The sequence below is a fragment of the Lactuca sativa genome, chromosome 5, assembly GCF_002870075.4.
Source record: "Lactuca sativa cultivar Salinas chromosome 5, Lsat_Salinas_v11, whole genome shotgun sequence".
Taxonomy (NCBI): domain Eukaryota; kingdom Viridiplantae; phylum Streptophyta; class Magnoliopsida; order Asterales; family Asteraceae; genus Lactuca; species Lactuca sativa.
This window is the reverse complement of record NC_056627.2, coordinates 257,364,946-257,437,034: the sequence shown is the minus strand read 5'-3', so window position 1 is coordinate 257,437,034 and position 72,089 is coordinate 257,364,946. Positions and strand designations below refer to the sequence as shown.

Sequence of the window (72,089 nt, the reverse complement as noted above, 5' to 3'; positions counted from 1 at the left end):
TTTTAGATTGCATTGGTGATTGAATACAACCATTTCCCCGAGGACCGATACCCCTTTTTACCATTATATTACGTTTTATTTGCAAACAAAGGGTGTAATTTGCTTGATGGACTTTACATCCCATCAAGTTTTGTAAGTTCATGATTGTATGCAAAGGGGCCCTTGTGGCAATTTCGTAAATTTGGCCTTTGTGTCAGATCGAGACGTGCGTTTTACTTCCCGGTTTTGGAAGAAATTTCATGAGGAGCTGGGCACACGATTGCATTTCAGCACCGTGTACCATCTGCAAACAGACATGCAGAGTGAGCAGATGATTCAGACGCTCGAGGACATGCTTCAAGCATGCGTTATGGATTTTAGTGGGAGTTGGGACACATACCTACCCTTGGCTGAGTTTTCCTATAACAACAGCCATCACTCGAGCATCGGTATGCCTCCCTTTGAGCTCCTTTATGGGAGGAGGTGTCGTACTCCCATTTGTTGGGGAGAGGTGGGGCAGAGAGTTATGGGCGCCACTGAGATAGTGCTGAAGATGACCGAGCAGATTTAGCAGGTCAGACAGAGGTTGTAAACGGCTTAGAGTCGTCAAAAGAGTTACGCGGACAGACGTCAATTCGAGCTTGAGTTCCAGGTCGGATATTTTGTGCTTCTGAAAGTTTCCTCATGGAAAGGAGTAATCTGGTTTAGGAAACGGGGCAAGTTGGGTCCCCGATATATTGGACCTTTCAGGGTGATCGACAGGGTAGGCAAGGTAGCATATCAATTGGAGCTACCTGAGGAGTTGAGCCAGATCCATATCACCTTCCACGTGTCCCAGTTGAGGAAGTATGTGGCTGATGAGATGGCAATAGTACCATTAGAGGACATTCAGGTGGATGCGAGCCTGAGTTACATCGAGAGGCCGATCGCGATCATAGATCGGAAGGTGAAGGTTTTGAGGAACAAGGAAGTGCCCCCGGTTCAGGTCCAGTGGCAACATCGGAAGGGGTCAAATTTGACTTGTAAGCCGGAGTCGGACATGCGGGAGCAGTACCCCAAGCTATTTGCGGAGCAGAACTTCGGGGGCAAAGTCTGATTCTAGTGGGGGAGAATTGTAACATCCAGTTTTCCAGGTATATTATTCTTAATATCTAATTCAAAGAATTTTAGAGGGACTCGACGAGTTGGTGCCTCAACTCGTCGAGTGGGGTCGCGGCTTGGTGACGTGTTTAATGAATAGACTCGATGAGTCGGGTATCTGACTCACCGAGTGAGCACTGCTGAGGAAAACCCTAATTTTCTGGGTTTATGGCCTATTTAAAGGCTCTCATGGCCTTCATTTGCGGCCACACTTCCCCTTGAGAGACCCCAAATCGATTCAGAGAGCTTAGAGAGATAGAGGGAGCTAATTGCTTCATTTTGGTGCATTCTTGCAAGGAAGAAAGAGAAGGTTCAAGCTTGACTGGCTAGAGGGGCTCAGATCTTCCACTATTTCATTCAAGGCTGTTGTTAAAGGTATGAATCCATACCTGTTTTCATATGATTAGTAGATCTCATGAATTTAGGGCTTCTTTACCCTCTTTCAAGTTGAGATATGAAGCATGTGAAGTCCCTTTGAGGCTTAGACATCAGATCTGGACCTTGAGAGGTCCAGAGAGTCCCAAGAACCCAACTTTATGTAGTTACATAAGAATATTGAACCAAAGACTCCATTTTGAGGGTTATTTGGTCAATTAGAGCTAGATGAGTGATGCATGGACATAAAGGTCGAACCTGTTGGATTAATGTCTAAGTCCATAACTATAATTGGTAAGACTTGACCCGACCCGGCATGGTCCATCTGGGTTGCATGGCATCATGCACTTGGATAGACTATAATGAGAGAAATAAGACACTTATGGTTATTAATATATTATAAGTTCTAGTATATTAATAATAAGAATAATAAGATTATTTAATTAGTATTGATCAAGAATTAATCTAGGATTAATTAAGTGATCAAAAGAAGACTAATTAAATATATGGGTTGATTGTGTAAATCATCCATACTTGTATAGTGGGCTAATGCTCCATGGATAATCAAGTTGGGCTAAAACCCATAGGATGGTCCATGGATGCTCCATGGTGTATTTGAACCCATGGATCCAAGGAAATGGAAAGTCATGACAATTAGGGTTTACCCTAATTGTAACACTATATAAAGAACTTATTCTTGACAAAATCGGCCACTAGTATCATTCTAGAGAGGGCTAGCCGATTTTCATGAAGTGTAGAATTCTCTCAAGTTATTCCAAGTGTATTTGGTGTTGTGTGAACCATTTGAGGTGTCACACTTGGGGCACTTGGCACTCAAGCTTCATGAAGACTTTCTACATGAAAGAGGTATGTATTCTATCTTGTTATATTCATTATTTTATATGCTAGATTAGGATAATACCTTGGATGTTCATATTTGTATGTATAATAGAGAAAACATAGATCCAAGGTATTTAGGGTTGCATGTACACTTAGGAGTGTTAGAATGCTCAAAACCCAACAGTGGTATCAGAGCCTAGGCTTGTTTTCTTGTTATACTTGCAAAGGAAGCTGGAAAATCGAGTTTTGATGCTGTCTGCCCAGCAGACTCGCCGAGTCCAAGGCAAAATGCATCCAACTCGCCGAGTTGGTTCGTGCACTCGACGAGTTGGACCCCCAGACAGCATAAATTTGACTTTTTTGGCTGGAATTGGACTAGGAACATTACCCTAAGATGTTTTTGGACTTATAAACTTGTTTTTGATGTGGTAATGTTCATGCTAATCCAATTTCGAAGATAGTTTTCAATAGATTCATGTTTTGTATTAGTTTATGGTTTAGACTAATTACATGAAAAAGTTTGATTTGAATTATCTTGTTCTTATGAGTTGCTTAGATTAATAGAAAGTTGAGTGAAATAGTTGTTTTCAATCCAAATTAATCTAAGAGTTGATTCTAAAATGTGTTTTTGTAACTTGTCCTCAAGTTATATGAAAAGTCACATTTAAGTTTCATAAAACTCATAAAAGTTGGCAAAGGTTACAAAAATGAAGAGTCTAGTTCTAATTAATTGGTGTTATGACTCCATAATTTGTCCTCAAGTTATGGAGGACCAAGAGTCTCTTCATTAAATAATAAATAAATAAAAAAAAAGTGTAACCTTAATTAATTCCATAAGTTATAAAATAAAGAAAAGTTAATTCTTTTATTAGTTTAAAGTCTTCCATAACTTGTCCTCAAAACTTGAAGAGTTTTTGGATTAAAACTACTTTAAACACATAAGTTATGGAATTAGTTAGTTTTGAATAGTTTCAAAACTTGCCCTCAAGTTTTGGAATTTGAAAAGTTTTCACTTATGAATACTTTAATTCCAAGTTAGCCCTTAGAATTTTAAAGAGTTAAAATTCAACCCTTATACTTTATAATATTATAAGTTAATAATATATATATGTGTATAAGAGTAAAGTCAGTCTTACCGCTAGTACGCCTCATTCATGAAGCCGGTCTATAAGGTGGGTATAAGGTTGTTGCCTATAAAATGGCAACTTAATGGGTGTCCACTCTCACCCACCGCTTGCTTGACTGGTGGAGGGTTGTTAGCCGAACGGGTTTGACAGGACTATAAAAGTATTAATGATAAATACTAAGTAACTAAACTCTTAATAATACCCAATCTTAGTTACTTAGGAAAATGTGAATAAGGTGCTAATCCATGAAATTACACTTTGCACTTTGTTTAAGTCGGTTAGTGGAGCGTGTGTGGTTAACCGGCACACTAACTCGTATTTAACAAGGTAGGCAAAGGGTAACTTAATGTTTATCATAGTATCGATGGAGCTTGTGTGGTTAACCGGCACATCGATTGAGGGGTAAACACTTAAGGGTACCAAGTAATTTGCATGGTTACTTCACACCTTGTTTTGTGATCCTCGGCATCCCAGTCACAAAACCTGAAGGGCACCCTCGAGATTGAAACATGCCATTGAACAGTTCAATGAATCTCAAAGATCTAGGAGTTTCAAAACCAATTAAAACCTAATAATACATTTCGTTTATCTTGGTGGAAATTGGTGAATCGTCATTCACCTACCTTCAAATATTTTATAGCTTGGATTACGGCATCCCTCTTCTTAGATCAACTATCTTGAATATCTCCCAAAAGATGTCTGGTTTAGACATTTATGATCTTCCCAAATCTCTTGAAACAAGCTTTCTTAAATGAAGATGATGTCCCATGGAAATCATACTTCATTCACCTCCTCCAATTATTCTCCCTAACCCACAAGTTCAAGGTCACTCAAGCCCTATTGGCAAGGCAAGGTCTAGGTATGATCACATCTTGGAGATGTAGTCACATATTGACAAGCCGGGTGTGACAACCGTCAATTTTTGGTCAAGTCAAAGTCAACAAGTCAAACCGGTCAACCCAATTTGCCGTGAGTACTAGAGTTTACGTTAAGTAACTTCTAAACAACTCTCTATTCTAATGAGAGATCATAAATCGAAAAGTGCGTTCACCTAAATCTCCTTAACCTGAAACGGTGATACGTAGAAAGCCAAACCGATACGACAATGTTACATACTCATCGGGAGTATGCAAGATCCCTAATCAAGGCTTAACTGGGTTTAAGGACCTTGCAGTGCGTAGCCGGACACTCAAAAAGGTCACCAGTGAAACCTCTCCCACATATCTCTAAGTATGTGAAACCTCTCCCACATATCTCTAAGTATGTGAAACCTCTCCCACATATCTCTAAGTATGTGAAACCTCTCCCACATATCTCTAAGTATGTGAAACCTCTCCCACATATCTCTAAGCATGTGAAACCTCTCCCACATATCTCTAAGTATGTGAAACCTCTCCCACATATCTCTAAGTATGTGAAACCTCTCCCACATATCTCTAAGCATGTGAAATCTCTCCCAAATATCTCTCTGTATGTGAAATCTCTCCAAGTATGTCAAATCTCTCCCAAATCTCTCTAAGTATGTCAAATCTCTCCCAAATCTCCCTAAGTATGTGAAATCTCTCCCAAATATCTCTCTGTATGTGAAATCTCTCCAAGTATGTCAAATCTCTCCCAAATCTCTCTAAGTATGTCAAATCTCTCCCAAATCTCCCTAAGTATGTGAAATCTCTCCCAAATATCTCTCTGTATGTGAAATCTCTCCAAGTATGTCAAATCTCTCCCAAATCTCCCCAAGTATGTCGAATCTCTCCCAAATCTCTCTGAGTATGCGGAATCTCTCTCAAATCTCTCTCGAAATCTCTCCCCGACTTTCTATAATCACTCGGGGCATCCCGACCCTCGAAATTGGCGAAAAATAGCCCAAGAATGGAAGTCTACGCGAAAAACGGACTTAAGAAACGAACCCTCTGAACCGAAAGTACTATTCATGAACCGAACCGAAAGCACTGTTCATGAGGGTCCGAACCGAGAGTACTGTTCATCCGAACCGAACCCAGCTTGGAAAGAAGGTCCGAACCGAACCCAGCTTGGAAAGAAGGTCCGAACCGAACCCAACTTGGAAGGAAGGTCCGAACCGAAGCTACTGTTCATTACTGTTCACTACAGTACCTTCGGTTCTGGCTTCCCTTCGGACCGAACCACCCGCTTTCGCTTCTCGCCTTCAGTTCGGACCGAGCCTCGGACCAGCCTCGCTTCGCTTCTTCCCTCCGGCTCGCGCCCCTCGCCTCCGAAACCTGCACCATCCGATCGAACTTCGGCCTAGGGACCGAGCTTCGGCCTAGGTCCGAAGAAACTCGCTGGAAATTACATTTTTCGCCCGTTTTTGCGTATTTTTGCGTTTTAAACCCATTTGCAATTATTTTAACATGGGATTTTCACCCAAAACTTTATTTTTCATTATAAGACCCCTAAATTAATGATTTACTCACATTTTAAGGATAAAATCTTATTTAAAAAGGGGTTGGTAAAGTATAAAAAGAAGAGTGTTGACCTTACCTTAGTTATGACGCAAGCAACCCCCACACCCACTCCATGACAACCCACACTCCTCCCCACCATACCTTGTACTTTTTACCTCCCTCACAAGCCATCCCCGTGCCTTTGAGAGCTGGATAATCATCCTCTCTCCTCATTTTCTTTCATTTGTTCTCATTTCACAAGAAGATCAAACTCCTTTCTCTCTCACTTTCTCTCTCTAGAAATCCGAGATTCAAGGGCTGATCTTGAGAGTTTCCTCCATCTTTGGTAAGCATAATCCATTTCCTTTATGATTACCTCAATTATTTCCACTCAAATCATGGATATCTTACACAAACTCCATTATATTTGTGTTAGAGCTTCGAATCTTCAAACGGTTCTTCTAGTGTTCTTGGGTTGAACACTTCTCTTCTTCAACACTTATCTACTAAAATCACACAAGATGAGTTCATACCCCTACATTTTCACGTTTTCTCAAGTTTTTAGGGGGGGAATACAAGTTAAAATGCTTAGAACATAACTACATTTTTCTAACAGCTTTCTTCAGAAAAGTTTCACTCCATTCACGGACTGTTTTGGACATCTTAAATATTTTTGTTTTCAAAACTGTTTTAGGTGCATATAGTTCCACTTCTTAGCTTTAAAATGACTACTTGCACATCTCCATACGATTTTTCTACAATTTATGGTGATTTTTACAAAACCGCCTATCATTTCAAACATCAATCCGGACCAGTCTGTGATTATGGACTTTTTCACCCAAGTTAGAGGTCATTAAAAATTATAATAAAAATCATGAACAAACTAGACTCATTTTCCAAACTCTCAGAAGTTACAGAACCTGATTTGGACATTTTATGATTTTTCTACAATTTTTCCAATAACAGTTACAGAAATGTTATTAATAGAAAAACACAATAAATTTCATTCCACCTTGTAACATGTTGAGCAAGATATACATCGTTATGTGATTATGTGTAGTTGCAATATATAACAAATTTTGTATTCTTACATAGACATACATCAGAAAACAAATGGATTTATACCTTCACAAGTATGACAAATATATATATATATATATATATATATATATATATATATATATATATATATATATATATATATATATATATATATATATATATATACACGATGTTACGAGGCTATATCCATTAAAATATAAACATTGATAAATTATGACAAGTAAGGCCTATGCTCATTTCCCACAGAATAAATCGATAAACTATAATAGGTATAGTTTAGGGTTATTCATATAACAAACACAATATTAAAGGTCTTACACTTACAAAAGAGTTATTGCCGCTATGGATGATTAAGATAATCTATAATAAGTATAGTTAAGCCATTATACCCCCACAAACGAACGCGTGAGTTATAATCGGTATAGTTATGGTAAATACATATTACAAACAAAGTAATAAACTATAATAGATATAGTTTATGTTTCATCTACCCTAGGAACTAAATTACAAGAAAGGAATTCACATCACCTTCGATAAGCTATTCATATGCATAGTTCAGGTTCACTAATCTCTAATACTCCCCGGTGAACTATGATATGTATAGGTTATATTCACATTAACACATCATATAGGTTATATTCACATCACTTTCGATAAGCTATTCATATGCATAGTTCAGGTTCACTAATCTCTAATACTCCCCGGTGAACTATGATATGTATAGGTTATATTCACATTAACACATCATATAGGTTATATTCACATCACTTTCGATAAGCTATTCATATGCATAGTTCAGGTTCACTAATCTCTATTACTCCCCAGTGAACTATGATATGTATAGGTTATATTCACATTCACCATCACTTATGATATGTATAGGTTACACTCACCGTCACCATCACTTTTGATAAGCTATTCATATGCATAGTTCAGGTTCCCTAATCCCTATTACTCCCTGGTGAACTATGATATGTATAGGTTATAATCACAATAGATTTTCATATGGTTAGACTTCAACTATAATCGTTGAGCGTATATGCTTGAGTCATACAAGAATTTAGTCTGGATTGGCTTGGAATTGGTGGTGCCCGCCTCATCTCCTGTTCCTTGTTTGGTTGTGGACCTAGGGCGGACCCATTACATTCGACGTTTTATCTAACCTAAATCTTATATAACTTATATAGGCTGGACAATTATAGGGGAAATCTACGGGTAAATCTAGAATACATCAACGTATCATTTAGGATTATTCTGTTTACACTTAACTAAGAAAATATTGGATTTTCTGGAAATCAAACTTCATCGATTTTAAAAAGGAAAACGGTTTCTACTCCAAACAAAACTCTTATGAACTCACCAACTTAATTGTTGACACTCTTTTTCAAAACTACTTGTATTCTCAGGAAATCAGTGAAACAGGAAAACTTCAGCGCTTTGAGGATGGGACGTTAAACCGTCAACAATTTATTTTTGTCATCATATTGTAATTGATTTTGAAACATGTAAACATATACTTTGATGTAACTTTTTCAATTATATTTATGATGGTTGTATTTACTTTGAGCACTATTATACACGTTGTTGTGATACTGTACATGAAGTCCTCCACCCCTGGACGTTTCCGCCATCCTTGGTTTGGGGGTGTGACACCGGGAGAGTTGGGTGTCAAAGTATTGAGAAAGTTGGTGGTTCAATCACTTTCTAAGTCACATAGTGAGTTCCTTTGGGACACCTATGAAACAGACTATGACAAGACCCTTAATGATCTTATCTATTTGTTAAGATCAACTTCCTAAAACATTATGGACATTGACAATGATGACATTGGATATCCAGTAAAGCTCTCTCTTCCCAATGGAAAGGGATCGGCCATAGTCAACTCGGTTGACCAAATGGTAAAGAGAAAAGCTAAGTCTGTGATAGTCCCGTGTACCATTATCAAAGGGTCCATATGTTTATATTGCCAAAGGAAGGGGCATTGGTTGCGAAGTTTCCAAATTTACCTAAGGATGTTAAAGTCAATAAGTTTGAATCTACTTCAGGTAAAGTCCACTATCTAACTCTGTTAAGTTTCTATTCTGAGATTCTTGATACATGATGTGACTGGGTCACATGGTGATGTTTTAAGAATCAAGGAAAAGTGAAGAAACTTAAAGAAAGAATATGTTGAATCTGATCGCATAGATGGATTTCTATCGCGTAGTTTGAAGATCGGGTTCTTGAGCTACTTCTTAGGAGTTATGAGATATTGCTTAGGAATAGATAACAACAAGTTTTCATATGGATTGTAAGGATAAGTTTTTTCGCAAAGTTTTAAAATAAAAGAAAATTTTTTGATTTTAATTATTTTAAAATATCCTTACAATGGCATTTGAGGAAAAATTGTTGCTTATATGATTCCGTTAATAGCAAGAGTGGAAATATGAAATTGATTCTTTCATTTGTGGTAATGTCTAAATTTATCAAATAAGGAAAGATTCTCATCACCCAAGTTTCAATTGGACCGGAACTTGGAATCATGCAAGTTGTATAGCATGATGAATGAGAACTTTCAAGTATTGGAAAATTAAGACTAATTACTTGTTCACATGGATGTGTGAGTCAAGTAAAGGACTAAGGGATCGAGTACACATTCTTGTGCACTGATTAATTCCACCACAAAAAGATTGATAAGACTATTCGTCATAGTTTACTAAAGCTCAGTAAATATGGTTATACTTACAAGCTTAAGTGTAATTCTGAGACATTGGAAAAGGTTCCAATGTAAGGCAGAGCGAATAAGAAGAATCAAATTAGGCAGAAAGATACAAAGTTTCTCAAATCTGAAAGGATGGGAGAGTACTTTAGTATCAGTTTTGTGATCATCTTAATGATTTAGAGACCTTATCACAATTCATCCTCTAAGAGCCTTCTTATAGCTAAGAAGAGGAACTTGAATTGTTGAAGTGGTTAAATCAAGAAGATGATTCATACTTCGTTCCAAAAACAATTCTTAGAGTTATACTCTAAGATTGTAACTTGAGTGACATGTCTTAAAGAAGGTTTAAAACACTTGTCAAATGTAAGAGTAAAAGTTTTCTACTCTTGTACATTTGAAATTGGTAAGTTGTGATGTTTTGGATAAAACAAAGACCAACTTAGGCCAATTGTATGAAGTGTTTGTCTTGATTAGAATCCACACTATCTCTTGGATGTTTGACAAGGGAGTCTTATAGGTCAAGAGGACAGTGGGAGTCTTAAAGGTCTTGAAAGTCTCAAGAACTAATCAAGAATAGAACCTGAAGTTCTTCTCTAGCACACGACTTGAGGTATATAACCTATCGTGTTGAAATATTCTGTGCCCATTCCAGTTAAAGTTGGCTTTGCATATGAGTTCTTAGAGTTCTCAATTTGTTGCACAACAACTTGGAAGCAATGGCAAGCTAGCAATGTTAATTATAGAAAACAAAAGTTTCAATTGGGAAAGAGTTGTTTTGCTATAATTAAGGGAGAGGAAATTATACTTCATCTCAAATCTATAAGCTTAGATCGTGAGGTTTTAATCATTTAGTCAAGGAAATATATATGAATTTCATGTTGGAATGGCTCAACATAAGGAAATTCTGTATATGGGTCCATTATTTGCGTTCTAAAATTTGATTATGATTACGACATCCCTTTTCATAAACTGAATTATGAGAACTTGGCAAATTGAAATGGAAATGTTATAGCAAAAGACTGGTTTAGTCTTTATGTGAGACATCATGAATCGTGTCCCATATGCTTCGGATATAGGATCGATTACATGTGCTATATTCATCCTTTCTAAAATTTTCCAAATGTCTGGGGCATTAAGAAGGGAAAAGGTTTAGAACTGGATATGACTAAAAGGATTAAACAATTGTCAAGGACAATCTAAGGTTTACCAAAGATTGGGTGCTCAAGGACAGTTGGAAGTATAGTGATAATTCTGGAAGGACCATATTGACATAATCTGTAAGGAGGCAACTCTTGTTCAGAAGTGATAGTCAAAATGGAATCTGGAAAGGTTTCAAAGTTAGAAATGTTCAATCTGTTTAAGATTAGGAAACTTAATGCAAGAAGGATGTTTCCAAGGAGCTGATCTCCTTTGGAATACTCTGTAATGATTGTTGTCAAGTCTTTCTGACTTTGTGCATAATCATTACAAGAGGATCAATGCATATAAGTTTAGAATCTAACAGATTTCAGTAAATGACTTGAATTTGGAATTCTTGTATTTGCAGTAAGGATTTGGGAGTGTGAAAAGAGAATCATTGAAGTTATGTTCAATGGATCTAGTTCACAAAGTAAAGATCATAGACAAACATAGTATGCATACTTGGTGTATGGCATGACTAGTGTTTAGAAAACATAGTGTACATGCTTGGAGCATGGGACAACTATTGTTTTAAATTCAAGAATAAAGTTGATAGCTGAAACAGTATATAATGAATAATGTGTAATCATATGGTGATAAATAAAAGGTGTTTTATTTATGTTCATACGTTTTGATACCATATTGGATTCAATTATTATTGTGTTTCACTTTGCATGTTTTGACTTCCCGAATAAACTAGGTTATTCTTTCGGAATGACTAAGTTATTCAAACCATCCACAGTCGGTCATATGTTGGAAGTAGATATGAATTAAGACTGTCATGGGTTGGCTTGTAGAGGTCTAAGGTGTTGGACAAAGGGCTACAACACTCATGAGTGTTGATAAGTTCTGAGTATTGGATTCAACCCGCGCTCATTGGAATCACTTCATGGATGTTATCACGAGTGATCATGAGACGATAATATCTTATATTCTTCAAACCTAGAGATATGAGTTGTTACTATGAGTTGGTTGTACATTAATTGCACGAAAACGCATTTGGTAACTCGGTGCTATAAAACGTGCCTTTGTATATGATTCAACAAGTAGTAGAACAAGCCATATGAGTCGAAGTTTATCCATTCCTTTTACCTTCGGGATAAAAGTGATATCTGTGGGCCCCTCGATGATTTGATGATGACAAATGGAAGTGCTCGGCCGGGCCAGGACTGATTTGATTTGTTCAATTAGTCAGTCGTCATAAATCAGAAATCGGGAAACAACAAATGGACAGAGAGAATGATTATAATCCATGTCTCAGTCCATACGATATCTAGAATGGAGGAATATATGATCCCTTATCTAATGGACAAGTCATTGACAAAGGTTAGAGTTCATCTACAAGGTCAGAGTTCGACAGAAGCTTTTAAGAGCTACGATTGCCAGTTGGTTCCTGAAGTCTTACGCAATAATAGTTTTAGACTTATCCAAGTGGGAGACTGTTGGATTAATGTCTAAGTCCATAACTATAATTGGTAAGACTTGACCCGACCCGGCATGGTCCATTTGGGTTGCATGGCATCATGCACTTGGATAGACTATAATGAGAGAAATAAGACACTTATGGTTATGAATATATTATAAGTTCTAGTATATTAATAATAAGAATAATAAGATTATTTAATTAGTATTGATCAAAAATTAATCTAGGATTTATTAAGTGATCAAAAGAAGACTAATTAAATATATGGGTTTATTGTGTAAATCATCCATACTTGTGGGCTAATGCTTCATGGATAATCAAGTTGGGCTAAAACCCATAGGATGGTCCATGGATGCTCCATGGTGTATTTGAACCCATGGATCCAAGGAAATGGAAAGTCATGACAATTAGGGTTTACCCTAATTGTAACACTATATAAAGAACTTATTCTTGACAAAATCGGCCACTAGTATCATTCTAGAGAGGGCTAGCCGATTTTCATGATGTGTAGAATTCTCTCAAGTTATTCCAAGTGTATTTGGTGTTGTGTGAACCATTTGAGGTGTCACACTTGGGGCACTTGGCACTCAAGCTTCATGAAGACTTTCTACATGAAAGAGGTATGTATTCTATCTTGTTATATTCATTATTTTATATGCTAGATTAGGATAATACCTTGGATGTTCATATTTGTATGTATAATAGAGAAAACATAGATCCAAGGTATTTAGGGTTGCATGTACACTTAGGAGTGTTAGAATGCTCAAAACCCAACAAAACCTTTACGTGATTAATAAGCCTTGAGTGTGTAGATCTGAAGTTTGGGAAAGTATCTTGCACTAAAATGGCTAAATGCAATAGAGTCTGAATAGAATCGTCGAGTCGAGCCGCTGACTCGGCGAGTAGCCCAGGGTTTTATCCCGATGAACTGAGTCAGGTGGTGACCCGACGAGTTAGGGGTTAGCTTGTCGAGTTGGAGCTTGCTAAGGTTGCCATGAATCGAGTGGACTCGACGAGTCGCCCGAGTGCACTCGACGAGTCTGGTCAAAAGTTGGACTATTGACTTTTGTTGGCCTTAGGGTTGGTCAAGATGAGTGTAAGAGGTTAGGAAGGGTAGAATGGTCTTTTACCCTTCTGAGAGAGAGAGCATAGGAAGGGAATAGTCTAGCCTTTGAGAACCATTGTTAACTAGAGGTAATTTCTGTATGAGATTAGGCGGAGGCTAGATCAGTGTTTCGAGTACGAGATCATCCGAGTTTACCCGAGGTGAGTCTTCTCACTATACATTACCTAGGGTGGTATCTACGTGTGGACCGAAAGGTCATACGTGTTTGCTTGAGATTACGTGTATTGTGATTTATGTATGATATGTGTTATTCTGACCAAACCAGAGGGTCCAACGATTTACGAGGTCGGAGGGTCCTCAAACAGACCGACCGAAGGGTCCAACGAGCTAGACTGGGCCAGAGGGTCCAACGAGCTACGGGACTGGAGGGTCCCGCTGAGACACAGTGACTAGAGGGTCGTACAGAGTATAGCCTCGAGGTCCAAATTTTTGTATGTGGTATTTTGGGGAACTCACTGAGCATTCATGCTTACCGTGTTATGTGCTACGTGTTTCAGGTACCCAGAGGATCGCAGGAAGGCACCGGTGTGATTGTACACACACTCTTGATATGGAGCTATGTTTGTGGATCCTGGATTTGACTTGTTGTTTTGAAAACTTTGTTGATGGATATTTGGATTTTGTTAATGAGACACCTGTTTTATGATGGTTAAAAATAAAATTTTTGGTGTGAAATTTTCGGTTGTTACAACCATCCCAATGGTGGTCAACATGCGAGGATGGAGTATGCCCAATGTACCTTCGGAGTACGCCCCGCGTACTCGCACTGGGTCAATTCAGTTGAGTTGACTCGGATGGGTTGACTCAATTGAGTTAGTTGGTTCGACAAGTTGACTTTGACCAAGTTTAACCTTGAGCGTATTTTGGGTATTTTGAAATTTTGATGGATATTGGTCATTTGGTTGGAATAGGTGTTGGCTAGAGAGCTAAGATCCGGAGTCGGGACCTCATCAACTTTGTCCAATTTGTGAGACGAGTTTTTCTCATTCTAATTGCGGGTAGATGGCACCACGGCCGACCCATTGATTTGATATTCACTAATATGCTGACTATGGATTAGATATGCATGATTATGCTAGTTATGGATATGCCAATCTGGTAGATTTGTAGGACTACTTGTGATTTTGTTTGCATGATTATCTGCATATGTTTATTAGGTGGCATATGTCAACATGTTGTGTTGGGTTGAGATTGTACTGCTCCATGTGGTAGTTAACAAATCCTCGAGCATTCCAAATACGAGCTGACGGTCGGGTAGGGCATGCCAGACTCATTCTAAGGGCTCATGAGCATTCCAGATACGAGCTGAGGACCGGGCGGTATGCCAAATCACACTGAGGGCTTGATAGTATTTTAGTTTGAGGACTGATTTGGTCAGGGAGCAAGCTAGACATAAGTTGTGGGCCCCGAAGGCAAGCCAGACTTATGTTGTGGGCTTAGGGGTAATCCAGTCTTGTAGATGTGGACTCATTTCATGTTGTTATTGTATATGTTATTTGGTTATGTGTTGGTATTCTGGGGGAAACTCACTAAGCGTTGGCAAACAATTTTGGGTTATGTTTCAGGTACTTCGGATGATCGTGGGAAGGCGAAGGCGTGATCGTACACATCCTTTGTTTATGATTTATGATTTTGGGGAAACTCTTATGTCGAAAATGTTTTGAAAACTATTTTGTAAACACTTAATGGTTTTTTGGTTGTAATTAAAAAGTTTAAAAATGTTAGAAGTTGGTATAAGAGCCTTAGTTTGAGAGAATTGGAGGAACACTCGTGTGAATACAGTCTCAAACTAAGGAAAAAGATTTAAAAAAAGGAAATAATAATTTTCAAATCGTTTTCAAAATAATCAAAGAGGATGTGATGTGTACGATCAGCTGGAGCAAGTAAGTAGACCCCAAATTACCACACTGTTATTTGATCTTGTGATATGTTAGAACAACATGCTAGTGATAGGCTAGGGATCTTCAGGAATTGCATGATAGAATTGTTGGATTATATGATGCCTGATAGCCTAGGGTTTTCCTTATATGAAATTGACATCATTATTATAGTTGCTTAGTGTGTAGCATCATAGTTGTACATAGCAAATATTCTATAGCATGACAATGTTTGGTTTGGCCTTATTTCATGTTCTCGTTCAATGAAGGGATTAGGGTAGAATCAGGTATTCAACTGTCTATAGGATCCAGTGTTATGTATGATTAGCATACACGAGTGTTGCAAGGTTGGTGAAAGTTTCATGGATGTGTTGTGTGGGGTCAGTTGACCAATTTCATAATGATTAGCATTCCTATAGGAAGTAAGGATTGAGTGTATGCGTGTGCTTGTGTGTATTGTTAGGGTTGTTGTGATGATCCTCTGAGACAAATATAGGTAGGTGTGGAAGGTAGTATGGTCCTGTACTAGTGGAAGCACAAGACCCGTATGCATAACAGGGAAGTCACAACCCCTAGGGATTTGTTGGGAGTTGGTTCTGTTGGTATGATTTGCGTGTTAATTGATATCTCCTTGGTTTTTTTAGTATGGTGTTGACACGACGTTTCGAGGCAGGATCCGAATCAGGATCAGGGACATGTGGCTAGAATGGGTCGGCTGTGTCCGAGGTCAAGATTAAGGAGATCCTTCAGTAGGAGGTTGTTGTGCACTTTTGGGCAGAGTTGCCAGAGATGTTTAGGTCTATTAAGACCGCCATTGTGGAGTACTTTGATGAGCGATACGCTGCCCTCTTTAAGGCTGCTGCTGCAGCAGCCAACGCAACTGTTGCCGATGTTGGGGTTGCTACTCGGAGGGTCTTCCAGTATCGAGACTTCAACAATACAAATCCCCCAACTTTCGACGGAGTCCAGGATCCGATCATAGCCATGAGGTGGCTGTCTGACATTGACGGGTGCTTCTTCACTTACTCTTGCCCAGTTGACTAGAAGGTCATGTGGGCTCTGAACCTTCTGAGGTCCAGAAAGAAGGATTGGTGGAGACTTGTTACCAGTTCGTATTCTCTCGAGCAGAGGACTGTAGTGAATTGGGAGTAGTTCTTGGAGATGTTTCGTTTTAGATATGTTTTGTTGATGGAACATGAGAGGTTGGCTCAGGAGTACTTGGATTTGAGACACGGAACAGAGTTGGTGACAGAGATCACCAAGATGTTCACAAAGAGGGCCATGTTTTGTCTTGAGTTTGCTGCTTCCGAGCAAGCTCAGATGACCCATGTTAACACGTTGTCGCGCGCATATTAAGCAGATAAAATATCACTGTTGGTTGCACTAAAAATATAGCACATGGAAGCAGGGTCGAATCCTTAGGGACACAACCTAAAAGTCAATGTCTTTTTGCATCAGGCATAATCTAGTCAAGACATAAATTATTAAGAAAGGGGATTTTAATTATAAACTAAAAACTAAAAATGTAGTGATATTAAATTAAATGAAAATAATTAATAAAACGATTTCAGTTCTGCTATGACTTTTCTAATCATGCAAATAACCAAGATCTGATTATTTGAGATGCGTTTTATCTATGCTGGTACTAAGAAAAAATAACAAGCTCTAGTATAATCTCTTTTACCTAAATTAGTTAATCAAAACAAACTCTTCAATTAAACCTAACTTTTTACTGTCTAATCAAACAAGCTCTTAATTAAGATCAGAAAAGTTGCCTTAAGTTCTGTGTAAAATTCCCAGAAATATCCAATACTTCTCGCAAGCCCGGAAGCGTAAAGATATGATTTTTAGTTTATAATAAAGTCAAATCCCAAACACGGAACCGATTTATTACTTGTTACTTATTATCAATTAATTAGAACAATCACAGATTATATTAACTGATTGATTAACTGGAATAAGAAAACCCTAATTAGGTGATCAGACTAACAAGAATTAACATCAAACATTCATTAAGAATAAAACTGAAAATTTTAGATAGAAACACAAAACGAAAATTAGATCTGAAAACTAATCACACGAAAAGTACTAGTCTATGCAGAACTAAAAACCAGGGTTTTAGCCAGACATGGCTAAAATCAGATCTGGAACAATAAAAAGAAACATTAAACTACTAAATCTTACTAAACTAAATGTGAGAGATGTTGCACAACCTTTAGATCTTCAGAAAGTGATGAAAAGTGCAGAAAATTGCCTCCAGAAGGGTTTTTCGTCGTCTGGAACCATCTCCTTTTTTCGAATTAGAGGGTATTTGGTATTTATATAGCAATCTGGGCAACAAATAAGGGTTCTGGCAGTAAGCACGACTCGTGCTTGGGGGGGGGGGGGGGGGGGGAGCCCGTGCCAGCTCATCGCAACTTGATAATCCAAAATAAATCAGAAAAAACTCAAAATCTGGGGAAGCACAACCCGTGCTTGGGTGGCACGGCCCATGCTTGGGCTCCGCAGGTTAAAATACCGAAAATAAAGGCAACATGAGGTAGGCACGGCCCGTGCTTCAGGGCCAAAATTTTAAAATGCCCTAGAAAAATTCAGAAATCCTCCACTTATGTTTCGTAAGTGAAGAACGACCCATTTTTGGTGAGATATAGCCCGTATTTGGTCCTTTTTAACGTTTTGGCTCCAAATAAGCTCCATATGTGCTGCAAAGACTTTTAAAGTCCCGCACCAATTCAAAGTACCTGAAAATGAACACTAAAACATGAGCAGTACATGAATTCTTACAAAATACGTCAGCTGAACATTATTTAAACTATTGCACATGAAAAATCATAAAAAATGATTCAAAATTCTAACAAAAACTACCCTAAAAGATGCATAAAATGGAATCTATCAACCTGTTACTTGAGCATGCTTAAGACGGACATCAGGAAGTTTGTATCCACTCAGCGTTATGGTTCACTGTTGGAGTTGCAGGAGGCCGCCAGGCGGCACGAGAGTATGATGGAGCTCCATACGAAGGAGCAGAGACTGGCCCCGACACAGTCGCAGCCTACGTCGAAGCGGTTCAAGGCCGCTGATGTCAGATCTGGGGGTCGAAAGGGCCGCACTTATAGGAAGTGTGGCAAGGTTCATGAGGGTGCTTGTCGATCATCTTCTGGGTGCCACAATTATGTCCGACAGGGCCATATGGCGAGGGATTGCTCCCAGCAGGCCCCATAAATAAGCTCCAGGATTTGTTAAAACTACGACTAGGTTAGCCACGTGAAGGACAACTGTCCCTCTCTTGCTGCTAGGCCGATGTAGGATCCAGCGCCAACTACTATGAGGATCACAGATGGGAGTCAAGGTGGGGTGGAGCCCACGAGGGCTCGAGGTCGCGCTTTCCATGTAACACTCCAATCCAGGTATTCCATTTTAGCCCTTGAAGTATTTTATTTTTGGAAAATGAGGACCTTCGGTACGTTAGGTGTACATATGTGTATGCTTGAGCATGCATCGCGAAGCTGAGGCTCGTACGCGGGGCGTACGAGGCCAGAGACCAAAATCCCTAATTTCATGACTTTCACCCTTTTTAAAAAACCTCATATATTTGGACCAAACCCTAATCAACCTCCATATCCTAATTTTGTCCTTAAACCCTATATCTGCATGAAAGTGTGAGATTTGAGCTTAAAGGTATGTTTGGTGTCCTTTCTAGAGGGTGTATGTTGGGTGTACGCTCTCTGTGAGCTTTGGGACTCTGACGATTTTGTGGGACTGAATTTATTACTTGGGCCAATGTTGGCATGTTGGGACTTTTGGGCCTTGTGGCCCAGTATAGAATTGGATTTTGATGCTAGGCCTATTATTGAAGGAAAGGCCTTTGGGCCATTGTGAAGGAACATGGACTTTGGATTTTGGGCCCATGTATAGGTTATGCCATAATCCTAACTAGGGTTATTTGTGTATTGTTCAGTGTGAGATTTTGGGCTAGTAGACGTTCAACTTTTGTGTTCAGCAGACTAAGGTGAGTCTTCTCACTATACCAATGGGTCGAAGGCACCAATGCCGACCCAGTACCTGATATGAGATTTCAATAATTGATTATGCAATGGTTTGTTATTTGGTATGTATTGATTTATATGAAGACCATGGGGGAGCCTATGACACTTGGTAAGACCATGAGGGGGAGCCCATGGCCCTTGGATGTAAGACCATAGGGGGGTAGCCCATGGCATCCCATTTAAAGACCATGGAGGAAGTTCTTGGCAAATTTATATGTATATGTGCATGACATTATGTAGTTATGTGTTTTATGTATTTTGGGAAACTTAGTAAGCGTGTGCTTATAGTTTTGTTGGGTGTTTCAGGTACTTCTGGTTCTAAGGGAAACGGCCCGACTTGATGGCGCATCATGCACTCCCCAGTATTTCCGCACTTATTGTTTGGATACTCTGATCTTTTGGACAATGTGTGTATGTAATGGAGTTCTGGAAAAACAAATATGCTTGAAATTTCTAATTATTAAATGAAAATTATTATTTGAATTTTTGGGTTGTTACATTCCAGTTAACTGTAGAGGAGGCCAGGTTGACACCAGACGTCGTGACCGGTACATTCTTAATGAACTCTTTGCTTACTCTTGTGTTATTTGACTCAGGCGTGATTCTGTCCTTTGTATCTCGATCTTTTAGTAGGGAGTTTGATATGTTATTGGGGAGTTAGAGTGCCCATTGCGAGTTTCCATTGCCAACGATCACGGGATTTCTGCATATGCAATGTATTAGGGTTATATATTGGAGATCTTCGGGGTGCCTTATCCGATTAATTTGGTCCCTATCCCCCATGGGGGATATATGCGTGATAGTAGGTATAGACTAGCTGAGTAGGTTTGGTGTCATGATTGATTATGAGTGGCCGGCGAGTAGTAGTTTGAAACCCAAGTGGGGGAGAACTGGTTATCTATGGGGAGGGCACCAAGGTTGGTTCAAGGTTTTGTTCGACATCCAGGGCTCGTCAGTATATTATGCACGGGTGTGCAGGTTACTTGGCTTATATGGATGATACTCGGGTTGAGAATCAGATTTCAGTTTCCGAGGTTCCAGTTATTAGGGAGTTTGTTGATGTATTCCTATAGGAGTTACCCGGTGTGCCTCATGAGAGATAGGTTGAGTTTAGGATTGATCTTGTTCCAGGTGTGGCCCTGATTGCCAAGGCGCCATACCGATTGGCACCACCTGAGATGTAGGAGTTCTCATCTCATCTTCAGAAGTTGCTAGGCAAGCAGCTCATCATACCGAGCAGTTCTCTATAGGGAGCACCGATACTGTTCGTCAAGAAGAAGGATGGTTCACACCAGATGTGCATTGATTACCGGGAGTTGAAAAAAATAACAGTGAAGAACCGTTATCCCCTTCCCCGGATTGATGGCCTCTTTGATCAGTTGTAGGGTGCATCTTAGTTCTCAAAGATTGATCAGAGATATGGGTATCATCAAGTGAGAGTAAGAGAGGAGGACATGGAGAAGACTGATTTACAGACTCGTTATGGGCATTACGAGTTCGTGGTGATGCCCTTTAGTCTCACCAATGCACCTGTTATATTTATGGAACATGAATCGGGTATGCAGGCCGATTTGTTATTTTGTTCATTGATGATATCTTGGTGTATTCCAAGACCAGAGAGCAGCATGAAGAGCACCTTCGAGAGCTTCTGGGGGTTGTGAGGTGGGAGCGGCTTTATGCCAATTTCTCGAAGTGCGAGTTTTGGTTATGAGAGGTTCAGTTCTTGGGGAACCTCGTTAACCAGGATGAGATTTTGGTCGATCTGGCCAAGATCGAGGCTGTGATGCAGTGGGAGGTTCTGAAATCTCCCTCAGATATCAGGAGTTTCTTAGGTTTGGCAGGGCACTATTGAAGATTTATTCGGGAGTTCTCCAAGATTGCAGTACCCCTCACTTGTCAGACGAGGAAGGGGGTGGATTTCAAATGGAGCCCTAAGCAGTACCGGGCATTTGAGACTCTTCGGCAGAGGTTATGCGAGGCCCCTGTATTGACCCTCTCAGAGGAAATTAAGGATTTTATGGCATTCTGTTATGCATCCATCATCGGTTTGAGGGCAATACTCATGCAGAGAAGACGGGTGATGGCTTATGCTTCGCAACAAGCTGAAGACACATGAGACGCGATATCTCACACATGACTTAGAGTTGGGGGCAGTGGTTTTTGTCCTAAAGATTTGGAGGCATTATCTTTATGGGGTCCGTTATACTGTCTACACGGATCACAAGAGTTTGAGGCATATTATGGATCATCCAAACCTAAACATGAGGCAGCGCAGGTGGCTGGACGTAGTCAAAGATTATGACTGCTAGATCGTTTACCATCCGGGTAAAGCGAATGTGGTAGCAGATGCTTTGAGTCGCAAGTTAGTAAGGTCTTCGGTTAGGGAGATGTGTATGAGGGTATCCGTTGATTCTACACTTTGGGATTGATCAGAAAGGATCATGTAGAGGGATTCCGGAAAGAGAACTGGAAACAGGAACAGATCAGGGGTGAGATAAACAGATTTGTCACGGATAGTCGAGGGTTGTTGACTTGGTGTGGTCAGGTTTGGGTTCCAGTTTTCTGGTGGGATCAAGCAGATTGTGTTGGAGGAGGCTCATAAGTATTGATTTTCTATACATCTTGGGGCCACCAAGATGTATCAGGATTTGAGATTGAGTTACTGGTTGCCGTGCATGAAGAGAGAGATAACTTGGTATGTCAAGAGGTTCTTGACCTGCAGGATGGTCAAGGCCAAGCATCAAAGGTTGCATGACAAGCTGTAACCTCTGGAGGTTCCCATATGGAAATGGGAGCAAATCACCATGGATTTTATCAGCAAGTTACCAAAGACGACAAAGGGTTTTGATGCTATATGGGTTATCGTGGATCGAATGACCAAGAGTGCCCAATTTTTGGCTATCTAGGAGAGTTCTTCGGCCGAAAAGTTGGTCGATGATTATGTCTGGGAGATCGTTGCTTGCCATGGGGTCCCAGTATCTATTGCTTTTGACTGAGATGTTCGATTCACTTCCCGATTCTAGTAGAAGCTCTACAAGGAACTGGGCACGAGATTGCAATTAAGTATTGTATATCATCTAAAGACCGACAACCAGAGTGAGCGGACTATTCAGAACCTTGAGGATATGTTGTGGGCCTATGTTATTGATTTTGGTGGGAGTTGGGATTCCTACCTACCTTTCGCGGAGTTCTCCTACAACAGTAGTTATCACTCCAGAATTGGTGCCCCGCCTTTTGAGCTCTTGTATGGTCAGAGATGTCATACCCCAGTCTGTTGGGGAGAGGTTGGTCATAGGATTATGGGCAGGACCGAAGTAGTCATTCAGACCACATAGCTTATTCAACATATAAAGCAGAGATTACATACCACTCAGAGTCGACAGAAAAGTTATGCCGACCGGCACCGATCAGAGTTGGGGTTTCAGGTCGACGATATGGTACTCATGAAGGTCTCTCCCTGGAAGGGTGTGATCTACTTTATGAAGAGGAGGAAATTAGGTCCTCGATATATTGGACCTTTTCGCGTGATTTTCAGGGTTAGCTAGGTGGCTTACAAGTTGGATCTCCCTGAGGAGCTCAATCAGATTCAAATCACTTTCCATGTTTCACAATTGTGGAAATGTGTATTGGATGATGAGGTGGTGGTTTCCTTGGATAATATTCAGGTTGATGAGCGCCTGAACTGTGTTGATAGACCAGTGGCTATTCTAGAAAGGAAGATGAAGGAACTGCGTAACAAAGAGATGCCTTTGGTAAAGGTACAATGACAGAGAGGCTCCGAGTGGACCTGAGAGCCGGGGGGGGGGGGGGGGGGAGATGCAGGAGCATCATCCTAAGTTATTTGTCGCGAAAGACTTCAAGGATGAATTCTAGATCAAGTGGGGGAGAATTGTAACATCCCGATGGCGAGGTACTTCAAATAACAACCCTATAATTTATTTATGTTGCATTTTGGTCCCTAAGTTCAAGATTGTATGCAAAAGGGCCCTAGTGGTAGTTTCGTAAATTTGGCCTTGGGGAGTACACCACGTGTGCGTGTGTATGCTGAGCGTACTAGGACGTACATCAGTGTATGCAAGGCGTAGTTGCCAGATATGGAAACCCTAAGTTTTAGGGTTTGGCTCGTATTTAAGCACTTTTATGGCCTCATTTCCTTCACCTCATCTACCTCCATCCCTCTTATACATTTTTGCAACCCTAGTTTCACCTTTAGAAGTTCTTTCCAAGCTTAGAGTGTGTATTATGGTGCCTTAGAAGAAGAAGGAAGGAAACAAGCTCATCTTGAAGGAGTGAAGCACTTGGATCTGAGATTTCTACATCTTTTGCAACCTTCCTAAGGTATAAAGCTTGCAACCTTAGGGCGGGGGGGGGGGGGGGGGTCTTAAGTTATAAAAAATGGGTTTCAAATGGTTAGTTTTGCTTCATACATCATTTATAAGATCTTAATGGAATAAGATCTTGAGTTAAGCACTTATTGGACATGCTAAGTCATAAAGTTGGAGACTTTATGACTCCTTAGAGTATTTTAGCCATGGATCTGAATTATGGACGTATAAGATTTAGCCATTAAGCTCTTAATAGACTTTTAGACTTCGGGGAGTACGCCCCACATACTCGGAATATGCCTTGCGTAGGAGGTCAACCACCCCGATGATGGTCAACAAGCGAGGACGAAGTACACCCAGCGTACCTTCGGAGTACGCCCTGCATAATAGCACTAGGTCAATTCGGTTGGGTTGACTCAATTGACTTAGTTGGTTCGACCACTTGACTTTGATTTTGACCAAGTTTGACCTTAAGGGTATTTTGGGATTTTGATGGAGATTGGTCATTTCGTTGGAATAGGTGTTGGGTAGAGAGCTGAGATTCGGAGTTGGGACCTCATCAAATTTGCCCAGTTTGCGAGGTGAGTTTTCATCACTGTAATTGCGGGTAAAAGGCACCAAGGCTGACCCATTGGTTTGATATTCACTGATATGATGAGTATGGAATAAATATGCATGACTATGCTAGTTATTGATATGCTAGTCTGGTAGATCTATAGGACTACCTGTGATTCTATTTGCATGATTATCTGTATATGTTTATTATCTAGTATATGTCGACATATTGTGTTGGGTTGAGGTTGCACTGCTTCGTGCGGTAGCCAACAAACCCTGGAGCATTACAGATACGAGCTGAGGGTCGGGTAGGGCATGCCAAACTCATATTGAGGGCTCATGAGCATTCTAGATATGAGCTGAGGACCGGGCGATTTGCCAGACTCGTACTGAGGGCTTCATAGTATTTCAGTTTGAGGACTGATCTGGTCAGGGAGTAAGCCAAACATAAGTTATGGGCCTCGAGGGCAAGCCAAACTTATGCTGTGGGCTCAAGAGTAATCCGGTCTTTTAGTTATGGACCCATTGCATGCTGTTATTGTATATGTTATTTGGTTATGAGGTGGTATTCTGAGGGAAACTCACTAAGCGTCGACTTACACTTTTGGGTTATGTTTTAGGTACTTCGGATGTCCGCGGGAAGGCGAAGGCGTGACCGTACAAATCCTCTGTTTATGATCTATGATTTTGGGGATACTCTGATGTCAGAAATGTTTTGAAAACTATTTTGTAAACACTTTATGGTTTTTAGGTTGTAATTCAAAAGTTTAAATTTATCATGATTTTTATGGATGTTACATGATGTGGTAGATTGTGTGTTAAAACCAAAGTAAAGACAATTATTCCAGAATGTGTCTCGGTGGAAGTGGAAAATATTATATAAGATATTCGTATTAGATAGATATCGGGTTGGGTTCCAACCATAAATAATAATGCGTAGGATGCCGAGAATGAGGAAAATCAAAAAGACTGGTCAGGGTGTGAATCTGAGTATTATAACAATGATATTGACTCTAATGGCATGAATGTGGAAGTTGTTTAAGAGGAGATGGTAAACTTATGGATCGTTCATCTGAAGAAGAGCATAATATGAAAAATGAGGCTAATATTTAATCTTAGGCAATTTTGATAGAGTTGGAAGGCCATGTCCTTCAGTCTCGAGATAATGGGTATTCAAGCGAGTTGACTGATTGGTTGGTACGAGACTTGAACCCTCAACCCCTTAGGGAGAAACACCTTTTCAAACACATTGATATCATTATGTCAAAAGCCCTTTGGTATATTATTGTTTTTGGTATTAAGAATGTTACACAGAGAAAAAGTGCACGGTGAAACAAAAAGTTGCATTTTAATTTTCTTTGACCTCGCTTTTGTTAACTATTTGGTAATTTTCTTTTTTGGGCTATTATTTGATGAAAAAAAATCAAGATACTATATATTTAAGACATGCACAATCACAAAACGATTTCAACATCTAACACATTATATGTATGATGCTAATGGTAACAACGAGTAGTATATTTAGAAAAAAAGATAATGCAATTTATTTTCATGTTATGTTTTATAAAATTGATTTTTATAAAATTATGTAATTTATTTTTAAAATTATCGAAAAATAAACAATAAATAATAAAGTTGAAATTCAAAAAAAAAAAAAAAAAAGAGACAAAGAAGATGATATCGGAGTTATTTTTGTGTGATGATATAGTCATTATTTCTTAATCAGGGAAAATATTCATATTGGTAACTACGTTTCAAAATCGTTTAAAAAATCATCTAAGTTTGGTTTGTTAAAAAACACCATTTAAGTAACGTCTTTGTATAAAAAAATACTAACTAATTACATACTTTGTTCAAATGTCACCTTATGGTAACCGATATTTACCGGTAAAATTAGTTAAAAGAAAAAAATAAGGAAAACTCACTCACGAAGGTAACTATGTTTCAAAATCGTTCAAAAAACACCATCCAAGTAAGGTTATTGTACAAAAAACACCAACAAACTATACGTTTTGTTCAAATTTTACTCACTAGTAACCGACTCTTGCATATTAAAAGATGACTTCGCCTAATTATTATGACATGTCATAATAATTAGTGATATAACATTAATTGATATATTTCTCCTTTATAAATTGACTAGGCGAATGCCCGCGCGTTGCGCATAAACACCTATATAGTTGATGTCTTTACAAATATATGATTTTTTAAATATAACAATAACGCTGTTGTTAAATTTGATATAATAATTTGTATATACTAAATTGATATAATATATTGATTATTTTGAATTATATGATAATATATACATTTATTATAACTTCATAATCTCAATCGTTTGAATGACTTCTACCCGCGAGTTATACATGAATAAAATTAAATATAATATATGATTTGATGTTATTTATAGTTGTTTTTATTGTTAATTAATTTTTTAAAATTTATTTGCTTAATGTTTTAATTTCTATCATTATAATTACTTAAAACATCAAACATTGTTTTTTTATTTTAAAGCTAACAATATAATCATTTATATAGAGTTGTTTTTAACTATTGTTATTGTAAGTTATTTTAAGCTATTTATTTGGAAACTTTTAACGATTATAAAAATATATTTAAGAAATATTTTATTTAAATTGAAATTACAATTTAGTTTTTGCTTTTATCACTACAATTTATCACTTTTAATTATTTACAAAATATTCTTTAGTTTTTTTAAATGGAACTGAAATTTATATTTGAGTTGACATTGTAATGCGCAGAAACACCTATATAGTTGAAGTCTATACAAATATATATTTTTTAAAATATAACACTAACATTATTGTTAAATTTGATATAATAATTCGTATATTAATTGATATAATATATTGATTATTTTGAATTATATGATAACATATAAATCTATTATAACGTCATGATCTCAATCGTTTGAATGATTTCTACTCGCGAGTTACACATCAATAAAATTAAATATTATATATGGTTTAATATTATTTATAGTTGTTATTTTTAACTAATTTTATAAAATTTATTTGCTTAATGTTTTAATTTCTATCATTATAATTATTTAAAACATCAAACATTATTTTTTGATTTTAAAGGTAACAATATAATCATTTATATAGAGTTATTTTTAACTATTTTTATTATAAGTTATTTTAAGCTACTTATTTAAAATTTTTTAACGATTATATAAATATATTTAGGAAATATTTTAGTTAAACTGATATTACAATTTAGTTTTTGCATTTATCACTATAATTTATCACTTTTAACTATTTACAAAATATTATTTGGTTTTTTAGTGGAACTTAAATTTATATTTAAGTTGACATTGTAATGTTATATTTAAATTAACAATTTAAGTATTTTGTCGAAACTGCTAAAAAATTATAGCTTTAAACTGATAATGGTTTACATGCAACAACATTTTAAATCAAATAAATTAATTATAATATGTTAAAATTTAAAAACATAACTTTATTAATAGAAGTAAATACATTATTTAAAATTGAAATTTAGTCTATTTATGATTACACTTTAGGTTTGATATTTATTTAACCTTATTAATGTAGCACCTGGTTCCAGGTACGTAAATCTTATTTGAGTATTCTCTTTCTTTTTGCCATGGACTCGGCGAGTCATAGGTCAGACTCGCCGAGTCAGGACGGGACCCGGGACATGTTTAAGTTGGCGACTCGGCGAGTCCATATTCTGGACTCGGCGAGTCACCGCTGTTGGATGAAACCCTAAGTTTCAGGGGTTTGCACCCTATTTAAGCAGTCTATCCGCCCCAGGACAGCCCCCATTCACCCCCAGAGCTCCCAACCCTCGTTCTAAGCTTGTTCCTTGAGAGTTTGAGGCTATTGTGTGTGTTCTTGAAGGCTTTGAGGCAAGAAGGGGAAGTAGATCAAGAGGAAGGAAAGCCATCCAAGCATCATTGTGTTCTTTCAGCAGTTTCATTGAGGTATACCCCATTTTCCCCTGTTTCTATGCTTAAGGTTCCATTTAAGACATTCTTGAGCCATTCCCCAAGCTAGTATGTGCATAATGTTTCGTAATAAGTTGATTGGCCTTTAGATCTAGGCAAGATTGAGCTCCAGGAGCTCAGATCTGTTAGCTTTATGGACCCATGTGGCTTGTTTACCCTAGATCTACCCTTTTGAGGCATTTTGAACCCTAAAATCCATATTGGTGAATATCTACACGTAAAGTTGGAAACTTTACGTGTGACTCGTGTCCTAGAAGCCCAGATCTGTGAATGGCATGGACTGGAATTGAGCAAATCGGTGTATTTAGTGGGTGCATGGCAACGACTCGGCGAGTCGTTCATGTGACTCGGCGAGTCTGTTCACGAGTCTCCGAGTTTGTCCCTTTTTCGTAGTGTCGAGTGAGCAGTGAGTCACGGGGTGTGACTCAGTGAATCGGAAGCTGAACTCATCTATGGAGGAACTCGGCGAGTCAATGCCCTGACTCGGCAAGTTCAAGGCAATCTCCTTAGATCAAGAACAGACTCGGCGAGTTGTTCATATAACTCGGCGAGTCTTAGCATAAGTGTTCATCGGATGAAGATGAACTCGACGAGTTGTTCATACAACTCGGCGAGTAGGATGAAGGACTTGAGTATCTGTTAAGAAGGAGAACTCGTCGAGTCGTCGCCTAACTCGACGAGTAGGAACGGGATTCAGGGCAAACATTTGGGTAGGGACTCGGCGAGTTGGAAAGCCAACTCGGCGAGTCGGGTCAACTGAAAGTTGACTCTGATTTTGACTTAGGTCATAATCAGGGGTAAAATGGTCATTTTACCCAAAGGACAGTTAGCAGTGTTTGATTGAGTATGTTGTGGGAATTGCAGCCGGAGGATTTCCGGAGCAGCAGTAGACAGTCAGTTCCCCCTCAGTTCAGCAGCTACTTCGAGGTGAGTTACCTTCCAGTAGCGGTGGGTCTACGGCCACAATGTCGGCCCACCAGTAGGAGTTGTATGTTAGATGATTGTCTTTGTGATATCATCTAGGTTGCTACTACCTGATATGTTATATGCTAGCATGAAATGTTATATGTGATAATAGTAGAGTTCGGTTGTTAGGACCGGAGGGTAGTCAGACACCCCAGAAATGTCTGACAGTACGTGATGATATGTTTGCATGCTGGCCTGTTATGTTATATGCGATAGTGGTAGTAGGAGGGGACTAGTCCCCGAGGATCGGTTGTTAGGACCGATGGGTAGTTAGCACCCCAGAATGGCTTGACATGGGTAGTCAGCACCCCAGAATGGCTTGACATGGGTAGTCAGCACCCCAGAATGGCTTGACACGGGTAGTCGGCACCCCAGAATGGCCGTACCGGGTAGTCAGGCACCCTATAATCGCCTGGCAGTATGTGTGTTATGTGTTTGTATGGTATGTGGTACGATGGGGGAACTCACTAAGCTTTGCGCTTACAGTTTATAGTTTTGGTTTCAGGTACCTCTTCGTCGAAGGGGAAGGAGCCGGCGCGGTAGCGGCACATCATGCATACACACGGGTTTCCGCACTTACGAGATTCTCTGGGATTTATACTCTGATATTTTGATGATTGTATGATTTGACTTTTAGACATGGCTTACGTTTTGTTATGGTTTGATCAAACAATGTTTTTAACTATTAATGTTTTTCTAAAAGTAATGTTTTTAAAACAAAATTTTTGGACGAGAAATTTGGGTCGTTACAATTAACCAACTTACAATCATTATTAGAAAGACACTACAATTTATCACTTTTAACTATTTGTAAAATAATTTTTGGGTTGTTTACGTTAAATAAAATTTATATTTAAGTTGAGCCTATAATGTTATATTTAATTAATAATTTAAGTATTTTATACAAATTGTTCAAAAATTATACCCTTAAAATGATAATGGTTTACATACAACAATATACTAAAACTAATAAATTAAGTATAATATGTTAAAAATTAAAAAACATAATTTTATAAGTAGAATTAAAGATATTATTTTAATATTGAAGTTTAGTTTATATATGAATACACTTTAGATTTGATATTTATTTAACCTAATTACCAAATTATAATTATTATTATAAAGAAATTGAAAAGTCATGAGAGTTTCAAATGAATGTGGTGAAAGGAAAAAAGAATGGGGGTTTCAAATGCATGAGATTTAAGGAAAAATGCTAGCTTTATAAGTATGCACTAGGTGAATGTCTGCATGTCGCGCAAAAGCATCTATATAACTGAAACCTTTACATGTTTTTTTTAAATATAACAATAATATTATTGTTAAATTTGATATAATAATTCGTATAATAAGGAGATACAATATATTGATTATTTTAAAGAGTAAATTACACGAATGGTCCCTATGGTTTGGGGTGATTTGTGCGCTTGGTCCCTAACTTATTTTTTTAACTTGGAAAGTCCATACTATTTGTTTTTGTTACACGCTTTGTCCCTAATGTTTGTTTTTGTTATGCGCTTTGTCCCTACAGTTTGTTTTTGTTACGCGTTTGGTCTCTGTCTTATCTAAAAAGACTATTATTTAAATAGGAAAAAAATTATGGGATAGGTAAGGTAAGGTGAATGGGTGGGGTTGGGGGTGTGTTTATTTAAATAAATTAGAAAAATCAAGGGAAAAAGTAGTCTTTTTAGGTAAGATAGAGACCAAGTGCGTAATAAAAACAAATAGTAGGGACTGTCCGAGTTAAAAAAATAAGTCACGGACCAAACACGCAAATTACTCTAAACCATAGGGAGCGTTCATGTAATTTACTCTATTTTGAATTATATGATAATATATACATCTATTAAAACTGCATAATCTCAATCTTTTGAAAGACCTTTACCTGCAGGTTACTCATGAATAAAATAAAATATAATATATAATTTAATGTTATTTATAGATATAGTTATTATTAATTAATTTTTTAAAATTTATTTGCTTAACGATTTAATTTCTATCATAGTAATTATTGAAAACATGAAACAATTTTTTTTAAAGGTAACAATATAATCATCTATATAGAGTTATTTTTAACTATTGTTATTATAAGTTATTTTAAGCTAATTATTTGAAAACTTTTAACGATTATAAAAACATTTTTAGGAAATATTTTAGTTAAATTAATACTTACAATTTAGTTTTTTCATTTAGCCCTACAATTTATCATTTGTAACTATTCATAAAATATTATTTGAGTTTTTTAAGTGGAATTGGAATTTATATTGAAGTTGACTATATAATGTTATATTTAAATTAACAACTTAAGTATTTTGTCCAAGCTGTTCAAAAGTTGTAGCTTTAAATTGATAATGGTTTACATACAAAAACATATTAAATCTAATAAATTTAGTATAATATGTTAAAAGTTAAAGACATAACTTTATAAATAGAAGTAAAAATATTATTTTAATATTGAAATTTAGTTTCTTTATGATTACACTTTAGGTTTGATACTTATTTAATCTTATTAACCAACTTATAATCATTATTAGAAAGACACTACAATTTATCACTTTTAACTATTTACAAAATATTATTTGGGTTGTTTAAGCTGAACTAAAATTTATATTTAAATTGATCTTGTAAGGTTATATTTAAATTAACAATTTAAGTATTTTATACAAATTGTTCAAAAGTTGTAGCTTTAAAATGATAATGGTTTATACACAACAACATATTAGACCTAATAAATTAAGTATAACATGTTAAAAGTTAAAAACATAACTTTATAAGTAGAAGAAAATTTATTCTTTTAATATTGAAATTTAGTTTATATATGATTACACTTTAGGTTTTATATTTATTTAACCTTATTAACCAACTTATAATCATTATTAAACAGAAATTTGAAAAGTCATGGGAGTTTCAAATGAATGTGGTGAAAGGAAAAATGAATGGGAGTTTCAAATGAATGTGATGAAAGAAAAAATGCTAGTTTTATAAGTATACTAGGCGAATGCCCACGCGTTGCGCAGAAACACCTATATAGTTGAAGTCTTTACAAATATATGATTTTTTAAATATAACAATAACGTTGCTGTTAAATTTGATATAATAATTTATATATACTAAATTGATATAATATATTGATTATTTTGAATTATATAATAATATATACATTTATTATAACTTCTTAATCTCAATCGTTTGAATGACTTCTACCCGCGAGTTACACATGAATAAAAATATAATATATGATTTGATGTTATTTATAGTTATTTTTATTGTTAATTAATTTTTTAAAATTTATTTGCTTAATGTTTTAATTTCTATCATTATAGTTATTTAAAACATCAAACATTGTTTTTTTTTTTTTAAATTTTAAAGCTAACAATATAATCATTTATATAGAGTTGTTTTTAACTACTGTTTTGTAAGTTATTTTAAGCTACTTATTTGGAAACTTTTAACGATTGTAAAAATATATTTAATAAATATTTTAGTTAAATTGAAATTACAATTTAGTTTTTGCTTTTATCACTACAATTTATCACTTTTAACTATTTATAAAATATTCTTTAGTTTTTTAAATGGAACTGAAATTTATATTTGAGTTGACATTGTAATACGTAGAAATACCTATATAGTTGAAGTCATTACAAATATATATTTTTTAAAATATAACACTAACGTTGTTGTTAAATTTGATATAATAATTCGTATATTAATTTGATATAATATATTAACTATTTTGAATTATATGATAATATATAAATCTATTATAACGTCATAATCTCAATCGTTTGAATGACTTCTACTCGCGAGTTACACATCAATAAAATTAAATATTATATATGGTATAATATTATTTATAGTTGTTATTTTTAACTAATTTTTTAAAATATATTTGCTTCATGTTTTAATTTCTATCATTATAATTATTTATAACATCAAACATTATTTTTTGATTTTAAAGGTAACAATATAATAATTTATATAGAATTATTTTTAACTATTGTTATTATAAGTTATTTTAAGCTACTTATTTGAAAACTTTTAACGATTATATAAATATATTAAGGAAATATTTTAGTTAAACTAATATTACAATTTAGTTTTTGCATTTATCACTATAATTTATCACTTTTAAGTATTTACAAAATATTATTTAGTTTTTTTAATGGAATTGAAATTTATATTTAAGTTGACACTGTAATGTTATATTTAAATTAACAATTTAAGTATTTTGTCCAAACTGTTCAAAAATTGTCGTTTTAAACTGATAATGGTTTACATGCAACAACATTTTAAATCTAATAAATTAAGTATAATATGTTAAAATTTAAAGACATAACTTTATAAATAGAAATAAAGATATTATTTTAAAATTGAAATTTAGTCTATTTATGATTACACTTTAGGTTTAATATTTATTTAACCTTATTAACCAACTTACAATCATTGTTAGAGAAACACTACAATTTATCACTTTCAATTATTTATAAAATAATCTTTGGGTTGTTTAAGTTAAATAAAATTTATATTTAAGTTGAGCCTATAATGTTATATTTTAATTAATAATTTAAGTATTTTATACAAATTGTTCAAAAATTATAACTTTAAAATGATAATGGTTTACATTCAACAATATATTAAAACTAGTAAATTAAGTATAATATGTTAAAAGTTAAAAAAACATAATTTTATAAGTATAATTAAAGATATTATTTTAATATTAAAATTTAGTTTATATATGAATACACTTTAGATTTGATATTTATTTAACCTAATTACCAAATTATAATTATTATTATAAAGAAATTGAAAAGTCATGGGAGTTTCAAATGAATGTGGTGAAAGGAAAAAAGAATGGGGGTTTCAAATGCATGAGATTCAAGAAAAAATGCTAGCTTTATAAGTATGTATGATAATGAAATGATAATGATTTGGGGTTTTTTAATGAACAAATAACTTCTTCTTCTCTGCTTCTTCTTCTACTAAATCGATGATCTCTAACTCAAGCTTACACATTTAAAAAGACATAGAAGATATTTGATGATACAAATCCAGATATTTAATGATACAAACCCTTGTGACCGTGGTAACTATTATATATTTACTTGGTTATGTGATTTATTTTTTGAATATATATATATATATATATATATATATATATATATATATATATATATATATATATATATATATATATGTATATGTGTGTGTGTATGTGCGCACGCGCTTTTAGTATAACAATTTTGAGTAATATTTTTTTTTGAATATGTATGCCAATTTGTAATGTGACTACAACATTGTCTTGATGAATATTCATGCTAATTTATAGTGTGATGAAATCTACTTATTGTTTGCATCTTACTAAGCTATAGATAATGACTAAATTGTTACGCATTGCAAACTATTATTCATCTTTCAGTTTTCATAAATTTCATTCATTGAGCTACTTATGGACATTTATCCTATTGTTTTCACAAATTCATGTCGTTCGTTTATGTAGAAGTCTTAAATCAATTCTTAATAAAAGATCGTATCAACTAATGTCATGTCACTAATTATTATGTCATAAAATTAATAATTAGACTAAGTCATCATGTAACCTACAATAGTTGGTTAGCATTGAGTATCATTTGAACAAAATGTATAGTTTGTTAGTGTTTTTTGTATAAAAACTTTATTTGAATGTTGTTTTTTGAATATACCTTACTTGAATGATATTTTTTAAATATATCAAATTTAGATGATGTTTTTGAACGATTTTGAAACATAGTTACCCCCTTGAGTTATTTTCTCGTATTTTTTTTCCTTGTTTAAGTTTTACCTGTAAATATCAGTTACAATAAGGGTGACATTTGAATAAAATATGTAGTTCGTTAGTGTTTTTTGTATAAAAATCTTATTTGAATGAAGTTTCTTTTGAATAGACAGAACTTGAATGATATTTTTTAAACAATTTTTAAACATAATTATCCAAATAAGTTTTTTCCACTCTTAATTAAAATGATAGAGTGTGAAAAGAGATAACATACAAAAATTTGGTACGAAAGAAATCCTTTTATTTTCTTTTCTTATTTATGTTTCTATATATTTAAAATGATAACAAATATATTAAATGTTTCGATAACAAATATATTCAATTATTATGGATAAAAAGAAAATAGATCGATGTTTTATTTGTCATAAAAATAAATTGTAAATTTACTCGTAGAAAGCGAATAAGCGATAACAGGGCAAATAGTGTTTGTCGTCCCGCCTCTCATTTCTCACCGTAAATTGTCGCACAAGTTTTCGTGAACCACGACAGCCGATCTCTCCGTCGCACGTCTCCGTCGCTTCTCCGTGCAGACCTGCGTTGCTGCGCTTTTCTACAATCGACTTAAACTTGAGGTATTCCTCCCTACTCCTTTCATTTTCTTACTTTTAAGATTATATTTTGTTTGTGTGCATATATAGTGTTTTATCGTTGGCAGTATTAACGCGCCAATATATAATATGTTCGTCAAATTTCGTTCAGCGTGTCTCAGTCTCTTGTGTATAGTTGTTGTGTTACTGTATTGATGTGTGTTGAAACCCTAATGGAGCAATTTTTTGGGGGCGATGATCTAAAATTTTACATATGAACAATATCTTGATTTAGTTATCACGTCTTGTTGTGTTGTACATTGGAACCCTAATCGATGAAATGTGGGTGGTTTTTTTATTCCGATCATCCTTTTTTAGGAGGTCATCCATTAAACTAGAGTTTTGAGCATTACAAATGGTCATCATGTTTCACTCTGTTCTTACTATCATCCATCCAACGCCATTGCTCTCCTAGTCTCCTTGAATTTTGATTATTTTTTCAATATTCAGAACCTTCCGGAATACTTTCAGAAATTCAAGTAGTCATAACATGACCATTATAGTTCTCTTATTTTAAAGCAATTATTATAGGCACTCCTCTTATCTAAATTGTTAGCTTTGTGTTAAAATCATTGTTTCACTCCCTTTATAAGATAAAAGCAATCCTTTCCTAAAATAAATTGGATCAAGATGGAAATGATGAGATGCAGGTGAAAGTGAAACGAAGACAAGAGACTGGTGCCTTGCTAGTTATTTTGAGATGACTTTATAAAAGATTTCTTCCCAAAACTTATTTACAGTGGATATCTCAATTAAATGCAACATACAAAACACATACGCTTTATAAGTTCATGTAGTTATCCATATCGAACTAATAATGAGATTCTTATAATGTTTGGAATCGGGAGTATATACCTATCATGCTTTTTCTGTAAAAGAATAACATACTTTTGGTAGAAGCACATTTTCTGTTTCTCTCTTATTTACAAATATACACTATCCTTGTTGGTTATTATGTGATGTCTACTTTTATTTTTTGACCTCTTAGTTAACAATTATACTTTCAACATGAATGTAGAGTAACGATACCTATATTATATAAGATGATAACACTAATGACTAATAATAGTTCATCAATCCAGTTGTATAACATAGTATACATTTGGCTTTCAGTGTTATTTTGAAATAATATATCCGTGTTGTCGTTTTGTGCATTGACTTAGTAACCGATGATTACGTGATTCTATTTTGTCGTGCTAAAATAAATGTATGATTTTTTTTTTATATATTTTTATTGCTCTATAAAAATGGAGTGCGCCGCATTTCACATGCTATGTTTTTTCTTTTGTTGACGCCATGCTACGTGCGTCATTTAAGTCGTTATAGAATGTCTCTTGCCACCCAATCAAATCATAGTTGATTGGTATATCACATATGTAGTATTGACATTAATGACAAACTCATGTATTACTAGGGAAAAGAAAACGGTTCCATCACTTTTGAAGATTTTATCTGTTATAGCTCCTACTCCATCTCTCTTCCTTTCTTTCCTTTGCACAAAAATTTAATCTTTTTCTACTTTTTTTTTCAACCTTTTCACCTACTTACTTGGTTTCTTAGATATATTAAATATTCACTATTCTATTTGCATTACCAACTATGTGCTAATTTCCTTAGAAAGAATCGGGCATTACAGACTCTCAAAGCAATTATATCAACATCTGTAGCTATATATAACGCTTTGAACATATCAGACATCTTGAATCTTGCTTTTTTTAACACCACATCAATGTTCTTTTTAGCGATAGGGTAAAACCTAAAGGGATAACATGTTTTCATATTCGCTTAAAATTTGCTACGTAAGTTTTGAGTATGGTAAATTAGTAATTAGTAATAACTAGGCATATATCTGAAACTACATTTTTTACAACCTTCTCTTCAATGGCAACAACAATACCTTAATCTGATACCAAAATGAGGTAAGGGGAGGTTTGATATAGATAGCTTTACCTTGACCTAAGATGAGCATGTCAAAAGGGGTGGTGGATATAGAAAAAGTAGTATTAGTGAGATAAAGAAAAGTGGTATATACCGTAAATTAGGTAAGTAAGACCTATACTAGGGTATTCTAATTATAAGTTGCCACACCCTCTTATCTGAGTTCATGTGAAAAAATCATGATGATTCCTACTGAAGATGCATCATAATATAATTTATTTTGTTAAATGATTGTTTTGTCCCTACACAGATTGTATTTGTATGAAATGCATACAACAATTTGTGCTTTAAAATGTTACTCTCTCCTTACCAAAATTATAGTCTATATTTCTTTTTTGGTTTGTCCCTAAATAATAGCCTACTTCTAAAAATAAATAACTCTTTTACCAAAATACCATCACTATTACTTAACCAACTAAGCATTTAATGGAACATTAAATACAAAGAAAAGTTACTTTTGTTTTTTTTTCCTTTCCCCATGTTTTTAACTTGAAAGAATTAAAATGGTTGTTGTTGTTGTTTTTTTTTTGGTTTTTTGTTTTTTTTTTAAACATGCTTACAATTTGATAACAAAATTTTAAATTTTCATTGTATCCATTTTGAAGTGGTAAAACATTAAAACAATGAAACGTTTTTTTTTTCTTGCCCTGCGTTTTCTTTAGCATTGAAATGGTTTTTTTTTTTTTTTTTTTTTTTTTTTTTCACTTTCTAAATTGCAAAGTACAACATGCTTACAATTTGATATCAAAATGTTAAATTTTCATTACATCCAATTTGAAGTGGTAAGTTTTTTTCATAACAAAATGTTAAATTACAAACAGTTAATTGGAGAAAACAAAATTGAACTACTAGTAAACAACGATAATGTGATAATTGATAAACATATATGTTTTTTGTTAGTAACGTATTATTAGTAAAATATCTTTTTTGTTTGAATTTTAAGTACATGAGCAATGTTTCACAATAAAAACAAAATTGGCTCCGGATTTGTTTTCAACAAAAAAATTGGCTCCAAAATTAGAGGGAATTATCTGGTTTGATATTAAGCCACGTTTTATGATAAAAAAAATGGAGGGAATAAATTTGGTTGAATGTTTTAACTGCAAAAAATGGTAGGAAAAAAATGGTGGGAAAAAGTTGGCTGCATGTTTTAGACAAAAGGGTAAATTTGTCATTTTATTCAATAAAGTTATTAGTAATTAATGTTTTCTTAAGGGGTGTTTGGCTTAGCTTTTAAAAGCTCAAAAGATCTTTTCCAAAAAGTTACAAAAAGTCAGGATTTCCTGACTTTTCCAAAAAGATGCTTTTTCTTGTATTAAAACTCCAAAAGTTCTTAGTTTGCCAAACATCTTTTTGTTTTTTTTCTTTTACAAAAAGGACTTTTGGCTGTGAAAAGCTAAGCCAAACACCTTGTTAATCTGTGTGTTTTTTGTCTTTGGACAATAATTTTGGGATGGAGGGAGTATATTGTATAACTTTATAAAGCATAAATTGTTGTGAAACACATGACTTTTTTAACCAAGACTAAGAAGCATATCTGTAATTCACTCTTTGGTTTGTATGTTTTGGTAAAAAAATAACTTCTCAAAAAAAATAAAAAAACACTGACTGGGTCGTTTGATAGTTGTTGATTAAGTTAAAATTGAGTCCACATCTGATTGAAACCATGCTGTTAAAATGACCATATTACCCTTATGTTGCCTGTACTGGATCAAATAGTTATAATAAAAAAAATACAAATTGTCACACAAAATCTAAATTAAACATACATCATTTAAAATCCAAATACAAATTGCCATACAAAAAAAAAAAGAAAAACAAGAAAACATATCAACATGATATGAAATTACAATTTACAAACCATTCTAGGCAGCAAGTGACAATTTGTTGAGCTTCTTGCTCTGTAGTTAACAAGAGTTGAATCTCATTTTGGCCTCTGCTAGAATCCATATTTGCTAATAGAGCTGCAACGTCATAAAGATAAGGGATAGTTTTGAACACAAATCATTTACAATCCGAAGTATGATGCTGTAAAAATTAAATCGATGAAAGTACATTGATACTTCTTAGCTTAAAACATATGATCAAAAAGGTATTTATTTACATGGCATATTATCTAATAACAAAGTTTTAATAACAAAATGGTAGCCTAAGTAACATGACATAAATACAACCCTTTTCCATACACATATACTAACTTTCACTTGCCTCTTCGCATCTTCATATTCACCTTTATATCCTTGTAAGACTGAACTTTCTTTGTGGCGTCATGTAAGGGCCTTGAAAGATATGCTTTTCTATTTTCTTGAGGTTTGTAGTCTTGAATACCATCATCACCTTTTTGGCTTTCTTCTTTAGATGATGAAGGAAATGAATTTAAATCATTCGCCTTCATTTTATCATCAACATTGTAAATTTCCTGAACTTCTCATATCACCCTTTGTAATTTCTTCTACGTTTGGCTTATCTATTTCAGTAGAAGACATTTTCAATAGCAAAATAGTAAACTCTAAGGCTCTACATATTCTATATGAAGATGAAGATTCAATGTAAAATAAGCGAAAGACAGTTGTAAGAGTATGTATGACCTAGAGATATATCAGCTATCAAAAAGCAAAGTTGCCCGACATAATGAGGTTCAAAAGATACTTTGATGACACAACAATTTAACCCAAACTCCCATTACAAATTACTCGTTTACAGGGAGCTGAAGCACACAATGAAGTTGCTCAAGATTTTCTAGGATCGTCTATTTCAGTACATTAAACCCAACATCAAACATATCAACAAATTACTCGTTTCTGTTACATATTGTCACTCTAGTCTTTGTGCGTCTTATGAAGGATCAAAATCAATTTTGTTATATGAATTTCCTTCCAGATATGGCTCAGTTTCCTTTTCATTGATCAAACAAAATCAGGAAATATTCTATATCTATTAGTTTCCTTTTATGTTTTGAAATTTGAATCTTTGTTCATTTTTTGTTGTTGTTTTTGCAGATTATAAAGTCATTTGATTACCAAACCAATCATGAAGTTGCGACTAAGATCCTTTGAAACCAAAGAAACCCTTAAACTTGAAATACCTAATCCTTGCACTCTCCACCATCTTATACAACTCCTCTCTCAAAAACTCCCTTCTTCTTCTTCACGTTCTTCTGCTATATATTTCTCTCTCAACCAAAAAGACAACCTTACAATTTCTTCCCCTGAAGATTCTATTCAGTCAACCGGAATCACATCTGGTGATCTCATCTACTTCACCACAAACCCTAATGGATTTTCCACTTTCCCTCTTGTCTCTCCACCACCACCACCACCCAAATCAGAACAATCTCAACATTCCCAAACTCCAAATCCCAATTCCAGTCTGGAACTCCCGCCTTGCTTCATTCAACTTCCAAGCGAACTGAAACTGAAGATTCTGGATTCCGTTTCCGGTGTTGATGTAGCAAACATGAGCTGTGTATGTTCGGAATTGCAATACTTGGCATCAATAGATGATCTCTGGAAACAAAAGTATGTTGATGAATTTGGGGATTGTAATGGGTTTGGGAGTTTTAAAGAGAGATTTGCAAAGGCTTGGGAAAGTCAGAAAAGGAGGAAGAGGGTTAGTGGGAGTAGGTTAAGTTATGGTCGATTTGGTCCAATATTTGTTCCGAGTATGCATACTTTTGTGAATCACAATAGACTAATGTTTTCAAAATTATCAGGAAAATGAGTAGCATTGTCCGAAATAAAAACCCCAATACAAAATGCGATGAATATTTTTGAAATGCGTTGGGTTGTTAGATTCCAATATGTATTTTATATGCATTTTGTATTATTTCGATTATACAAATTGTGGTTGGTTCGATAGTTGGGTAAAAGAAAATAAATCATAAAATCACTAGAGTCCCAAATGAGATGATATATAGATGAGTGTTGGACTCATGACTACAACAATGGTGCTGCCAAACTATAACCAGATTAAGGAGTGAATTGGGAACCGGACCGAATACTATTAACTAGTTCTGGTTCGTTCTATTAAAAAGTGTGTTATCTAAGATGATGTTCGGAGCTAGAACAAACAAATTTTGGAATAACAAAAATGATGGATTGGAAGAACTGAGAACCGGACCGAATAGCTCTAACCAGTGCCGACCCAATGGAGGTTCAAACAGTGCTCAAGAACAGGGCCCAAAAAATCATAGAGCCCAAAAATTATTTAATAATTCTTGTATACTACGTTCATTTGGCTAAAAAAAAATTAGGTTAATTTTTATTACTCACCAGAAGAAGGAACGCCATCTAGAAGTTGGAGCGGGAATGAATTTTCGGGAAACAGAAAACTCTTCGGTTACTTCTAATCTTCTTCATTGATGCAGACATGGGTAATAGCAAACATCAATGCAGGAGTAGGAGGAACGGTAATATCTATTCAATCATTTCTATTCTAATATTAAAGAAACGATTTCAGTTCTTAATTTTGTTTCTTCTTCTTCTTCAGCAATAACAACCAACCAATTCAGTCTATTCTTACTTCTATTTCTTCTAATCCTCTTCTTCTTCACTGAGTCTCAAAAGTTCAGAACTATCAAGCTTCAAATTTCAAGAATCATCAAATCTCAAAATCTGAAGCTTCAAAATCGAACCTGTTTGACTGTTTGAGCCTTGAGGTTTCGAAATCAAAGGTAACTTTAAACTTTAGTTTTGTTTTTCATGGTTTGTTATTTTCTAATTGAATAATTTTTTATCAAAATTTCTTTTTCTGATCAAATTTCGAAATACAGGACCATCAATATCAGTTTCTGTAATCAGAAGGAACAAGAGTCAAGGAATAATGAATTCAGGTAAATTCTCCTTTCAAGTTTTTGATTTTTTCTTCTTTTACGTTTCTGAAAAATCACAAATTTTGATTTTTTGTTTCTATTTACCTCTTATTTGTAAGGACTAAGAACTATATTTTGATCTCAAATCACAGGTTTTCTGATTTGAAGTGTCAAAATATGAGGTAATTTTCGGATTATGATCTGATATGATTTCTTTAATTTTTCTTTTCTGTTATGCTATTTGATTTCTTATTTGGATTCTGATTTTTATTTACAGTTTTGGTATCTTCTCTTGGTGATTTGAAGTGTGGAAAATCTAGAACCAAGAAAAAATCTACAAATCTCAATTCGCAAATAAGGTCGTTTCTTTCTTTTCTATAATTTACAATGTCTCCTAGATTAAAAAAATATGCATCTGGATATGAAAAATGTAAAAAGAAACAAAAAATTAAAGAAGATAATAAAGTTCAAGCAGGTTCTATGGATAAGTTTGTAACAAAAAAAAACAAATTTTTTTTCGGAAAATGAAACACAAACTGTTAATGAAGATAATATTGATGATAATGATTATGTTGATGTTGATGTTGATGTTAATGATAATGCTAATGACAATGTTGATGTTAATGATAATCCTAATGTTGATGTTGATGGTAATGTTGATTTTCACACTTTTGATATATTTGATCCAAGAAATTGGGTTGTTCTTGATTCTAATATGATAAATATATTAGCATTGAAAGGTCCTAAAAGATTTTCTGCAACATATTACACTAAAACTTTACCAAATGGGGAAAAATGTGATAGAGATTGGCTTGTTTATTCTAAAAAAATTGATAATTTTTTTTTGTTTTTGTTGTAAATTTTTTCCGAAAATGGTGTGGAAAGGGTCAATTAGCAAATGAGGGTTTTAGAGACTGGATACATCTTAACACTAGAATTAAAGAGCATGAAACTAGTATGGAACATGTTAAAAGTATAAATACTTGGTATGATTTGCATTTAAGATTACAAAAAAATAAAACTATTGATAATGCAGCTAAAAAACAATTAGAAAAAGAAAAAGTTCATTGGAGACAAGTTTTGTTGAGAATTATCTCTATTGTGAAATTTCTTGCTAAACATAATCTTGCTTTTCGTGGTACTAATGAGAAAGTGTATGAAGATAACAATGGAAATTTCTTAGGCTTATTTGAAATGCTGATTGAATTTGACATCGTTTCTTATGAGCATATACAACGTATTATAAATGAAATTGGTATCCATAAACATTATCTTGGGCATAGGATACAAAATGAATTAATAATTTTGCTTTCTTCGGAAATAAAATCTATGATTATTAGAAAGATAAAAAATGCAAAATATTTTTCTATAATACTTGATTGTACTCCTGATATAAGTCGCCAAGAGCAAATGACTATTATTTTAAGATATGTGGATGTTTCGTCAAATGTTGTTTGCATTGAAGAATCCTTTTTAGGGGTTTTAGATGTAAATGATACAACCGGCCAAGGACTTTTTGATGTCTTACAAAATGAATTGAATTTGCTTGATCTTGATATAAGTCACCAAGAGCAAATGACTATTATTTTAAGATATGTGGATGTTTCGTCAAATGTTGTTTGCATTGAAGAATCTTTTTTAGGGTTTTTAGATGTAAATGATACAACCGGCCAAAGACTTTTTGATGTTTTACAAAATGAACTGAATTTGCTTGATCTTGACATTAATAATGTACGTGGACAAGGCTATGATAATGGATCAAATATAAAAGGAAAACATCAAGGAGTGCAAAACAAGCTTTTAGATATAAATTCTAGAGCTTTTTATACTCCTTGTGGTTGTTATAGTTTGAACTTAACTTTGTGTGATATGGCTAATGCTTGTGGTAAAGCTAAAGGTTTTTTTTGGAACAATACAACGTATCTATACAATTTTTGCAAATTCCACTAAGAGATGACAAATTTTAAAAGATAATGTGAAAGGGTTAACTCCTAAATCTTTGTCATCCACTCGGTAGGAGAGTCGTGTTGATAGTGTTAAAGCTATAAAATTTCAAATTTTTGACATACAAAAGGCTTTACTTCAAGTAGCCAAAAATGATAATGATCCAAAAATAACAAGTGAAGCTAAATCTTTAGCAAAAAATGAACTTGGTAACTTTAAGTTTATATTGGCTTTAGTAATTTGGTATAAAATGTTAAATGCTGTTAATTTAGTTAGCAAACAATTGCAATCAAAAGATATGCTTATTGATGTTGGTATGAAAAAATAAAGGGGCAGATTTCGTTTTTTAAAGAATATAGAGAAAATGGTTTTTTAAATGCTTTAGAAACTGCAAAAGATATTGCCTTGGAAATAGGTATCGATCCAATATTTTCTAAAAAACGTGAACCTAAAATAAAAAAAACATTTTGATGCGATTTCATCCCATGCTTCTTGTAGTGTTTCACAATCCACACAAGAGAAATTTAGGGTTAAATATTTTATTTATATTGTTGATCAAACAATTACTTCTTTAAGTACAAGGTTTGAACAATATCAACAATATGATAAAAATATTTGGTTTTCTGTTTAATTCAGAAAAACTACATTCATTAGATGATATAACCTTAAAATCTTGTTGTAAGTCTCTTGAAACTTCACTCAAAAAAGATGAGCAATCGGATATTGATGGAAATGACTTGTATGTTGAGTTAAAATTACTTCTACATCTCTTGCCCAAAGAAAAAAAATAACAGTAATTGATATTTTAAACTTTTTAAAACGTGTTGATTATTTTCCTATTATATCTATTGCATATAGAATTATGTTGACTATTCCTGTTGCATCTGCAGAATGAAGTTTTTCAAAATTCAAGATTTTGAAGTCTTATTTACGATCTACAATGACTCAAGAACGACTTAATGAATTGGCTTTGATGACGATTGATCGTAACATGTTGGACAAAGTTACATATGAAGATGTTATTGAGAAATTTATTTCAACAAATATTAGGAGGATGACAGTTTTCAAGTAGAAACCAATTTCTTTTTTGTGTATTATTTTAAATGAAATTTTAATTTTATGTATTTGCAATAAAAAAATTAAGATGTATATTTTTTTTGCTTAAATTTTGAGATATTTCAAATTTTAAGGCCTATTTTTCGTTAAATCGCACAGAGTCTATAAAATCTCGGGGTCGGCCCTAGCTCTAACCGGTTCCAACTTGTTTTGGTTCTGTTTAGTTTTTCGGTTAAAAAGCCCTGTCCCTAAACTGTAATATGGGTTAATAAATAAGTTATGTATATCTGATGACTTCGAAGCGAAGGAAATGCTATGTTTGCTAGGTAATTGATAAGTATTTTCTAGTTACTAAATTGATTAACTAAATTACAATAATATACTTTTTTTAATCATTTTAACTAAAAAGTCTCAAAATTAAATATTCGGGAAGAAAGATTCAGACTAAGAGCGAAGATTATTTGAAAATTCAAATGATATCTTAAAAATACATTAAAATAACCTCAATAAATAAAATTCAAAGGATGGTAGTTAGCTACTTCGGAACTTGTTTGGATGTGTCAAGACTATGAGCCTTTTAGCCAATCAATTAAAGAGAAGAAAGGAAAAAAGAAAATCTCAAATATAACAAACTAGGTTACAACCACGAGTAAGAAAAAAATATTGTTAATTAAATATGGTAATGAAAAACCAAAGATTCACAAAATTTTAATAAATTTATAAGATATAAGTTTTGTTTAAACTTATATTGATTATTTAAAATCTCCCATATATATGAATTTGAATAAAATATAAAACACACAATCAATCATGCACATGACATTGATATAGGAAAAATTAAATATAACATAAATGTAATAAAAATAAATAAACAAAACACAATAAATTACAAATTAAAAACTAACTTTTTTATAATTTTCTAAAAATTTCTTTATACACAATATTTGAAGTTTTGTTTGTAAGCACCATCCTTATCTAAAATTAAAACCTTAATTCTTAGATAATCTTAAAAAAGTATAGAAGGAAAAAAATGTGTAAACAATTTTAAATTGCTATTTCAAAAAATTAACCACCACAAGCCACATTCCAACAACAACAACTAAGAAAGGCGGTAATTCGTAGAGCATAAATTCCATTGACTTTCATAGAGATAGGAAAAGTAGGAGAAATTGTGAAGCTCTCACCACACAAACTTCACCCATGTTCTCTAATAACTTCGTTATCAAAACCCTTTGAGCAAATCTACATAAAGATTCATTTTAATACGCGATTACAACCTGAAGATCTAAAACACACACACACATACACAATGCACTTAATAATCATTGTGTTGAAGAAAAAAGCTTGCTTGCATGGTGAAGGGACAACCCTACCTTCAAATTAATATATATCCTAATAAGCAAAAATATTATCAAAACCAGAATGTTACTCCCTCCGTCCCAAAATTATAGTCCATCTTTCCCTTTTGGTTTGTCCCAAAATAATAATCCACTTCTAAAAATAAATAACATTTTTACCAAAATACCCCTCATTATTACTTAACTAACTAAGCATTTAATAGAACATTAAATGCAAAGTGTAGCACCTGGTTCCTGGTACGTAAATCTTATTTGAGTATTTCTCTTCTTTTAGCCTTGGACTCGGCGAGTCACAGGTCCGACTCGCCGAGTAGATGCGGGACCCAGGACACGTTTAAGTTGTCGACTCGGCGAGTCCATATCCTGGACTCGGCGAGTCACAGCTGTTGGATGAAACCCTAAGCTTCAGGGGTTTGCACCCTATTTAAACAACATATCCGCCCCAACCTCGCCCCCATTCACCCTCAAAGCCCTGCATATCTCTCTAGCCGTGCTTCCTTGTGAGTTTGAGGTGTTTTTGTGGTATTCTTGAAGTTTTTGAGGGAAAAAGAAGAGGGAATCAAGAAGAGGAGAAGGAGGCCAAGCATCTCTGTGTCATTCCAACGTTTCCCCTAAGGTATAGCTCGTTTCCCCTCTGTTTTTAAGCTTATTGTCCCTTATAGCTCCATTAAAGTCATTTTTGAGCCATTTCCAAGATTGTGTATGCTTGAGGGTTCGTAATAAGTTGATTGGCTTCTAGATCTAGGAAAGATTGAGCTCTAGGAGCTCAGATCTGTTAGCTTTATGGACCCATGTTGCTTGTTCACCCTAGATCTACCCTTTTGAGGCATTTTGAACCCTAAAATCCATATTGGTGAATATCTACACGTAAAGTTGGAAACTTTACGTGTGATTCGTGTCCTAGAAGTCCAGATCTGTGAATGGCATGGACTGGAATCGAGCAAATCTATGTATTTAGTGGGTGCATGGCAACGACTCGGCGAGTCGTTCATGTGACTCGGCGAGTCTGTTCGCGAGTCTCCGAGTTTGTCCCCTTTTCGTAGTGTCGAGTGAGCAGTGAGTCACGGGGTGTGACTTAGTGAGTCGAAAGCTGAACTCATCTATGGAGGTACTCGCTGAGTCAATGCCCTGACTCGGCGAGTTCAAGGCAATCTCCTTAGATCAAGAACAGACTCGGCGAGTTGTTCATACAACTCGGCGAGTCTTAGCATAAGTGTTCCTCGGATGAAGATGAACTCGACGAGTTGTTCATATAACTCGGCGAGTAGGATGAAGGACTTGAGTATCAGTTAAGAAGGAGAACTCGTCGAGTCGACGCCTAACTCGACGAGTAGAAACGGGACTCACGGCAAACGTTTGGGTAGGGACTCGGCGAGTTGGAAAGCCAACTCGGCGAGTCGGGTCAACTGAAAGTTGACTCTGATTTTGACATAGGTCATGATCAGGGGTAAAATGGTCATTTTACCCAAAGGACAGTTAGCGGTGTTTGATTGAGTATGATGTGGGAATTGCAGCCGGAGGATTTCCGGAGCAGCAGCAGCAGCAGTAGACAGTTAGTTCCCGCTCAGATCAGCAGCTACTTTGAGGTGAGTTGCCTTCCAGTAGCGGTGGGTCTGCGGCCACAATGCCGACCCACCGGTAGGAGTTATATGTAGATGTTTGTCTCTGTGATATTCATCTAGGAATTTCTACTACTTGTGTTATGCTATGTGCTAGTGACAGTAGGGGGAGATAGTCCCCGAAGTATTCGGTCGGTAGGACCGAAGGGGAGGCCAGCACCCAGATATGCGAGGCAGTATGCGGTCGAGAGGACCGAAGGGGAGGCCAGCACCCAGATATGCTAGGCAGTATCCGATCGAGAGGACCGAAGGGGAGGCCAGCACCCAGATATGCTAGGCAGTATCCGGTCGAGAGGACCGAAGAGGAGGCCAGCACCCAGATATGCTAGGCAATGTCCGGTCGAGAGGGCCGAAGGGGTAGGTCGGGCACCCAGATATGCCTGACAATATATGTATGTTATGAGATTATATGGTATGTGGTACGGTGGGGGAACTCACTAAGCTTTGTGCTTACAGTTTTCAGTTTTGGTTTCAGGTACCTCCTCAGCTAGGGGAAAGGAGCCGGCACGGTAGCAGCATGTCACACACACACTCTCTGGTTTCCGCATTCACGAGATTCTCTGGGATTTATACTCTGATATTTTGATTGGTTGTATGATTTGGCTTTTAGAAATGGTTTACGTTGTGTCATGGTTTGATCAAACAATGTTTTTAATTATTAATGTCTTCTAAAGTAATGTTTTAAAACATAATTTTTAGACGTGAAAATTGGGTCGTTACAAGTTGGTATCAGAGTCCTGGTTTGAGGGATTCGGACACACCTTCGGGGGTGTCTAAACTCAAATCGAGGGATTAAAAGGTTTTCTAAAAAGAAAATGTTTTCAAAAAAAAAATGAGAAAAGAGTTTCGAGAAAGAACGAAGTGTATGATGTGCGCGACCGGCCGAGCTCAAGTAAGTATTCCCCAAAGTACCCATACAAGTTTATGTTATGTTTATCAACTTTTGTAGAACAGCATGCTAGAATAGGACTAAGGATCTAGGAGTGATGCCTTATGTGCCTGCTTTATGTGTTTCAGTTGTATGAGAATTGCATGCTAGTATTGAGTAGACAGCAAGTAGGATAGCCTGATTAGGTTATACCTGATAGTATGAGCTTAGCACTGTATGCTAGTACAGTTCCTGAAAGCAGATAGAGTTGATTGAGATTGTTACCCTTGTCTGAATGCTGCTTGCTTCGTGCTACGTGGGACTCTGAATAATGGGAGTTAGCCATTAGGCGAATGCGTCACGTCACATGTGATCAAGGTTGAATAATCTTAGAGTGCCGAATTTGATCCTAGTGCGCAGCTCTTGTTTGAGTCCAACCATTGTAGGGACGAGTCGGGTACTCGAAGGATTATCTGAGCCTCGTCATATGTGATGGTATTCGGGTAATGGCTAATTGGCATTACAAGGAGGCCTGCAGCAGCTGAGGACTGGATAGAGTAGAATCAGAGATTTCCCTAGGGCAAGCCTAGGATGAGTATAGCAGTGATCAGCAGTAGTGAAAGGGATCTGGTGGAGTCGAGGCATCCCTTAAAGAAGGTACAGATAGATGTGGAAGGTAGTATGGGCCCGTACTACTGAAAGCAGAGGATCCGTACCCGAACCAAGGAAGGCCAAGATAAGACCAGGGAACTTGTAAGTAGCAGTGATCCCTCAGGAAGTATCAATATCTCTAATGTTTGATGTGATGTATTGCAGAATGGTGGTACTTCGATCGAGGCCGGTAGATAGCGGTTTGGGAGAGGGGTCAGGTTCGGGATCAGGTTCCGAGCCGGTTGATGAGGGACTATGCGAGTTCATCGCGTCAGAGATCACCAGAGGCATCCTTGAGTCGACCCCCATTCTCTTTGGGTCGATCAAGGAAGGGATCATGGAGTTGATGGAGGATCGCCTTCGGGCATTCCGGAGTGATATGGCATCTAGCCAGTCGGGATCTCGCACACTGTCCTTCAAGGACTTCAGGGGCAGTGGTGCGCCGGATTTCCATGGGGTGAAGGACCCCATTGCTGCCAGGCGATGGATTGCAGACATCGAGTCTGCACAGTCGACTAGCTTCTGCCCCGAGGGGTCGAAGGTGAGGTATGCAGCAGGGTGTTTACGGGACCGAGCCCGGGATTGGTGGGAGTGAGTGGGTGACTCGTTGGGAGCCTCAGCTATCGAGGCTATGACCTGGTCGGACTTTGTGACCAGGTTCAGGGCAGAGTTTGCGCCGGCTGTCGAGCTTCAGCAGCTGGCCAAGGAGTTTCTAGACATGAGACAGACGACGGAGACTGTGGCGGAGATCACCGCCAAGTTCCGGGAGAGGGCTTTGTTGGTGCCCCAGTATGCTGGTGACGAGGACATGAGGAGGACTCGTTATCATGATATGCTACGAGCTGACATCCGGGAGCATGTTAGCTTTTCGGATTGCCCTACCCTGGACTCCATGATTGCCAGGGCGAGGGAAAGGGAGATAGATTTGGAGCACATCCGGAAACGGAAGGCAGAAGAGGGTCAGTCAGGAGGGGCTTCGGGGAAGAAGCCCAAGGGATCAGATGCGGGGCCGAAAGGCCAACAGGGACGGGGACGCTGCAGGAAATGCGGCAAGGCGCACGAGGGAGCATGCAGGATGGGATCATCAGGCTGATACAAGTGCGGCAAGTCTGGGCACATCAGCAGGGATTGCACTGCTCCGACAGCAGTTATTCAGACATCAGAGTTGCTATGTTTCCACTGCAACCAGAGGGGCCACAAGAAGGCCAATTGCCCCTAGTTGACAGTTTCAGCGCCGGTGAAGGCGCCAGCTCCAGCGACCCTGCGGATCACGGATGGCCGGCAGGGCAAGGCAGAGGCTCCAGTGGTGAGGAGCCGAGCATTTCAGCTGACTACCGAGGAGGCACGCGCCGCACCCGATGTGGTGACGGGTATGATTCTTTCCCTCTATCTTATTTTTATGATGTTCTGTTATTGATATGTGCTCCGTATGTATATGTATGCATTATGATCGTTCCATGTGAACGGCCTTCCAGTTCAGGTGTTGTTTGACTCGGGTGCGTCCCGATCATTTGTTTCCCTTGCGCTTAGCAAGAAGTTTCATGAGTCATCGGGCAAGTTAGATTGCTCTTTGGAGGTGGAGATTGCTGATGATCGATCAGTGCGAGCATCGATAGTATTTCGAGATTGCGTGCTGCGTTTGTTTGAGGAGCGCTACTTGGTAGATTTGGTTCCCATTCCGTTGCGTGGGAACAAGGTGATTATAGGCATGGATTGGCTGAGCCCTAATGGGGCGGTGATAGATTGCGCGCAGCAGCTAGTGCGGGTCAGGACCCCAGGCGGGGAAGAGTTAGTAATTCATGGCGAGAGGCCGCAGTATGGACCCACAATATGTTCAGCAGCGAGGGCGAGGCGCTACCTTCAGCAGGGATGCGCAGGATATGTCGCGTATGTGATGGATACTCGGGAGGCGGGTAAGGTGACAGTGAGCGAGGTTCCGGTGGTTCGAGACTTTGTAGACGTTTTCCCGGAGGAGCTTCCTGGGATACCTCCGGAGCGACAGGTGGAGTTCAGGATTGACCTTGTTCCTGGTGCGGCTCCGATAGCCAAGGCGCCGTATCGGTTGGCTCCTCCCGAGATGCAGGAGTTGTCTACGCAGCTGCAGGAGCTGCTAGACAAGGGATTTATTCGCCCGAGCAGTTCGCCCTGGGGAGCCCCGATTCTGTTTGTGAAGAAGAAGGACTGGTCGCATCGGATGTGTATAGATTACTGGGAGCTGAACAAGGTAACGGTGAAGAACCATTACCTGCTCCCAAGGATTGATGACCTCTTTGACCAGCTTCAGGGAGCATCTTGGTTCTCCAAGATTGATTTGCGTTCGGGTTATCATCAGATGAGGGTCAGGGAGGAGGATATGCAGAAGACCGTGTTTCGGACGCGCTATGGCCATTATGAGTTTGTGGTGATGCCGTTTGGGCTCACCAATGCTCTTGCCGCGTTCATGGACCTCATGAACCGCGTATGCAGACCGATGCTGGATCGGTCTGTGTTAGTCTTTATCGATGACATCTTGGTTTATACCAAGACTCGGGAGGAACATGAGGAGCATCTGAGAGAGGTGTTGGAGACCCTGAGGAGGGAGAGCTTGTATGCCAAGTTCTCCAAGTGTGAGTTTTGGTTGCGCGAGGTGCAATTTCTCGGACACCTTGTCAACCAGGACGGGATTCTGGTCGATCCGGCCAAGGTCGAGGCCGTGATGAGGTGGGAGGTTCCGAAGTCTCCATCTGAGATTCGGAGTTTCCTGGGATTAGCAGGCTACTATCGGAGATTTATTCAGGATTTCTCCAAGATAGCCATACCCCTGACGCGGCTGACGAAGAAAGCCGTGGTCTTTCAGTGGGGACCCGAGCAGCAGGCTGCGTTTGAGACGCTGAGACAGAGACTGTGCGAGGCGCCGATCTTAGCCCTGCCAGAGGGCGTAGAGGATTTTGTGGTATACTGCGACGCGTCCATTTCTGGGTTGGGCGCGATTCTAATGCAGAGGGGGCATGTCATTGCCTACGCTTCGAGGCAGCTCAAGCCTCACGAGGCGAACTACCCGACGCATGATTTGGAGTTGGGGGCGGTGGTTTTTGCCCTCAAGATTTGGCGGCATTACCTCTACGGGGTTCGATGTACCATTTACACGGACTACAAGAGTTTGAGGTACCTCATGGATCAGCCGAATCTGAATATAAGGCAGCGTCGGTGGTTGGACGTGGTAAAGGATTATGATTGCGAGATCCTCTACCACACGGGGAAGGCCAATGTGGTGGCCGATGCGCTTAGTCGCAAGGCGGCGCCGATCAGGGACGTTTGCATGAGGATGACTGTGGTGACTCCCCTGTTGGAGCGAATTCGGGAGGCTCAACAGGAGTCTATCAAGGAGGAGCATCGGAAGAGTGAGCATGTGGTGGGTCAGGTTTCCTCCTTTGATTATGATAGCCGATGACTATTGACACTACACCGTAGGGTGTGGGTGCCGTATCACAGAGGCGTGCGCCAGATTTTGATGGAGGAGGCGCACAAGTCCCGATTCTCTATTCATCCCAGGGTGACGAAGATGTATAGGGATCTTCGTCTAGATTATTGGTGGCCCTGCATGAAGCGGGATGTGGCATGGTACGTTGAGCGCTGCTTGACCTGTAGGAAGGTCAAGGTCGAGCATCAGAGGCCGCATGGCAAGATGCAGCCGTTGGATATTCCGCTATGGAAATGGGAGGATATCACGATGGATTTTATCACGAAGCTTCCCAGGACCGTGCGTGGAGTGGATTCGATTTGGGTCATTGTGGATCGATTGACCAAGAGTGCTCACTTTATCCCGATTCAGGAGAGCATATCGGCCGAAAAATTGGCCAACATCTATATCAGGGAGATTGTAGCATGGCATGGGGTGCCAGTATCGGTTATCTCGGACAGGGATGTGCGTTTTACTTCCAGATTTTGGAAGAGATTTCATGACGAGTTGGGCACTCGTTTGCATTTTAGCATCGCTTTTCACCCGCAGACGGATGGTCAGAGCGAGCGGACCATCCAGACTCTGGAGGATATGTTGCGAGCGTGCGTGCTAGATTTCGGTGGTAGCTGGGATACCTATCTTCCGCTGGCCGAGTTCTCCTACAACAACAGCTATCACGCGAGTATCGACCGCCCTCCCTTCGAGATGTTGTACGGACGGAGGTGCAGGACCCCGATATGCTGGGGTGAAGTTGGCCAGAGAGTCATGGGGAGCACCGAAATGGTGCTCAAGACGACCGAGAGGATCCAGTAGGTCCGAAGCAGGCTTCAGACTGCTCAGAGTCGGCAGAAAAGTTATGCCGACAAGCGTCGATCCGACTTGGAGTTCCAAGTCGGGGATATGGTTCTCCTGAAGGTGTCGCCTTGGAAAGGCGTCATTCGATTCTGGAAACGGGGCAAGTTGGGCACGCGATTCATCGGACCGTTCAGGGTCGTAGCCCGGGTGGGCAAGGTGGCGTATAGGTTGGATCTGCCAGCTGAGCTCAGCCAGATCCACAACACTTTCCATGTTTCTCAGCTGCGAAAGTGCCTAGTGGACGGTTCAGCGGTTGTGCCGTTAGAGGACATTCAGGTTGATGACAGCCTGAATTACATTGAGCGCCCAGTCGCAATCCTCGACAGGAAGTCGAAGGATTTGAGGAGCAAGAGGGTGGAGCTAGTGAAGGTGCAATGGCAGCACCGCAAGGGTTCGGAATGGACTTGGGAGCCGGTGGACGAGATGAGGGAGCATTATCCCGAGCTGTTTCAAGATCAAGCAGCAGACTTCGAGGACGAAGTCCAAAATAAGTGGGGGAGATTTGTAGCACCTGGTTCCTGGTACGTAAATCTTATTTGAGTATTTCTCTTCTTTTAGCCTTGGACTCGGCGAGTCACAGGTCCGACTCGCCGAGTAGATGCGGGACCTGGGACACGTTTAAGTTGTCGACTCGGCGAGTCCATATCCTGGACTCGGCGAGTCACAGCTGTTGGATGAAACCCTAAGTTTCAGGGGTTTGTACCCTATTTAAACAACATATCCGCCCCAACCTCGCCCCCATTCACCCTCAGAGCCCTGCATATCTCTCTAGCCGTGCTTCCTTGTGAGTTTGAGGTGTTTTTGTGGTATTCTTGAAGTTTTTGAGGGAAAAAGAAGAGGGAATCAAGAAGAGGAGAAGGAGGCCAAGCATCTCTGTGTCATTCCAACGTTTCCCCTAAGGTATAGCTCGTTTCCCCTCTGTTTTTAAGCTTATTGTCCCTTATAGCTCCATTAAAATCATTTTTGAGCCATTTCCAAGATTGTGTATGCTTGAGGGTTCGTAATAAGTTGATTGGCTTCTAGATCTAGGCAAGATTGAGCTCTAGGAGCTCAGATCTGTTAGCTTTATGGACCCATGTTGCTTGTTCACCCTAGATCTACCCTTTTGAGGCATTTTGAACCCTAAAATCCATATTGGTGAATATCTACATGTAACGTTGGAAACTTTACGTGTGATTTGTGTCCTAGAAGTCCAGATCTGTGAATGGCATGGACTGGAATCGAGCAAATCTATGTATTTAGTGGGTGCATGGCAACGACTCGGCGAGTCGTTCATGTGACTCGGCGAGTTTGTTCGCGAGTCTCCGAGTTTGTCCCCTTTTCGTAGTGTCGAGTGAGCAGTGAGTCATGGGGTGTGACTCAGTGAGTCGGAAGCTGAACTCATCTATGGAGGTACTCGGCGAGTCAATGCCCTGACTTGGCGAGTTCAAGGCAATCTCCTTAGATCAAGAACAGACTCGGCGAGTTGTTCATACAACTCGGTGAGTCTTAGCATAAGTGTTCCTTGGATGAAGATGAACTCGACGAGTTGTTCATACAACTCGGCGAGTAGGATGAAGGACTTGAGTATCAGTTAAGAAGGAGAACTCGTCGAGTCGACGCCTAACTCGACGAGTAGAAACGGGACTCAGGGCAAACGTTTGGGTAGGGACTCGGCGAGTTGGAAAGCCAACTCGGCGAGTCGGGTCAACTGAAAGTTGACTCTGATTTTGACTTAGGTCATGATCAGGGGTAAAATGGTCATTTTACCCAAAGGACAATTAGCGGTGTTTGATTGAGTATGTTGTGGGAATTGCAGCCGGAGGATTTCCGGAGCAGCAGCAGCAGTAGACAGTCAGTTCCCACTCAGATCAGTAGCTACTTCGAGGTGAGTTACCTTCCAGTAGCGGTGGGTCTGCGGCCACAATGTCGGCCCACCAGTAGGAGTTATATGTAGATGTTTGTCTCTGTGATATTCATCTAGGAATTTCTACTACCTGTGTTATGCTATGTGCTAGTGACAGTAGGGGGAGATAGTCCCCGAAGTATCCGGTCGGTAGGACCGAAGGGGAGGCCAGCACCCAGATATGTGAGGCAGTATGCGGTCGAGAGGACCGAAGGGGAGGCCAGCACCCAGATATGCTAGGCAGTATCCGGTCGAGAGGACCGAAGGGGAGGCCAGCACCCAGATATGCTAGGCAGTATCCGATCGAGAGGACCGAAGAGGAGGCCAGCACCCAGATATGCTAGGCAATGTCCGGTTGAGAGGGCCGAAGGGGTAGGTCGGGCACCCAGATATGCCTGACAATATATGTATGTTATGAGATTATATGGTATGTGGTACGGTGGGGGAACTCACTAAGCTTTGTGCTTACAATTTTCAGTTTTGGTTTCAGGTACCTCCTCAGCTAGGGGAAAGGAGCCGGCACGGTAGCAGCATGTCACACACACACTCTCTGGTTTCCGCATTCACGAGATTCTCTGGGATTTATACTCTGATATTTTGATTGGTTGTATGGTTTGGCTTTTAGACATGGTTTACGTTGTGTCATGGTTTGATCAAACAATGTTTTTAATTATTAATGTCTTCTAAAGTAATGTTTTAAAACGAAATTTTTGGACGTGAAAAGATGGTGGTAATTGATGGTGACATAGGATGATGGAGACGGTAAGGTCATCGGTGGATGGTGCATTGATGGCAGCGATGGTCGAGAATGGTGGCAACGAATCGAAGTTGGAAAAAATGGAAGGAATATTCAATAGCGTGCGAGAAAATGATGACTCATGCTATATCTTCTATTCCTTGGTAAAAAACGGAAAAGATAAATTGAGTAGATAATCATGGCTGATTACACGTGATTATAATTATGGACACCAGAAGGAATTTCGATTTTAAACCAATAGAAGGGATATATAGGAGTTTAAAGGAGCGGGGCAAAATAGACAATTCACTTTGTAAAATTCTAGCTTTAGGAGATGCCACGTAGGAATAAAGGGATTCTTTTATTAAGATAGGGATACAAAATTATGCGATTGGTCATGTGGTATTTTAAAATATGCGTAGCAAAGATAACTATTAAAAGTTAAAACCCCTATGTGCTTGGTCCTTTAGGTTTAAAAAACTTTTCCCTTTGGGTCTTTTTGGCTAACCCTGTCCAAATGAGGTTGTTAGTTTATCCCATGTGGTCATGGGTGTATCTAATAAGGAATAAGGTAGGTCCTAGGACCTACCTAAAATGCCCCTAGGTCAAACCCTAGTCAAAACAAGGTCAAAGTCAATCGGGTTGACTCAGTCAGTACACGGGGCGTACTCATCGTGTACGTGGGGCGTGCCTCGCAATTAACCGAAGAACGGGGTGCTGACCTCGTACGCTCAACGTACCTTTTTGTTACGCCCTGCGTATGCGGCTGCTTGCCAACCTCTTAACCAAGTGCTTAATCCCTTAAGTACCCACGTCCAAAGTTTAGATCTAGGTCACATAAGATGTCCTAAGCCATAAAGTTTCCAACTTTATGGCCTAGCATAGCTATTAAGTCCTTAAAACCAAAAACCCTAGCCTCTTAACCCATTAAGACCATCTAGCACTTGCATGGGGGAAAACTAATGACCAAGAACACAACTTTATGACTTAACTTCCCTAAAAACCTCTGAAAGGACAACTCAAATGCCTTGAAGTACCTCCTACTCACAAAGGCTAAGTTTGGGACCAAAAAGGAAACAACTTGAGCAAAACTAGATCCAAGAGATTCTATCATCAAGTTTGAAACTTTTTACCTCTACAAGGTGCATAAAGGGGGACTAAATGCTGGATCCAAAGCCTTGAGTGAAACACCACCACTTCAATGTTCTTCCTTCTACTCCAAGATCTCCAAAAATGCACCAAAATGGCCCAATAAGCTTCACAAAGCACAAAAACTCTTAGGGTTTTCGAGATGAGGATGGAGGCTGAAGGTAAAAAGGTGCTTGAGACCATAAATGAGCTTAAATAGGGTCCAAACCCTAAAATTTAGGGTTTGCACTCTGGACGCGTACGGGCATACACTCAACGTTCTAAGGCGCACCGGAGTACGCCCTGCGTACGAGGGTGTACGCCTTGCGTACTCCAAAGGTCTTCGAATTTACAAAATTGCCATCAGGGACTAAACTTCTAAAATAAACATAACTCAAGGGTTAAAACGAATACCTGATGTTACAGTTCAACTTTCAGTTTTCACAAATTTCATTCCTTTAGCTACTTATGGACATTTATCCCCATGTTTTCACAAATTCTTGTCGTTCATTTATAAAGGAGTCCTAAATCGATTTTTAAAGGAAGATTGTATCAACTAATGTCATGTCACTAATTATTATGTCAAATCATTAATAATTAGACTAAGTCATCATTTAACCTACAAGAGCTAGTTAGCAGTGAGTAACATTTGAACAAACCGTATAATTTGTTGGTGTTTTTTGTATAAAAACCTTACGTAGATGTTGTTTTTTGAATATACCAAACTTGGATGATGTTTTTTGAACGATTTTGAAACATAGTTATCCCCTTGAGTTATTTTCTCGTATTATTTTTTCCTTAATTAACTTTTACATATAAATATCAGTTACCATAAGGGTGAAATTTGAACAAAATATGTAGTTTGCTGATGTTTTTTTATACAAAAGCCTTACTTGGATGACGTTTTTTAAACAGACCGAACTTGAATGATGTTTTTTAAACAATTTTGAAACATAATTATCCTTGTAAGTTTTTTCCCCTCTTAATTAAAATGATACCTTGTGAAAAGAGATACAAGACAAACAAAAAAATTTGGTATGAAATATATCATTTTGTTTTCTTTTCCTACTTATGTTTGTATCTATTTTGAAACGATAGGAAAATATATTAAATTATTATTAATATTACTCAAACATAGCTGTTCCAAAGAAAGAAAAAAAAATATTACCAAATATAACATTTGTTATAGAAAATATATAAGTAAAAAAATCATCAAAATAAATTGTAAATTTACTCGTAGAAAGCGAATAAGCGATAACAGGGCAAATAGTGTTTGTCGTCCCGCCTCTCATTTCTCACCGTAAATTGTCGCACAAGTTTTCGTGAACCACGACAGCCGATCTCTCCGTCGCACGTCTCCGTCGCTTCTCCGTGCAGACCTGCGTTGCTGCGCTTTTCTACAATCGACTTAAACTTGAGGTATTCCTCCCTACTCCTTTCATTTTCTTACTTTTAAGATTATATTTTGTTTGTGTGCATATATAGTGTTTTATCGTTGGCAGTATTAACGCGCCAATATGTAATATGTTCGTCAAATTTCGTTCAGCGTGTCCCAGTCTCTTGTGTATAGTTGTTGTGTTACTGTATTGATGTGTGTTGAAACCCTAATGGAGCAAATTTTTGGGGGCGATGATCTAAATTTTACATATCAACATTATATTGATTTAATTATCACGTCTTGTTGTTTTGTACATTGGAACCCTAATCGATGGACTGTGGGTGGTTTTTTTATTCCGATCATCCTTTTTTAGGAGGTCATCCATTAAACTAGAGTTTCGAGCATTACAAATGGTCATCATGTTTCACTCTGTTCTTATTATCATCCAACGCCATTGCTCTTCTAGTCTCCTTGAATTTTGATTATTTTTTCAATATTCAGAACCTTCCGGAATACTTTCAGGAATTCAAGTAGTCATAACATGACCATTATAGTTCTCTTAGTTTAAAGCAATTATTATAGGCACTCCTCTTATCTAAATTGTGAGCTTTGTGTTAAAATCATTGTTTCACTCCCTTTATAAGATAAAAGTAATCCTTTCCTAAAATAAATTGGATCAAGATGGAAATGATGAGATGCAGGTGAAAGTGAAACGAAGACCAGAGACTCGTGCCTTGTTAGTCATTTTGAGATGACTTTATAAAAGATTCCTTCCCAAAACTTATTTACAGTGGATATCATGCAACATACAAAACACATACGCTTTATAAGTTCATATAGTTATCTATATTGAACTAATAATGAGATTCTTATAATGTTTGGAATTGGGAGTATATACCTATCATGCTTTTTATGTAAAAGAATAACATACTTTTGGTAGAAGCACATTTTCTGTTTCTCTCTTATTTACAAATATACACTATCTATGTTGGTTATTATGTGATGTGTACTTTTATTTTTTGACCTCTTAGTTAACAATTATACTTTCAACATGAATGTAGAGTGACGATACCTATATTCTATAAGATGATAACACTAATGACTAATAATAGTTCATCAATCCAGTTGTATAACATAGTATACATTTGGCTTTCAGTGTTATTTTGAAATAATATATCCGTGTTGTCGTTTTGTGCATTGACTTAGTAACCGATGATTACATGATTCTATTTTGTCGTGCTAAAATAAATGTGTGATTTTTTTTTATATATTTTTCTTGCTCTAGAAAAATGGAGTGTGCTGCATTTCACATGCTATGTTTTTTCTTTTGTTGACGCCATGCTACGTGCGTCATTTAAGTCGTTATAGAATGTCTCTTGCCACTCAATCAAATCATAGTTGATTGGTATATCACATATGTAGTATTGACATTAATGACAAACTCATGTATTGCTAGGGAAAAGAAAACTGTTCCATCACTTTTGAAGATTTTATCTATTATAGCTCCTACTACGTCTCTCTTCCTTTCTTTGCACAAAAATTTAATCTTTTTCTACTTTTTTTAAACCTTTTTACCTACTTACTTGGTTTCTTAGAGATATTAAATATTCACTATTCTATTTAGGTTACCAACTATGTGCTAATTTCCTTAGAAAGAATCGTGCATTACAGACTCTCAAAGCATTTATATCAGCATCTGTAGCTATATATAACTCTTTGAACATATCAGACATCTTGAATCTTGCTTATTTTAACACCACATCAATGTTCTTTGTAGCCATAGGGTAAAACCTAAAGGGATAACATGTTTTCATATCCGCTCAAAATTTGCTAAGTAACTTTTGAGTATGGTAAATTAGTAATTAATAATAACAAGGTGTATAACTGACTACCTGTTTTAATAACCTTCTCTTTAATGGCAACAACAACAATACCCTAATCCCATACCAAAATGAGGTAAGGGGAGGTTAGATATAGATAGCCTTACCTCCACCCAAGATGAGCATGTCAAAAAGGGTGGTGGTGGATATAGAAAAAGTAGGTATTAGTGAGAGAGAGATATATAAAGAAAAATGGTATTATACTGTAAACTAGGTAACTAAGAGCTATACTAGGTTATCCTAATTTTAAGTTGCCACACCCTCTTATCTGAGGTCATGTGAAAAAATCATGATGCTTCCCATTGAATATGCATCACAGTATAATTTATCTTGTTAAATGATTATTTTGTCCCCACACAGATAACAGATTGTATTTTTATGAAACACAAGACTTTTTTAACTGAGTTCACATGGACCAAAATTGTTAGAGGTTTTGGTATTGAAGGGCCAGAAGGGAAGGTTTTCAAATCAGTGTCCCAAGACTGAGAAGCATATTTGTAATTCACTCTTTGGTTTGTATTGTTTTGGTAAAAAAAAATAATTCCTCAAAAAGAAATAAAACGAAAAACACTGATTGGGTGGTGTTTTCAGTTCCACTGAGATTGCACTAGTAACACTTTCTATACAAGATACAACTGCAGCTAGATTCACTCTATTCTTGGTGGCTTATGAAGGATCGAAATCAATTATGTTATATGAATTTCATGCCAGATATGCTCAGTTTCCTGTTCATTTATTGTTGTTGTTTTTGCAGATTTTAAAGTCAGTTGATTGACAAACCAATCATGAAGTTGCGACTGAGATCCTTTGAAACCAAAGAAACTCTTAAACTTGAAGTCCCTAATCCTTGCACTCTCCACCATCTTACACAACTCCTCTCTCAAAAACTCCCTTCTTCTTCTTCACGTTCTTCTGCTATATATTTCTCTCTCAACCAAAAAGACAACCTTACAACTTCTTCCCCTGAAGATTCTATTCAGTCAACCGGAATCACATCTGGTGATCTCATCTACTTCACCACAAACCCTAACGGATTTTCCACTTTCCCCTCTGTCTCTCCACCACCACCATCACCACCACCATCCACATCAGAACAATCTCAACATTCCCAAACTCCAAATCCCAATCCCAGTAACCCAGACAAAACCCTTAATCCCAATCCAGAAGAGACTGAAGACTCTATGGAAATAGACGATGATGGGAATTCTGTTTCCGAACCCGGAAAGTCCTTTTCCGTTCCGGGTTTTCTAAGGAAAGTTTTCACCGAGGAACTGGGTGACGACAACGGTCTCAATCACAAGCTTTTAGCAATAGCAGTTCGCGCCGTGTTACTGGAATCCGGGTTTCTAGAGATCGATCCCGTTTCAAAGACATTAAAAAGTAGTAATAACTTCGACATTCAACGGAATTGGCATCTCACTTCATTCCACTTCACTCTTCCCGACCTCATCACCACCGGAAACATCGAATCCGTCAAGATCAGATTCCAGAGCCTCGGAAAGTACTGCAAAGTTTACGGGTCTTTAGCAAACGGAATCGTGCATTCCGTACTCTTGGATGAAGACAAACTGGTTCCGTTTCTGAACGTAGTATGGGCTAACTGCGGAAAAGTAGTCGAAACCATGGGAGACAACAACCGTGTATCAACTGTGGAACCAGAACGAGAAGTTTTCGAGTTTTGGAGGAAAACAAAGGACGGGATCGCGATTCCGCTTTTAATCGATTTATGTGAGAAGACTGGTTTGGAACTCCCGCCTTGCTTCATTCAACTTCCAAGTGAACTGAAACTGAAGATTTTGGATTCCGTTTCCGGTGTCGATGTTGCAAACATGAGCTGTGTATGTTCGGAATTGAGATACCTGGCATCGAGCGATGAGCTCTGGAAACAAAAGTATGTTGCTGAATTTGGGGATTGTAAAGGGTCGGGCAGTTTTAAAGAGAGATTTGCAAAGGCTATGGAAAGTCGGAAAAGGATGAGGAGGGTTATTGGGGGTAGGAGTGGAAGATCGGGTGTGAATTTGATGAGGATAAGGAATCCTTATGGTCGATTTGGTCCTCCTGGTTATTTTCCACCAATAAGAGGCGGAGATCATGACATATGGATGAATGTGAATGTTGGTAATGGGGTTCCGAGACTCAGGAATATGAATGTCATTCCGAATTGTAATTTGGAGTTCTAGTTTCAGCTTTAGTCAGCTGTTTATGGAATGATTACGTGAAGGAAATGTTATGTTTGCTGTGTTGAATGATAAGTATTTTATAATTACTAAACGGAGTTTTAAATTGTAAAGTTACAATTGTCGTACTTTATCATCTTTGAAACTCAATAATAAAAAAATTTGGGAGTTGTTTGAACGCGTAAGACCGTAATGTTTCTTTATCGGGGCTTTGAGCCAATCGATTATGGAGAGGCAAGATAGGAAAAAAGTCAAATATAACAGATGAACCAAATTGGATGACAATCTACATGTCATGATCAAGCTCTTGGTGATCATTTTATGATACATTGTGTTTATTGGGGGAGGAGGGAGTCATTCCCACTGATCCCATTGAACCCACTGCTACATTAACTTTTCTCTTTGATTTTTCTTCATCTTTCCGAACCCACAACATACGGAAATCCTATCTTTTTCAACCCACTCAATTAAAAAAAAATACTAAACAACTAAGGTATAAGTCTTAAAACATATGATACAAGAGAAAATGAGAGAGAGAGATGATGAAGTGGGTTCGTGAAACCAATTAAACAACCTGCCGAAGACGGAGTGGTACCGGCGGTAACTCTATTGCTAATTAAGATTTTACCTTGATTATTTTGTATATTTTTTTTAATTAAGTGGGTTGAGAAAGATAGGATTTCCGTGTGTTGTGAGTTCGGAAAGATGAAGAAAAATCAAATAGAAAAAGCTAATATGGCAGTGGGTTCGGTGGGTTCAATGGGAACGACTCCCTTTTCTCTTAAAAAAGAAAACATTACGGATAATTTAAAACTTCCTAAAAAGTATAGAGTAAATTACATGCTTTGTCCTTGGTTCAAGTGGCAAATTCAACATTAGTCTTTATTTTTAAAATATAACTAGGATCAACCCTTATATTGCTAAAAGAGATAATGACTTATGAAGATAATTAGGTTTTAGTTTGTTCGTATTAGGTCATTAAGGTTTTTTTTTTTTTTTTTTTTTTTTTATTAGATCAATATGGTTGTTATTACCGTTTAGAAATAGTCATTTTTACCGGGTTCTTCCTCTTTAACCGGTAAAAACCCGGTAAAAATGACTATTTATAAACGGTAATAACAACCATTTTGATCATTAATAGGACTGTTCACTATTCGGATAAAACCGAATTTGGATTGGACTATTTGGTTCAGATATTCGGATTTTTGGATTGGTTTTTAACAAAACCGAATTATTATTTTGGATTTCGGATTGGTTTTGGTTTATAAAATAAGAACCGAATAATCCAAAAAAACCGAATAAACATTTATTATCTATCTATTTATAATATATATCCATAGTTATTTATTAATTTGGTAATTTATTTTTTTAAATAGGTTCAAAACGTTTCACCCGATAAAAAAAAACATTAATATGTATTTTTTCTCAAAAGTTCATCTATAAAATATTTAACTATAATATATCTTCTTAATAGTTGTTTAAAACTTTCAAAACGCAACTAAATAATTTGTTTTTGGTTCTTGTGTAAAGTTGGATAATATAATTATATATCGTTTTGAAATGTTTCGTTTTTTGAAAACCGAATCATAAAAATCTGATCCAACCGAACTGTAATTGGATCGGATCGGATCAGATTTGAATTTAGATTGGACTATTTGGATCCATGTTTTGAAAACCGAAATCAATTTGGATTCATTTGATTCGATCGGATCAAACCGATCCATCCAAACGAACACTCCTAGTCATTAACACACAAAAAAACCTTTGTAACAACCCAATTTTCACGTTCAAAAATTTCGTTTTTAGAACATCACTTTAGAAAACATTAATAATTAAAAACATTGTTTGATTAACCCACGTCACAACGTATATCACGTCTAAAAGCCAAATCATACAACCAATCGAAATATCAGAGCATAAATCCCAGAGAAATCTCGTAAAGGCGGAAACCAGTGTGTGTGCATGATGTGCCGCAACCGCGCCAGCTCTTTCCCCTTCGATGAAGAGGTACCTGAAACCAAAACTATAAACTGTAAGCACAAAGCTTAGTGAGTTCCCCCATAATACCTCATACCATGCAAGCATATAACAACATTCAGCTAGGAGTTACGGGCCTCGCCCACACTCGGGAAGATACGGGCCCTGCCCACACTTCGCTAGCCGGGAGATACGGGACTCGCCCACACTTGTGAAGATACGGGCCCTGCCCACACTTCGCTAGCCGGGAGATACAGGCCTCGCCCACACTCTACTGTCTGGGAGATACGGGCTTAGCCCACACTCCACTCTCGGAGAGTATAGACAACTCTATCATACCGACTCATATATCATACTTGACTAAACCAAGAGATACGGGCTCGGCCCACACTCGAGTACTAACATCTCGTCTACATGGGTCGGCCTTGGTGCCTTAGACCCGTTCCTACTAGAAGGAGACTTACCTCGAAATAGCTGCTGGTCTGTGTGGGAATTGATCGCCTACTGCTGCTGCTGCTGCTCCGGAAATCCTCCGGCTGAAATTCCCACAACATACTCAATCAAACACTGCTAACTGTCCTTTGGGTAAAATGACCATTTTACCCCTGATCATGCCCTAAGTCAAGTCAGAGTCAATTTTCAGTTGACCCGACTCGCCGAGTTGGCTTGCCAACTCGCCGAGTCCCTGTCCAATCGACTGACCTGGATCTCGTTTCTACTCGTCGAGTTAGGCGTTGACTCGACGAGTTCTCCTTTCAAACAGATGTTCAAGTCCTTCATCCTACTCACCGAGTTGTATGAACAACTCGCCGAGTTCATCTTCATCCGATGAACACTTATGCTGCGACTCGCCGAGTTGTATGAACAACTCGCCGAGTCTGATCTTGATCTAAGGAGATTGCCTTGAACTCGCCGAGTCTGGGCAATGACTCGCCGAGTTTCTCCATGGATGAGTTCGGCTTCCAACTCACTAAGTCACACCCCGTGACTCACTACTCTACTCGACACAACGAAAAGGGGACAAACTCGGAGACTCGCGAGCAGACTCGCCGAGTCAGATGAACGACTCGCCGAGTTGTTACCATGCAATCATTATATGCTGGATTCTGCTTGAATCCAGCTTATGCTATCCACATATCTGGGTTCCTAGAGCATGAATAACACGTAAAGTTTCCAACTTTACGTGTAGATATTCACCCATGAGAGTTTTAGGGTTCAAAATGCACCAAATGAGTAGATCTAGGGTCTTAATGCAATATGGGTCCATAAAGGCAGTAGATCTGAGCTCCTGGAGCTCAACATGCCTAGATCTAGAAGCCAATCAGCTTATTACGAATTATATTGCACATGCAACCTTGGGGAAGGGCTCAAGAAAGACTTTAATGGAGTAACAAGCATAGAAACAGAGGGATAACGAGTTATACCTCAAAGAAATTACTGAGAGAACACAGAGATGCTTGGCTTCCTTCCCTTCCTCTTGATCTACTCTTCTTCCTTCTCAAAATCTTCAAGGAAACAGACTAATAAGCCTCAAACTCACAAGAACAAGGACTAGAACGTATGGAGAGCTTCTAAGGGTGAATGAGGCGGAGTTGGGGCGCAAATGGTCGTTTAAATAGGGTGCAAACCCTTGGAAATTAGGGTTTCATCAGACAGCGCGGACTCGCCGAGTCGCCAACTTAACCGCCCCCCAAGTCTCGTCTCTACTCGGCGATTCGGGCCTCCAACTCGCCGAGTCCACGGCCAAAAATACAAAATACTTAGATATATCTTACGTACCAGGAACCGGGTGGTACAAATCTCCCCCACTTATTTTAGACTTCGTCCTCGAAGTCTGCTACTCGATCCTGAAACAGCTCGGGGTAATGCTCCATCATCTCTTCCAACGGCTCCCAAGTCCACTCCGAACCCTTGCAGTGCTGCCATTGCACCTTCACTAGCTCTACCCTCTTGTTCCTCAAATCCTTCGACTTCTTGTCGAGGATTGCGACTGGGCGCTCAATGTAATTCAGGCTGTCATCAACCTGAATATCCTCCAATGGCACTACTGCAGAATCGTCCACTAAGCACTTCCGCAGCTGAGAAACATGGAAAGTGCTGTGGATTTGGCTGAGCTCGACTGGCAGATCCAGTCTATACGCCACCTTGCCCACCCGGGCTACAACCCTGAACGGTCTAATAAATCTCGGGCCCAACTTGCCCCGCTTCCTGAATCGAATGACGCCTTTCCAAGGCGACACCTTCAGGAGAACCATATCCCCGACTTGGAACTCCAAGTCGGATCGACGCTTGTCGGTGTAACTTTTCTGCCGACTTTGAGCAGTCTGAAGCCTGCTCCGAACCTGCTGGATCCTCTAGGTCGTCTTGAGCACCACCTCGGTGCTCCCCATGACCCTCTGGCCAACTTCACCCCAACATATCGGGGTCCTGCACCTCTGTCCGTACAACATCTCGAATGGGGGACGGTCAATACTCGCGTGGTAGCTGTTATTGTATGAGAACTCGGCCAAGGGAAGATAGGTATCCCAGCTACCACCGAAATCTAACACACATGCCCGCAACATATCCTCCAAAGTTTGAATGGTCCGCTCGCTCTGACCATCCATCTGCGGGTGGAAGGCGGTGCTAAAATGCAAACGAGTGCCCAACTCGTCATGAAATCTCTTCCAAAACCTGGAAGTAAAACGCACATCCCTGTCCGAGATAACCAATACTGGCACCCCGTGCCACGCCACGATCTCTCTGATATAGATGTCGGCCAATTTCTCGGCCGATATACTCTCCTGAATCGGGATAAAGTGAGCACTCTTGGTCAATCGATCCACGATGACCCAAATCGAATCTACTCCACGCGTGGTCCTGGGAAGCTTCGTGATAAAATCCATCGTGATATCTTCCCATTTCCACAACGGGATGTCCAACGGCTGCATCTTCCCATGCGGCCTCTGATGTTGGGCCTTGACCTTCCTGCAGGTCAAACACCGCTCGACTTACCATGCCACATCCCGCTTCATGCAGGGCCACCAATAATCTAGACGAAGATCCCTATACATCTTCGTCGCCCCGGGATGAATAGAGAATCGGGACTTGTGCGCTTCCTCCATCAAGATCTGGCACACGCCTCCGTGATACGGCACCCACACCCTGCGGTGTAGTGTCAATAGTCCTCGGCTATCATAATCGAAGGAGGAAACCTGACCCACCACACGCTCGCTCTTCCGATGTTCCTCCTTGATAGCCTCCTGTTGAGCCTCCCGAATTCGCTCCAACAGGGGAGTCACTACGGTCATCCTCATGCAAATATCCCTGATCAGCGCCGCCTTGCGGCTAAGCGCATCGGCCACCACATTGGCCTTCCCTGGGTGGTAAAGGATCTCACAATCATAATCCTTCACCACGTCCAACCACCGACGCTGCCTCATGTTCAGATTCGGCTGATCCATGAGGTACCTCAAACTCTTGTGGTCCGTGTAGATGGTACATCGAACCCCGTAGAGGTAATGCCGCCAAATCTTGAGGGCAAAAACCACCGCCCCCAACTCCAAATCATGCGTTGGGTAGTTCGCCTCGTGAGGCTTGAGCTGCCTCGAAGCGTAGGCAATGACATGCCCCCTCTGCATCAGTACCGCGCCCAACCCTAAAATGGACGCGTCACAGTAAACCACAAAATCCTTTACGCCCTCTGGCAGGGCTAAGATTGGCGCCTCGCACAATCTCTGTCTCAGTGTATCAAACGCAGCCTGCTGCTCGGGTCCCTACCGAAAGACCACGACTTTCTTCGTCAGCCGCGTCAGGGGTACGACTATCTTGGAGAAATCATGAATGAATCTCCAATAGTAGCCTGCCAATCCTAGGAAACTCCGAATCTCAGATGGAGACTTCGGAACCTCCCACCTCATCACAGCCTCGACCTTGGCCGGATCGACCAGAATCCCGTTCTGGTTGACAAGGTGTCCGAGAAATTGCACCTCGCGCAACCAAAACTCACACTTGGAGAACTTGGCATACAAGCTCTCCCTCCTCAGGGTCTCCAAAACCTCTCTCAGATGCTCCTCATGCTCCTCCTGCGTCTTGGAATAAACCAAGATGTCATCGATAAAGGCTATCACAGACCGATCCAGCATCGGTCTACATACGCGGTTCATGAGGTCCATGAACACGGCAGGAGCATTGGTGAGCCCAAACGGCATCACCACAAACTCATAATGGCCATAGCACGTCCGAAACGCGGTCTTCTGCGTATCCTCCTCCCTGACCCTCATCTGGTGATAACCCGAACGTAAATCGATCTTGGAAAACCAAGACGCTCCCTGAAGCTGGTCAAAGAGATCATCAATCCACGGGAGTGGATAACGGTTCTTCACCGTTACCTTGCTCTGCTCCCAGTAATCTATACACATCCGATGCGACCCGTCCTTCTTTTTCACGAACAAAATCGGGGCTCCCCAGGGTGAACTGCTCGGTCGAATGAATCCCTTGTCTAACAGCTCTTGCAACTGTGTAGACAACTCCTGCATCTCAGGAGGAGCCAACCGATACGGTGCCTTGGCTATTGGAGCCGCACCAGGAACGGGGTCAATCCTGAACTCCACCTGTCACTCCGGAGGTATCCCAGGAAGCTCCTTTGGGAAAACATCTGCGAAATCTCGAACCACCGGAACCTCGCTCACTGTCGCCCTACCCGCCTCCCGGGTATCCACCACATACGCGACATATCCTGCGCATCCCTGCTGAAGATAGCGCTTAGCCCTCGCTGCTGAACTTACAGTGGGTCCGCAATGTGGCCTCTCGCCATGAATCACTAACTCTCCCCCACCAAGGGTCCTGACTCGCACTAGCTGCTGCGCGCAATCTATCACCTCCCCATTAGGGCTCAACCAATGCATGCCTATAATCACTTTGTTCCCGCGCAACGGAATGGGAACCAAGTCTACCAAATAGCGCTCCTCAAACAACCGCAATACGCAATCCCGAAACACCATCGATGCTCTCACCGATCGATCGTCAGCAATCTCTACCTCCAAAGGGCAATCCAATATGCCTGAAGACTCAGGAAACTTCTTGCTAAGCGCAAGGGAAACAAATGATCGGGAGGCACCCAAGTCGAACAACACCTGAACTGGAATGTCGTTCACATGGAACGATCCTAATGCATACATATACACCCAGAGCACATATCAATATCATAACATCATAAAATAAAGTAGAGGGAAAGAATCATACCCGTCACTACGTCGTGTGCGGCGCGTGCCTCCTCGGTAGTCAGCTGAAATGCTCGGCTCCTCACCACCGGAGCCTCTGCCTTGCCTTGCCGGCCATCAGTGATCCGCAAGGTCGCTGGAGCTGGCGCCTTCACTGGCGCAGATGCTGACAACTGGGGGCAATTGGCCTTCTTGTGGCCCCTCTGGTTGCAGTGAAAACACAACAACTCCGATGTCTGAATAGCTGAAACTGGAGTAGTACAGTCCCTGCTAAAGTGCCCTGCCTTGCCGCACTTGTAGCAGCCTGCTGATCCCATCCTACATGCTCCCTCATGTGTCCTGCCGCATTTCCCACAGCGGCCAGGCCCCCCTTGGCCTTTCGGCCTCCCATCTGATCCCCTGGGCTTCTTTCCTGAAGCCCCAACCACCTGCCCCGCCTCTGCTTTCCTCTTTCGAATGTTCTCTAAATCAATCTCCCTTTCCCTCGCCCTGGCGATCATGGACTCCAGGGTAGAGCAAGCTGAAAAGCTAACATGCTCCCGGATGTCAGCCCGTAGCATATCATGATAACGGGTCCTCCTCATATCCTCGTCACTTGCATACTGGGGCACCAACAAAGCCCTCTCCCGGAACTTGGTGGTGATCTCCGCCACGGTCTCAGTCGTCTGCCTCATGTCCAAAAACTCCCTGGCCAGCTGCTGAAGCTCGACAGCCGGCGCAAACTCTGCCCTGAACCTGGTCACAAAGTCCGACCAGGTCATAGCCTCGATAGCCGAGGCTCCCAACGAGTCACCCACTGACTCCTACCAATCTCGAGCTCGGTCTCGTAAACACCCTGCTGCATACCTCACCTTCGACCCCTCGGGGCAGAAGCTAGTCAACTGTGCAGACTCGATGTCTGCAATCCATCGCCTGGCAGCAATGGGGTCTTTCACCCCGTGGAAATCCGGCGCACCACTGCCCCTGAAGTCCTTAAAGGACAGCGTGCGAGATCCCGACTGGCCAGATGCTATGTCACTCCTGAACGCCCTGAGGCGATCCTCCATCAACTCGATGATCCCTTCCTTGATCGACCCGAAGATAATGGGGGTCGACTCAAGGATACCCATGGTGATCTCTGACGCGATGAACTCACGTAGTCCCTCATCTACCGGCTCGGAACCTGATCCCGAACCTGACCCCTCTCCTGAACCGCCATCTATCGGCCTCGATCGAAGTACCACCATTCTGCAATATATAACAACAATCATTAGTGATACCGATACTTCCTGAGGGATCACAACTACTTACAAGTTCCCTGGTCTTATCTTGGCCTTCCTTGGTTTGGGTACGGATCCTCTACTTCCAGTAGTACGGGCCCATACTACCTTCCACATCTATCCGTACCTTCTTCAAGGACTGCCTCGACTCCACAAGATCCCTTCCACTACGGCTGATCACTGCTATACCCATCCTAGGCTTGCCCTAGGGAAATCTCAGGCTCCACCCTACCAGGTCCTCAGCTGCTGAAGGCTTCTTAGTTGTGCCAATTAACCATTACCTGAATACCATCACATGTGGTGAGGCTCGGATAATCCTTCGAGTAACAGGCTCATCCCTACAACGGTTAGACTCAAACGAGAGCTGCGCAATAGGGCCAAATCCAGCACTCTAAGATTATTCAACCCTGATCACAT

The 72,089-nt window shown here is 38.5% G+C and overlaps 4 protein-coding genes across 5 annotated transcripts; all 4 read left to right on the top strand.

Moving 5' to 3' along the window:
* Positions 1-35,296: 35,296 nt before the first annotated feature.
* LOC111887008 (F-box protein SKIP22) lies at positions 35,297-41,226 on the top strand. 2 transcript variants are annotated; one of them, XM_023883239.3, is made up of 2 exons: positions 35,297-35,498; positions 39,928-41,226. In XM_023883239.3, the coding sequence occupies exon 2, from the start codon at positions 40,482-40,484 to the stop codon at positions 41,169-41,171; it is 690 nt and encodes a 229-aa protein (XP_023739007.1). In that variant the 5' UTR covers positions 35,297-35,498; positions 39,928-40,481; the 3' UTR covers positions 41,172-41,226. The 2 variants fall into 2 exon arrangements, with proteins under 2 accessions (XP_023739007.1, XP_023739008.1); XM_023883240.3 differs by having other exon boundaries at positions 35,300-35,498; positions 40,451-41,226.
* A 994-nt stretch (positions 41,227-42,220) lies between these two features.
* Positions 42,221-44,721, top strand: LOC111887007 (uncharacterized). The gene is made up of 3 exons (XM_023883238.3): positions 42,221-42,282; positions 42,414-42,443; positions 42,539-44,721. The coding sequence occupies exon 3, from the start codon at positions 43,219-43,221 to the stop codon at positions 44,209-44,211; it is 993 nt and encodes a 330-aa protein (XP_023739006.1). The 5' UTR covers positions 42,221-42,282; positions 42,414-42,443; positions 42,539-43,218; the 3' UTR covers positions 44,212-44,721.
* Positions 42,649-43,120, top strand: LOC111887047 (uncharacterized). The gene is made up of 2 exons (XM_023883267.1): positions 42,649-42,736; positions 42,810-43,120. Exons 1-2 carry the CDS (start codon positions 42,649-42,651, stop codon positions 43,118-43,120), a joined length of 399 nt encoding a protein of 132 aa, XP_023739035.1.
* Positions 44,722-59,033: 14,312 nt separating the features above from the next.
* Positions 59,034-63,420, top strand: LOC111886998 (F-box protein SKIP22). The gene is made up of 2 exons (XM_023883231.3): positions 59,034-59,219; positions 61,813-63,420. The coding sequence occupies exon 2, from the start codon at positions 61,844-61,846 to the stop codon at positions 63,236-63,238; it is 1,395 nt and encodes a 464-aa protein (XP_023738999.1). The 5' UTR covers positions 59,034-59,219; positions 61,813-61,843; the 3' UTR covers positions 63,239-63,420.
* The last annotated feature ends 8,669 nt before the right edge of the window (positions 63,421-72,089 follow it).

Coding starts and splice junctions, on each gene's coding strand:
- LOC111887007 (XM_023883238.3), top strand. CDS start 43,219: ATGGAACATGTTAAAAGTATAAATACTTGGTATGATTTGCATTTAAGA.
- LOC111887047 (XM_023883267.1), top strand. CDS start 42,649: ATGTCTCCTAGATTAAAAAAATATGCATCTGGATATGAAAAATGTAAA. Junction 42,737..42,809: donor AGATAATAAAGTTCAAGCAG/GTTCTATGGATA, acceptor CTGTTAATGAAG/ATAATATTGATGATAATGAT.
- LOC111886998 (XM_023883231.3), top strand. CDS start 61,844: ATGAAGTTGCGACTGAGATCCTTTGAAACCAAAGAAACTCTTAAACTT.
- LOC111887008 (XM_023883239.3), top strand. CDS start 40,482: ATGAAGTTGCGACTAAGATCCTTTGAAACCAAAGAAACCCTTAAACTT.